Genomic DNA, 55,411 nt, shown 5'->3' with positions numbered 1-55,411 from the left:
TATACTGTTCTATTGTTATTCTACTGTTGCTCTACTGTTCTACTGTTAGTCTACTGTTCTATTGTTCTTCTACTGTTGTTCTACTGTTCTATTGTTATTATACTGTTGTTCTACTGTTCTATTGTTATTCTACTGTTCTATTGTTGTTCTACTGTTATATTGTTATTATATTGTTATTCTACTGTTCTATTGTTATTCTACTGTTCTACTGTTATTCTACTGTTCTATTGTTCTTCTACTGTTCTATTGTTATTATACTGTTGTTCTACTGTTCTATTGTTATTCTACTGTTATTCTACTGTTCTATTGTTATTATACTGTTGTTCTACTGTTCTATTGTTATTCTACTGTTCTATTGTTGTTCTACTATTATATTGTTATTATATTGTTATTCTACTGTTCTATTGTTATTCTACTGTTATTCTACTGTTCTATTGTTATTCTACTGTTCTATTGTTATTCTACTGTTCTATTGTTATTATATATTGTTATTCTACTGTTGCTCTACTGTTCTACTGTTCTTCTACTGTTCTATTGTTATTCTACTGTTGTTCTACTGTTCTATTGTTCTTCTACTGTTGTTCTACTGTTCTATTGTTATTATACTGTTGTTCTATTGTTATTCTACTGTTATATTGTTATTATACTGTTGTTCTACTGTTCTATTGTTATTCTACTGTTATTCTACTGTTCTATTGTTATTATACTGTTGTTCTACTGTTCTATTGTTATTCTACTGTTCTATTGTTGTTCTACTATTATATTGTTATTATATTGTTATTCTACTGTTCTATTGTTATTCTACTGTTATTCTACTGTTCTATTGTTATTCTACTGTTCTATTGTTATTCTACTGTTCTATTGTTATTATATATTGTTATTCTACTGTTGCTCTACTGTTCTACTGTTCTTCTACTGTTCTATTGTTATTCTACTGTTGTTCTACTGTTCTATTGTTCTTCTACTGTTGTTCTACTGTTCTATTGTTATTATACTGTTGTTCTATTGTTATTCTACTGTTATATTGTTATTCTACTGTTGTTCTACTGTTCTACTGTTATTCTACTGTTGTTCTACTGTTCTACTGTTATTATACTGTTATTATACTGTTCTATTGTTATTCTACTGTTATTATACTGTTCTATTGTTATTCTACTGTTGTTCTACTGTTCTATTGTTATTCTACTGTTATTATACTGTTCTATTGTTATTCTGTTATTATACTGTTCTATTGTTATTCTGTTATTATACTGTTCTATTGTTATTATACTGTTGTTCTACTGTTCTATTGTTATTCTACTGTTATTATACTGTTCTATTGTTATTCTACTGTTGTTCTACTGTTCTACTGTTATTCTACTGTTATTATACTGTTCTATTGTTATTCTACTGTTATTATACTGTTCTATTGTTATTCTACTGTTATTATACTGTTCTATTGTTATTATACTGTTCTATTGTTATTCTACTGTTGCTCTACTGTTCTATTGTTATTCTAATGTTCTTATACTGTTCTATTGTTATTCTACTGTTGCTCTACTGTTCTACTGTTATTCTACTGTTCTATTGTTCTTCTACTGTTGTTCTACTGTTCTATTGTTATTCTACTGTTGTTCTACTGTTCTATTGTTATTCTACTGTTGTTCTACTGTTCTATTGTTATTCTACTGTTGTTCTACTGTTCTATTGTCATTCTACTGTCATTATATTGTTAGTCTACTGTTATTCTATTGATATTATATTGTTATTCTATTGATATTATATTGTTATTATATTGTTATTCTATTGATATTATATTGTTATTATATTGATATTATATTGTTATTATATTGTTATTCTATTGATATTATATTGTTATTCTATTGATATTATATTGTTATTATATTGATATTATATTGTTATTATATTGATATTATATTGATATTATATTGTTATTCTATTGATATTATATTGTTATTCTATTGATATTATATTGTTATTATATTGTTATTCTATTGATATTATATTGTTATTATATTGTTATTCTATTGATATTATATTGTTATTCTATTGATATTATATTGTTATTCTACTGATATTATATTGTTATTATATTGTTATTCTATTGATATTATATTGTTATTCTATTGATATTATATTGTTATTCTACTGATATTATATTGTTATTCTACTGATATTATATTGTTATTCTACTGATATTATATTGTTATTCTATTGATATTATATTGTTATTCTATTGATATTCTATTGTTATTATATTGATATTCTATTGTTATTATATTGATATTCTATTGTTATTATATTGTTATTATATTGATATTCTATTGATATTATATTGTTATTATATTGATATTATATTGTTATTATATTGTTAGTCTATTGTTAGTCTACTGTTGTTCTACTGTTATTCTATTGATATTATACTGTTATATTGTTATTCTACTGTTAATTGACTGTTATTTTACTGTTATTATAGTGTTACTGTATTGAGCCTATATTTTGGTACTTCATTTTTTATTTTATATTATTGTTGTCAAGAGGTGAACCAAGAGGTACGCATGTCATTGTACTGTACAACAGGGCTGTTCAATGGGCAGGATTCAGTTCTGCTGAGCCACGGGGCACATGCCGTTACGTCATCAGGTCAAAAGCGGTGTGGAGATCCCTTCTCAAATGGAACAGTAATCTGTGCTGCTCAGTCATGTTGTGAACAAGGCAGAATGGTGCATTGTTCACAAACATCTCTTTTCCATCAAATAAATGTTAGAATAATCAACTTTATTTCATTGGCAGATAAGAAAATAAATTACTTTTGCAATATGAAAACACAGAATCCTACTCATTATTCCATGTGCTTCAACATCACTTTGCTTTGAGCTTCGCCCGTGGGCTTTGATCGGGGCACCCGGGCCAGATTAATAGAACCGCCTGTGTCCGTCCTGGAGGGCCTGAAATACTTCTGGTTTCTAATCAAAGACTAATTCAAACAGGCGACACCCATCTTCTGACAAAATATGTATTTGTCCTGATTTCTTTCTTTGTGGACGTAATTTACATTCTTTAACAGATGAGCCTTACAATTGAATATTTGACCACAGACTGAGCAACCATGTTGTTTATCTCCTATGTGAGTCAGTTTATGAACAGTAAGGTGTCCCCTCTGAATGAAGCTTTTCCCACAGTCACCACAGCTAAATGGTTTCTCTCCTGTGTGAATCCTCATGTGATTGGACGGATCTCCTTTGTATTTTGAAGGTCTTGCCATGAACAGGGCTGACAGATACGGACATAGACATTCAGTTTACAGGTGGAGTTGTAGCGTTTCTTGCAGAAGCTGCATCCACTGAGTCTCTTCTTGGGGAGAGTTACATGTCTCTGCAGGTCAACTTTCAGAGGAAATATATATATATATATATATATATTTTAAAAACATAGATGCTGTTGTGCCCTTGAGCAAGGCACTTAACCACCCCACAACAACTGCTCCAAGGGTGGTGTCCAACCTCACAAATTTGAATCTACATAAAGTTCTTCATACATGAGTTGCCATGCAGTCAATATGCTGTTCTTACCTTGTGTGCAAAGTCAAATGGCACGGACAAATCAATACGAAAATAGATAGGTTCTTTCAGCAATGGAACCAAAAGCGTAAATACGGACAGCATGGGAAATGAGCAGTGCATATATATATATATATATATTTATCTTTTCGGAGGAGTTGGCATAAAAGTGGAAGTCGAATTTCCTTTGGACTTTGTGTGGAATTACTTACTGTCAAATTTGATTTACATACAATGTTTTGCAAAAGTCAATCGATCGCACATATATATTTCTGTAACCCAAAGGATGAATGGTAGAGTTAAGATAAGCAGGCGAGACAAACTTTATTGTCCATTAAGTTGAAACTGAATGCAAATGTGCACTCTGAGTTATAATAAAAGTATGAAAACAGACATAAAACAGACACAAACACATTAAACATGTCAAAAAGAAACAAAAAATTAAACATCACTGAGAGGTACCAGAACTGTAATTGAGAAAGAATCTGACTCAATCTGGTAGTTGTGTACCACGATCCGTGTGAGTTTGCTTGCATTAAAACATCATATTATCTTAAGTAGGGAAAGAAACGGCCTTGCCTTTTTGTAGATGAGGTAAGTGTTTTACTGGAAGTTTGTGGTCTAAAATTGTCCCAAAGTATTTAAAATGTGTGACTTGCTCCACACCTTCCATAGTGACAAGCTCGAGAGAAGGTCTTCCATTTCCCAGCTTTCTTTCCTCCAAGGCACAGTTTTTTATTCTTGGTGACGTTGAGGTCAAGAAACCTACTGTCAAACCACGTCAAGAGGCAGTCAATGAACTGGGAGTAGCTGGAGATGGACTTGACCTCCAGGCAAGCAACCAGAGCCATGTCATCTGCATATTTGATGAGGGCCACATCGCTGTTGCTTCCTAACAGATTTGTCCACATCCTGCCTTTTTATTCACTAACCTGACAGACAATCTCTTTGTCCGAATGTTCTTTCCTCTTTCAGTCCTGTTTTCTTCCTTTGTGGATTTTATCCACATGCCTCAGCAGATGAGACTTATGAGTGAATCCTTTACCACAGACGGAGCAGCCATGTGGTTTCTCTCCTGTGTGAGTCAGGATATGCCTCCTTAGGTCCGCCTTCTGAATGAAGCTTTTCCCACAGTCACCACACCTGTATGGTTTCTCTCCTGTGTGAGTCCGTATATGTTCAGTTAGGTGCCCCTTCTCATCGAAGTTTTCCCCACAGTCACCACAGCGAAAGGAATTATCTCTGCTGTGAGTCCGTATATGCGTGGTTAGGTTCCCCCTTTGATTGAAGCTTTTCCCACAGTCACCACAGCTGAATGGTTTCTCTCCTGTGTGAGTCCGTAAATGCATGTTTAGGTTCCCCCTCTTATTGAAGCTTTTCCCACAGTCACCGCAGGTAAAGAGTTTCTCTCCAGTGTGAGAAAATATATGTATCTTAAGGGACCCTTTATGCCTGTAGCTTTTCCCACAGTCACCACAGATAAATGGTTTCTCTCCTGTGTGAGTCCGTATATGCATGGTTAAGACCTCCTTGCGATTAAAGCTTTTTCCACAGTCTCCACAGCTAAATGGTTTTTCTCCTGTGTGAGTCAGTTTATGCATGGTTAGGTGTCGCTTGAGCCCAAAGCTTTTCCCGCAGTCTCCACAGGTAAAAGGTTTCTCTCCTGTGTGTGTCAGTTTATGAATGCTTAGGTTCCCCTTCTGACTAAAACTTTTCCCACAGTCACCACAGCTAAAAGGTTTCTCACCTGTGTGAGTCAGTTTATGAACAGTAAGGTGTCCCCTCTGACTGAAGCTTTTCCCACAGTCACCACAGCTAAAAGGTTTCTCTCCTGTGTGAATCAGTACATGTTCAGTTAGGTTCCCCTTCTGACTGAATCTTTTCCCACAGTCACCACAGATAAAGGGTTTCTCTCCTTTGTGAATCCTCCTGTGCCTGGATAGATCTCCTTTGTATTTGAAGGTCTTTCCACAAACTGGACAGATACAGGGTTTCCCACTGTGACAGAGTTGGACATGGGCCTTCAGTTTACAGGTGGAGTTGTAGTGTTTATTGCCGAAGCTGCATTCACTGAGTCTCTTCTTGGTGAGAGTCATATGCCTCTGCAGGTCAGCTTTCAGAGCAAACGTTTCACCACAGTCACGGCAGTGGCTAGTTTTTCTAGATGTGGGGCTGGGTTTGGAACAGTGTTCCCCCATTGGTCGGTTGGGATCCAATGGTGGACTGGGATCCAATGGTGGGCTACTGTCAAGTCCTACTGGGTCACTGCTTACAGCTGAACTGTGGCTGCAGGCAATGTTTTGATTATCTGGAGGGTCACAGGGAATGTCAAGACACTTTAGGTGGGTCACAGTGAAAAAAGGTGTGAGTTTCACTGGTTTAGAGTCTCTCTCTCTGTTCTCCACAGTCTGGATTTGGGGAAGAGTCAAGGACTGAAGTGGGTCCTCCTGATCACATTCACTTTTCAAACAGGAAGTAGTGAAATTGGAGTCTTTGGTATCAAAGAGCCCTTGAAGCTGCTCTTCCTCCTGACTGGTCCTGACTTCCTCCTGTTCCTCTTTAATCTGTTTGGTCTCTGGGTCCTCCTGTCCCAGACTGGGACTCCACTCCTGCTCACAGTGCTGCTGCTCAGGGGGAACCTCCTCTTCAGAGACAGAGAGCTGCAGGGAGTCTGGAGGGAAGGAGAGGAGGAGCAGAGGTTATTTATAACATAATTTGGAATCACTCATGAATTATAGATCTCTATGACATTCAATTTCAATGTTCTTCCTTAGCATGGATCTCTATGATCTATACAGCCTGAGTGCAGACAGCTAGCTAGGTATTTGCTTTCCTTCACACAAGCCATATAGGTGGTGGGTTAACATGCCTACTATTGAACACACTGTTGCTAATGAGAACAAAAGTTCCACCGACACCGTCTAACCCTTAACAATCCTTACACATCTGAAAAATGTTTTAGAGGATCGAAAGACCATGATTGGCATAAGAACCTCAGGTTAAGCTTAGCATCCACTACAGCATGTCTGAACCCCCACTTCTCCTTATATAGCTCCTTTCTAAACCCCCACTTCTCCTTATATAGCTCCTTTCTAAACCCCCACTTCTCCTTATATAGCTCCTTTCTAAACCCCCACTTCTCCTTATATAGCTCCTTTCTAAACCCCCACGTATCCTTATATAGCTCCTTTCTAAACCCCCACTTCTCCTTATATAGCTCCTTTCTAAACCCCCACTTCTCCTTATATAGCTCCTTTCTAAACCCCCACTTCTCCTTATATAGCTCCTTTCTAAACCCCCACTTCTCCTTATATAGCTCCTTTCTAAACCCCCACTTCTCCTTATATAGCTCCTTTCTAAACCCCCACTTCTCCTTATATAGCTCCTTTCTAAACCCCCACTTCTCCTTATATAGCTCCTTTCTAAACCCCCACTTATCCTTATATAGCTCCTTTCTAAACCCCCACTTCTCCTTATATAGCTCCTTTCTAAACCCCCACTTCTCCTTATATAGCTCCTTTCTAAACCCCCACTTCTCCTTATATAGCTCCTTTCTAAACCCCCACTTCTCCTTATATAGCTCCTTTCTAAACCCCCACTTCTCCTATCCTTATATAGCTCCTTTCTAAACCCCCACTTCTCCTTATATAGCTCCTTTCTAAACCCCCACTTCTCCTTATATAGCTCCTTTCTAAACCCCCACTTCTCCTTATATAGCTCCTTTCTAAACCCCCACTTCTCCTTATATAGCTCCTTTCTAAACCCCCACTTCTCCTTATATAGCTCCTTTCTAAACCCCCACTTCTCCTTATATAGCTCCTTTCTAAACCCCCACTTCTCCTTATATAGCTCCTTTCTAAACCCCCACTTCTCCTTATATAGCTCCTTTCTAAACCCCCACTTCTCCTTATATAGCTCCTTTCTAAACCCCCACTTCTCCTTATATAGCTCCTTTCTAAACCCCCACTTCTCCTTATATAGCTCCTTTCTAAACCCCCACTTCTCCTTATATAGCTCCTTTCTAAACCCCCACTTCTCCTTATATAGCTCCTTTCTAAACCCCCACGTATCCTTATATAGCTCCTTTCTAAACCCCCACTTCTCCTTATATAGCTCCTTTCTAAACCCCCACGTATCCTTATATAGCTCCTTTCTAAACCCCCACTTCTCCTTATATAGCTCCTTTCTAAACCCCCACTTCTCCTTATATAGCTCCTTTCTAAACCCCCACTTCTCCTTATATAGCTCCTTTCTAAACCCCCACGTATCCTTATATAGCTCCTTTCTAAACCCCCACTTCTCCTTATATAGCTCCTTTCTAAACCCCCACGTATCCTTATATAGCTCCTTTCTAAACCCCCACTTCTCCTTATATAGCTCCTTTCTAAACCCCCACTTCTCCTTATATAGCTCCTTTCTAAACCCCCACTTCTCCTTATATAGCTATCCTTATATAGCTCCTTTCTAAACCCCCACGTATCCTTATATAGCTCCTTTCTAAACCCCCACGTATCCTTATATAGCTCCTTTCTAAACCCCCACGTATCCTTATATAGCTCCTTTCTAAACCCCCACGTATCCTTATATAGCTCCTTTCTAAACCCCCACTTATCCTTATATAGCTCCTTTCTAAACCCCCACACTTATCCTTATATAGCTCCTTTCTAAACCCCCACTTCTCCTTATATAGCTCCTTTCTAAACCCCCACTTCTCCTTATATAGCTCCTTTCTAAACCCCCACTTCTCCTTATATAGCTCCTTTCTAAACCCCCACTTCTCCTTATATAGCTCCTTTCTAAACCCCCACGTATCCTTATATAGCTCCTTTCTAAACCCCCACGTATCCTTATATAGCTCCTTTCTAAACCCCCACTTCTCCTTATATAGCTCCTTTCTAAACCCCCACTTATCCTTATATAGCTCCTTTCTAAACCCCCACTTCTCCTTATATAGCTCCTTTCTAAACCCCCACGTGTCCTTATATAGCTCCTTTCTAAACCCACACATATCCTTATATAGCTCCTTTCTAAACCCCCACTTCTCCTTATATAGCTCCTTTCTAAACCCCCACGTATCCTTATATAGCTCCTTTCTAAACCCCCACGTATCCTTATATAGCTCCTTTCTAAACCCCCACGTATCCTTATATAGCTCCTTTCTAAACCCCCACTTCTCCTTATATAGCTCCTTTCTAAACCCCCACGTATCCTTATATAGCTCCTTTCTAAACCCCCACTTCTCCTTATATAGCTCCTTTCTAAACCCCCACGTCTCCTTATATAGCTCCTTTCTAAACCCCCACTTCTCCTTATATAGCTCCTTTCTAAACCCCCACGTATCCTTATATAGCTCCTTTCTAAACCCCCACGTATCCTTATATAGCTCCTTTCTAAACCCCCACGTATCCTTATATAGCTCCTTTCTAAACCCCCACTTCTCCTTATATAGCTCCTTTCTAAACCCCCACGTATCCTTATATAGCTCCTTTCTAAACCCCCACTTCTCCTTATATAGCTCCTTTCTAAACCCCCACGTCTCCTTATATAGCTCCTTTCTAAACCCCCACTTCTCCTTATATAGCTCCTTTCTAAACCCCCACGTATCCTTATATAGCTCCTTTCTAAACCCCCACGTATCCTTATATAGCTCCTTTCTAAACCCCCTACGTATCCTTATATAGCTCCTTTCTAAACCCCCACGTATCCTTATATAGCTCCTTTCTAAACCCCCACGTATCCTTATATAGCTCCTTTCTAAACCCCCACGTATCCTTATATAGCTCCTTTCTAAACCCCCACTTCTCCTTATATAGCTCCTTTCTAAACCCCCACGTATCCTTATATAGCTCCTTTCTAAACCCCCACTTCTCCTTATATAGCTCCTTTCTAAACCCCCACTTCTCCTTATATAGCTCCTTTCTAAACCCCCACTTCTCCTTATATAGCTCCTTTCTAAACCCCCACGTATCCTTATATAGCTCCTTTCTAAACCCCCACGTATCCTTATATAGCTCCTTTCTAAACCCCCACTTCTCCTTATATAGCTCCTTTCTAAACCCCCACGTATCCTTATATAGCTCCTTTCTAAACCCCCACGTATCCTTATATAGCTCCTTTCTAAACCCCCACTTCTCCAGAGAGATATACTGGTAGCAGCATAGAGACCAGGAAGTATTCAGACCCCTTCACTTTTTCCACATGTTGTTTCGTTACAGGCGTATTCTAAAATTGATTACATTTTCCACAACAATCTACACATAATATCCCATAATGACAAAGCTGTTTGTTTTTGTAAAGTTATTTTTGGATGATAGTTAAGTTTAGTGTTCAAAGTTTCCAAATCTGGATAGCAATCAAGGACCAATTGTTTCTAAACTGACCAAAAATATAAACGCAACATGTAAAGTGTTGGTCCCATGTTTCATGAGCTGAAACAAAAGATCCCAGAAATTGTCCATTACACAAAAAGCTTATTTCTCTCAAAATGTTTTCACAAATTTGTTTTCATCCCTGTTAGTGAGCATTTCTCCTTTGCCAAGATAATCCATCCATCCGACAGGTGTGCTATATCAAGATGCTGATTAAATAGCACAATCATTACACAGGTGCACCTTGTGTTGGGGACAATAAAAGGCCACTATAAAAGGTGCAGTTTTGTCACACGAACCCAATGCCACAGATGTCTCAAGTTGAGGGAGCGTGCAAATGGCATGCTGACTGCAGGAATGTCCACCAGAGCTGTTGCCAGAGAATTAAATGCTAATTTCTCTGCCATAAGCCACATCCAACATCATTTTAGAGAATTTGACAGTACGTCCAACCGGCCTCACAACCGCAGACCACGTGTATGGTGTTGTTGGGAGAGCGGTTTGCGGATGTCAACGTTGTGAACAGAGTGCCCGGAAACAGTTTATTAACTAAGTAGAACCGTAGCTAGCTAGGTATTAGATCTACATACGTACCTATTCTACATAGTTGTATCTCTGGTGTCCTCCGCAGCAGTCTCCGTAGCCGATCATTCTCCTCCTGGTACTCTGCTACTGTTTCCTCAATCGCACCAAAAATCTCCACAGCAGCAGATGCCGTTAAACATTCATTTAACAACACACTCAACAACTGTAGTTTAGACGTTTTCAGTGGACTGAGAGTTGGGTGTTCAGCTAGTACGGCTTCTTGACATGGGTTCTCCAGATCACATTCACTTTTCACACAGGAAGTAGTGAATATGGAGTCTTTGGTATCAAAGAGCCCTTGAAGCTGCTCTTCCTCCTGACTGGTCCTGACTTCCTCCTGTTCCTCTTTAATCTGTTTGGTCTCTGGGTCCTCCTGCCCCAGACTGGGGCTCCACTCCTGCTCACAGTGCTGCTGCTCAGGGGGAACCTCCTCTTCAGAGACAGAGAACTGCAGGGATTCTGGAGGGAAGGAGAGGAGGAGCAGAGGTTACCTATACAGACATGCCTGAGTAGAACTATAGCTCGCTATCAGTAGATATAAATACAAACCTATTCTACCATAATTTGCAAATAAATTCATTAAAAAATCCTACAATGTGATTTTCTGGATTTTTTCCCTCGTTTTGTCTATCATAGTTGAAGTGTACCTATGATGACATTTACAGGCCTCTCTCATCTTTTTAAGTGGGAGAACTTGCACAATTGGTTGCTGACTAAATACTTTTTTGCCCCACTGTATATATATTCATACTGGTACCCTGTCCATATATATATAGACATACTGGTACCCTGTGTATATAGCTATACTGGTACCCCGTGTATATAGCTATACTGGTACCCTGTGTATATAGCTATACTGGTACCCTGTATATATAGCTATACTGGTACCCCTTGTATACAACAGTATTGTTACTCATTGTCAGGGTTCTCCCCAGGATTTATACTGGTACCCGGTGTATATATAGTCTACTGGTACCCCGTGTCCAGCTATACTGGTACCCCTTGTATACAACAGTATCGTTACTCATTGTCAGTGTTTCCCCAGGATGTTTTAACAAGGTGGTGCTACTGAGGAGGAGGGCAGAGCCCCATTCTGGGCTCAGAGATGTTTGTGTTTTCTTACACCTGCAACTGCCATGTCCTGCGATCTGAAGCAAAACATGTCCTAATATGTCCTAACGAATTGCAAAAATCTCTGAAGTTGGAGACTTTTATCTCCCTCACCAACATCTGCTATCTGAGCAGCTAACCGATCGCTGCAGCTGTACATAGTCTATCGGCAAATAGCCCACACATTTTTACCTACCTCATCCCCATATTGATTTTATTTATTTACTTTTCTGCTCTTTTGCACACCAATATCTCTACCTGTACATGACCATCTGATCATTTATCACTCCAGTGTTAATCTGCAAAATTGTAATTATTCGCCTACCTCATGCCTTTTGCACACATTGTATATAGACTCCCCTTTTTTTCTACTGTGTTATTGACTTGTTAATTGTTTACTCCATTTGTAACTCTGTGTTGTCTGCACACACTGCTATGCTTTATCTTGGCCAGGTCGCAGTTGCAAATGAGAACTTGTTCTCAACTAGCCTACCTGGTTAAATAAAGGTGAAATAAAATATATATATATATCATAACACGTTTTAAATAGTGGAGCATTCAGTCCACAAGATGGCGCAGCGCCCCTCACATTCTTTGGGGAGAACCCTGTGTTATCTTTATTATTTTTCTCTCTGCATTGTTGGAGGGCCATAAGTAAGCTTATTGGTTAGTTTATGCCTGTTTACGAAGCATGTGACAAATACAATGATATTTGAAGGCTTTAGATAAGTAATCAAATATGCAGACAACTATATAATCATAGGCCTACGTAATAATTGTTAATGGCTTTCATAGTTTATTTAATCTAGTAAATTACACATTCGCAGATAAAAGCTTGATTGCTTTAGGCCTGTAGACCAATACATACAGTAGTTAGGTAGAACATTTCATTCAAAACATTTGGTTGAAACTGTGATCTCTATTTACCTAAGCATTTGACTAATTGAGTAGAACTATATCTAACTATCAGTATATCTACATACTAACCTATTCCACATAGTTGTATCTCTGGTGTGATCCGCAGCAGTCTCCGTAGCCGATCATTCTCCTCCTGGTACTCCACTACCGTTTTCTCAACTGCACCGAAAATCTCCACAGCAGCCGTAGTTAAGCGCTCATTTAAAAACACACGAGAAAACTGTAGTTTAGACATATTTCAGACGACTGGGAGTTGGGTAGCCTATTTAGTTCAGTCAGTAGCTAACTAGGTCTTTCTTTACTCCACAACAATAACGATCAAAATCAAAACAAAGTAACCTCAGAGAGGATGAGGCGAAGCGAGAGGTTACACTCGCCAAAAATCTGTCCAAAATAATCCCGATACATTTCAATGGATTTATTTCGGACCTAATCTTGTCGCCTGCATTCCTACTTTTGGGACAATGATTTTTATTGTCAGGATTGAGTGACATGAGCATCTCATCATTACATACAGATCTTTGTTCACCTCCAATCCTACTTCCGAGTTCTAGTCGAGGAATTTTCGAAAACTCCTTGGTTCTTCTGGAACCCGGAAACATACAACAGCGTCGCCAGATGGATGGGGGTTTATTATTGTGCAAGTCAGCCAGCCTACTGACCAGAGGTATATACTACAAAGCATGTCCCTGAGTTATTCAGCAAACTAGCCTAAATATTCTTAACCTACAAAAATATATTCAAGCTTGAAATGGGCATGGTCAGTTTGACCCAACCAAAAACTCATATCAAAGTTTAACCTTCTCAATCAACCTGAAAATCTGTTGTTATTTTCAGGTTGTTATTCAATCTATTTGGTAGTCAGTGGAGGCTGGTGGGAGGAGCTATAGGAGGACCCGGTCATTGTAATGGCTGGTATGGAATGAATGGTTTCCACATGTGATATGTTTTACACCATTCCATCCTATAGCTCCTCCCATTCCAGTCATTACAATGAGGCCGTCCTCCTATAGCTCCTCCCACCAGCCTCCACTAGTAAAGTAGTAAAGGGAAACGATAACTACATGTAGACAAACAGTGGTTATCATCAATATAGGATGATGTGGGATAATCAATTCATCATCAGGAGTCGACTGTACATCATTTCTCCATTTACGAGACTAAATCAATATCATCAATGAGCAGCATTAGGTCAGAATTGATGAGAAATGCTCTTGGAGAGATGCATTTTCTGGAAAGTATCACTGGAAAGTATCACTACCATTTTTTTATGAATCAATAACATCAGTCAAAACATTCTCTCAATACCCTGAGAGACATTGCAATATAAACGATCAAATATTCAGATATTATTTACGTGATAATGCCCAATAAGTCGGTGTTTGCAGAATATATTGGCATGTGTGTTGTTAGGCCCGAGACGAAGTCAAAGGGCTACAAACCATGCCAATATATCCTCCAAACACAGACTGCAATGGCATTATCACGTAAATAACAACAGAATAACATTTAGCAGAAAGGGCGTCACTCAAACAAATTTATAGTAGAATATTGTGGCTGTGGTCCCGTGGGGTGTGTGGGGTCCCGTGGGGTGTGTGGGGTCCCGTGGGGTGTGTGGGGTCCCGTGGGGATTGTGGGGTCCCGTAGGGTTTGTGGGGTGTGTGGGGTCCTGTGGGGTCCCGTGGGGTGTGTGGGGTCCTGTGGGGTCCCGTGGGGTGTGTGGGTCCTGTGTGGTTCCGTGGGGTCCTGTGGGGTGTGTGGGTCCTGTGTCGTTCCGTGGGGTCCCGTGGGGTCCTGTGTGGTTCCGTGGGGTCCTGTGGGGTCCTGTGTGGTTCCGTGGGGTGTGTGGGTCCTGTGTGGTTCCGTGGGGTCCTGTGGGGTCCTGTGTGGTTCCGTGGGGTCCTGTGGGGTCCTGTGTGGTTCCGTGGGGTCCTGTGGGGTCCTGTGGGGTCCCATGGGGTCCTGTGTGGTTCCGTGGGGTCCTGTGGGGTCCTGTGTGGTTCCGTGGGGTCCTGTGTGGTTCCGTGGGGTCCTGTGGGGTCCTGTGGGGTCCTTGATGATGTTATGGCCCTTCCTGCATTTGTTTAAGCTGTTTTCTAGTGACATTTATTTGGATACATCCATAACAACGAGCTAATGAGGAGCGATTTCACCTGACATAGATAATATGCTCACTCGTCAGGACACTGTTGTTCAGAGACGAGCCAACAACACAATCACTTCAAACTGAAGCTGGAAAGGAGCTGCACTTCGTTTTGTTTTACCTTTTTAAAATGTACATTTCTTTGTATATCCATAAAAATGATGTCAGCGGATTCATGATTTCAACTGGCTGAGAAACTAAATGTTAGACTAAAAGTAATGTGAGGTAATGTCTAGATGCTTTTTATAGTGAATATCAAGTTTATAAATTGTTTAGTTGGGTTGCTCAGTGGATTGGATGGAACAGACTAAATAGGCATTTTAATATCATAGATTAAGGTGGTGGTAACTTGTGGAATAGACACCGGCTGGAATGCGGTTTTAACCAATCAACATTCAGGATTACACCCACCCATTGTATAATATGTAGTTATTCTATTGTCATTCTACTGTTCTATTGTTATTCAATTGTCATTATATTGTCATTCTACTGTTCTATTGTTATTCTAATTGTTATTTATATTTTCCATTTAAACGTCATATTATACTTTCACTGTTCTATTGTTATTCTACTGTTCTATTGTTATTCTACTGTTCTATTGTCATTCTACTGTTCTATTGTTATTCAATTGTCATTCTATTGTTATTCTACTGTTCTATTGTTATTCTACTGTTCTATTGTTATTATATTGTTATTCAATTGTCATTCTACTGTTCTATTGTCATTCTACTGTTCTATTGTTATTCTACTGTCATTCTATTGTTATTCTACCGTTCTATTGTTATTCTACTGTTCTATTGTTATTCTATTGTTGTTCTATTGTCATTCTACTGATTTATTGTTATTCTACTGTTCTATTGTTATTCTATTGTTATTTTACTGTTCTATTGTTATTCTACTGTCATTCTATTGTCATTCTACAGATTTATTGTTATTCTACTGTTCTATTGTTATTCTATTGTTATTCTACTGTTCTATTGTTATTATATTGTTATTCTACTGTTCTATTGTTATTCTACTGTTCTATTGTTATTCTACTGTTCTATTGTTATTCTACTGTTCTATTGTTATTATACTGTTCTATTGTTATTCTACTGTTCTATTGTTATTATATTGTTATTCTACTGTTCTATTGTTATTCTACTGTTCTATTGTTATTCTATTGTTATTCTACTGTTCTATTGTTATTCTATTGTTATTCTACTGTTCTATTGTTATTATATTGTTGTTCTATTGTTATTCTACTGTTCTATTGTTATTATATTGTTCTATTGTTATTCTATTGTTATTCTATTGTTATTCTATTGTTATTCTACTGTTCTATTGTTATTCTACTGTTATATTATTATTCTACTGTTCTATTGTTATTCTATTGTTATTCTACTGTTCTATTGTTATTCTACTGTTCTATTGTTATTCTACTGTTATATTATTATTCTACTGTTCTATTGTTATTCTATTGTTATTCTACTGTTCTATTGTTATTCTACTGTCATTCTATTGTTATTCTACTGTTCTATTGTTATTCTACTGTCATTCTATTGTCATTCTACTGATTTATTGTTATTCTACTGTTCTATTGTTATTATATTGTTATTCTACTGTTCTATTGTTATTCTACTGTTCTATTGTTATTCTACTGTTCTATTGTTATTATATTGTTATTCTACTGTTCTATTGTTATTCTACTGTTCTATTGTTATTCTATTGTTATTCTACTGTTCTATTGTTATTCTATTGTTATTCTACTGTTCTATTGTTATTCTACTGTTCTATTGTTATTATATTGTTATTCTACTGTTCTATTGTTATTCTATTGTTATTCTACTGTTCTATTGTTATTCTACTGTTCTATTGTTATTCTACTGTTCTATTGTTATTATATTGTTATTCTACTGTTCTATTGTTATTCTACTGTTCTATTGTTATTCTATTGTTATTCTACTGTTCTATTGTTATTCTACTGTTCTATTGTTATTCTACTGTTCTATTGTTATTCTACTGTTCTATTGTTATTCTATTGTTATTCTACTGTTCTATTGTTATTCTATTGTTATTCTACTGTTCTATTGTTATTATACTGTTCTATTGTTATTCTACTGTTCTATTGTTATTCTACTGTTACTGTATTGAGCATGTATTTTTGTACTTACTTTTTTTATTTTATATTGTTGTCAAGAGGTGAACCAAGAGCTATTTTTTAACAACCCCTGGGTCACACAGGGGAGGCAGCCGGTTACAAAACCAATACAGTCAACTTTCACTCGGTGTAAAACACCTACACGGGCGCCCGGGTCAGATTAATAGAACCGCCTGTGTCCGTCCTGGAGGGACAAAACACTTCTGGTTTCCATCCGCTCCTTCTAATCAAGGACTCATTCCAAATACCACAAGAGTGAAAACGGCAGTTTACTTCAAAACTAGCTGTCATTCAATCTCCTTGTGTAACAGTTAAGATAATGGGACAATCTCCTTGTGTAACAGTTAAGATAATGGGACAATCTCCTTGTGTAACAGTTAAGATAATGGGACAATCTCCTTGTGTAACAGTTAAGATAATGGGACAATCTCCTTGTGTAACAGTTAAGATAATGGGACAATCTCCTTGTGTAACAGTTAAGATAATGGGACAATCTCCTTGTGTAACAGTTAAGATAATGAGAAATTCCAGAGCACCAGGCAGTTTCCAACCCTGGAATGGAGGCTACGTTGAGGTAAACATCGGAGTATGATACATTTACATTTAAGTCATTTAGCAGACGCTCTTATCCAGAGCGACTTACAAATTGGTGCATTCACCTTATGACATCCAGTGGAACAGTCACTTTACAATAGTGCATCTAAATCTTAAAGGGGGGGTGAGAGGGAATACTTATCCTATCCTAGGTATTCCTTAAAGAGGTGGGGTTTCAGGTGTCTCCGGAAGGTGGTGATTGACTCCGCTGTCCTGGCGTCGTGAGGGAGTTTGTTCCACCATTGGGGGGCCAGAGCAGCGAACAGTTTTGACTGGGCTGAGCGGGAGCTGTACTTCCTCAGTGGTAGGGAGGCGAGCAGGCCAGAGGTGGATGAACGCAGTGCCCTTGTTTGGGTGTAGGGCCTGATCAGAGCCTGGAGGTACTGAGGTGCCGTTCCCCTCACAGCTCAGTAGGCAAGCACCATGGTCTTGTAGCGGATGCGAGCTTCAACTGGAAGCCAGTGGAGAGAATGGAGGAGCGGGGTTACAGAGACCTGTAAGTATGATGCTTGTATGGATATCAACCCCAATACATATTCACGTCATCAACACCAATCAATTGCATTACAGCAGAGAACTGTACGTAATGATGTCATGCTAATGTACCTCCGCCCCCTAACAACGGGAGTCGTTGTCGCAAAGGCAAGAGGGCAAGCGACAAGTTTTAGGTCTGAAAAAAGCCCATTGCTACGGAAGTCCAGGGAGGACATAGGAATAATATCACGACCTCTTTATCTCATGGTCTCAGTTCACCTGTTAGTTTTCTACATATCTGCCCATCAAATTCAGGAACGGTAAACACCTGCTCCTTTCCGCCCACAACCTGGGTCCTTGGATCCATCTGTGAAAAGCGGTAAAGGTGACTGTTGTCTGTGTGCAGAGGGTCCCTGGTTCGAGCCCGGGTCGGGTCCCTGGTTCGAGCCCGGGTCGGGTCCCTGGTTCGAGCCCGGGTCGGGTCCCTGGTTCGAGCCCGGGTCGGGTCCCTGGTTCGAGCCCGGGTCGGGTCCCTGGTTCGAGCCCGGGTCGGGTCCCTGGTTCGAGCCCGGGTCGGGTCCCTGGTTCGAGCCCGGGTCGGGTCCCTGGTTCGAGCCCGGGTCGGGTCCCAGGTCGGGTCCCTGGTTCGAGCCCGGGTCGGGTCCCTGGTTCGAGCCCGGGTCGGGTCCCTGGTTCGAGCCCGGGTCGGGTCCCTGGTTCGAGCCCGGTCGGGTCCCTGGTTCGAGCCCGGGTCGGGTCCCTGGTTCGAGCCCGGGTCGGGTCCCTGGTTCGAGCCCGGGTCGGGTCCCAGGGAGCCCGGTCGGGTCCCTGGTTCGAGCCCGGGTCGGGTCCCTGGTTCGTCCCTGGTTCGAGCCCGGGTCGGGTCCCTGGTTCGAGCCCGGGTCGGGTCCCTGGTCCCTGGGTCCCTGGTTCGAGCCCGGGTCGGGTCCCTGGTTCGAGCCCGGGTCGGGTCCCTGGTTCGAGCCCGGGTCGGGTCCCTGGTTCGAGCCCGGGTCGGGTCCCTGGTTCGAGCCCGGGTCGGGGGCGAGGAGAGGGAGGCGAGGGGACAGACGCCACCAATATAATCTAAACTTGTGTAAGATAAGTCAGATGTGGATGTTAAACAAGACAGAATTGAGACAGAAAGATAATGGTGGCGCAAGGCCAGGGGTGTTAATCATTTACATAGAAAGGAGTGGCTATGTACGTCATGCAAGAGTGGACATAAACGCTGAGTCCTGAGACTGGAGAGACCAATCTTCCATGGAATTGTTCGGCTTCTGTTACTTTTGTAATAAAGTCTCATTGAATTTACACGTTCTGAGAAATATTTGATTCAATATTTCCACGACACTGTCCAACCAAAAACAACTGCCTTGTCTACTAGTATATCCACAACAGTCATCTATAACAATAGCAGTGGGATGCTCAACCTCTCAGCCTTTCAAACTCAATAAGTTAATGACCATTTTTTACGCCATATATCCAAAGGCATCTCATCTGCCTCTACTAGTATGGCACATACACATTACAGTGCCTTGCGAAAGTATTCGGCCCCCTTGAACTTTGCAACCTTTTGCCACATTTCAGGCATCAAACAAAGATATAAAACTGTATTTTTTTGTGAAGAATCAACAACAAGTGGGACACAATCATGAAGTGGAACGACATTTATTGGATATTTCAAACTTTTTTAACAAATCAAAAACTGAAAAATTGGGCGTGCAAAATTATTCAGCCCCTTTACTTTCAGTGCAGCAAACTCTCTCCAGAAGTTCAGTGAGGATCTCTGAATGATCTAATGTTGACCTAAATGACTAATGATGATAAATACAATCCACCTGTGTGTAATCAAGTCTCCGTATAAATGCACCTGCACTGTGATAGTCTCAGAGGTCCGTTAAAAGCGCAGAGAGCATCATGAAGAACAAGGAACACACCAGGCAGGTCCGAGATACTGTTGTGAAGAAGTTTAAAGCCGGATTTGGATACAAAAATATTTCCCAAGCTTTAAACATCCCAAGGAGCAATGTGCAAGCGATAATATTGAAATGGAGGGAGTATCAGACCACTGCAAATCTACCAAGACCTGGCCGTCCCTCTAAACTTTCAGCTCATACAAGGAGAAGACTGATCAGAGGTGCAGCCAAGAGGCCCATGGTCACTCTGGATGAACTGCAGAGATCTACAGCTGAGGTGGGAGACTCTGTCCATAGGACAACAATCAGTCGTATATTGCACAAATCTGGCCTTTATGGAAGAGTGGCAAGAAGAAAGCCATTTCTTAAAGAAATCCATAAAAAGTGTCATTTAAAGTTTGCCACAAGCCACCTGGGAGACACACCAAACATGTGGAAGAAGGTGCTCTGGTCAGATGAAACCAAAATTGAACTTTTTGGCAACAATGCAAAACGTTATGTTTGGCGTAAAAGCAACACAGCTCATCACCCTGAACACACCATCCCCAATGTCAAACATGGTGGTGGCAGCATCATGGTTTGGGCCTGCTTTTCTTCAGCAGGGACAGGGAAGATGGTTAAAATTGATGGGAAGATGGATGGAGCCAAATACAGGACCATTCTGGAAGAAAACCTGATGGAGTCTGCAAAAGACCTGAGACTGGGACAGAGATTTGTCTTCCAACAAGACAATGATCCAAAACATAAAGCAAAATCTACAATGGAATGGTTCAAAAATAAACATATCCAGGTGTTAGAATGGCCAAGTCAAAGTCCAGACCTGAATCCAATCGAGAATCTGTGGAAAGAACTGAAAACTGCTGTTCACAAATGCTCTCCATCCAACTTCACTGAGCTCGAGCTGTTTTGCAAGGAGGAATGGGAAAAAATTTCAGTCTCTCGATGTGCAAAACTGATAGAGACATACCCCAAGCAACTTACAGCTGTAATCGCAGCAAAAGGTGGCGCTACAAAGTATTAACTTAAGGGGGCTGAATAATTTTGCACGACCAATTTTTCCGTTTTTGATTTGTTAAAAAAGTTTGAAATATCCAATAAATGTCGTTCCACTTCATGATTGTGTCCCACTTGTTGATTCTTCACAAAAAAATACAGTTTTATATCTTTATGTTTGAAGCCTGAAATGTGGCAAAAGGTCTCAAAGTTCAAGGGGGCCGAATACTTTCGCAAGGCACTGTATGTTGATTTAAATGCACCAATACATATCTTTACAGCTGTATACTGGATTCTGCCCAGCCTCTGAAGCCAAGTTTTCACCCCTGTTCCAAAAAACTATACATAATCGTAATCAATTGTTGTCCTGATCAGAGCTCTATAAATATCCATCAACGATGGTCTGTCAGTGTAACATCGTTCTTCGTTTGTCGAAAGAGAGTCGGACCGAAATGCAGCGTGGTGGTTACTCATGACTTTATTGGAAAAAGCGACACAATGAAATAACGATACAAAATACAAAAACAACAAACGGAACGTGGAACCTAATACAGCCTATCTGGTGAAACTACACAGAGACAGGAACAATCACCCACAAAATACAAAGCGAAACCAGGCTACCTAAATTACGGTTCCCAATCAGAGACAACGAGAATCACCTGACTCTGATTGAGAACCGCCTCAGGCAGCCAAGCCCATACAACACCCCTACTCAGCCGCAATCCCAATAATACAAAAACCCCAATAGGAAATACAACAACATAAACCCATGTCACACCCTGGCCTGACCAAATAATAAAGAAAACACTAAATACTAAGACCAAGGCCTGACAGTCAGCACCCAATTCATAACCAGAGACCGAACGCATAAGATTCACCACCTTACACCATGTTTCAACATTTTATGACATTATCTTTTCATTTATATCGCTCATTGAACCATAGAACCAAATATTTGTAGTTAGAAACCTTCCCAATAAGCGATCCATACAGAAACAACTGTATATTATCAGCAATTTATTTCTTCGAGAAGAAGAACATAAAAGACATCACCACTGACAATCCAGAGTCAATCAACCATCCCGTGTTCTTCTCAAGGAATTGAAGAAAACTCCTTGGTTCTAGAATAGATGTTGACGGAGTTTACCGTGCAAGGCAGCCTACAGACCAGTAGTAAAGTAGAACGATGACTACATGTAGACAACCAGTGGTTATCATAAGAATAGGAGGATCTGGGAGAATCAATTATTAAATCAGGAATCGACTCTATATGAGATTACATCAATATCATGAATGAGCAGCATAAGGTTAGAGTTGATGGGAATTAATCTCAGATAAACGCAAGGCGATTTCTTGAAAGCATATTTAAAAAATATCAATATATTTATATAATCAGGGGTTTTACTACAATGTCCAGACCAGTAATAAGGGAATAGATAACTACATGAGGGGAAACAATTACAGCAAGAAATAGGGGGATCTAGGATTTAATCATTTAGTTGTCGTTTCCCAAGATGTGTTAGACACCGATTCCTCTCTGTGGCTAAATATGGAAGGCAGGTTCACAATAAATTCCTCCCTGTGGCTAAATATGGAAGGCAGGTTCACACTAAATTCCTCCCTGTGGCTAAATATGGAAGGCAGGTTCACACTAAATTCCTCCCTGTGGCTAAATATGGAAGGCAGGTTCACAATAAATTCCTCTCTATGTCTAAATATGGAAGGCAGGTTCACAATAAATTCCTCTCTGTGGCTAAATATGGAAGGCAGGTTCACAATAAATTCCTCTCTGTGGCTAAATATGGAAGGCAGGTTCACAATAAATTCCTCTCTGTGGCTAAATATGGAAGGCAGGTTCACAATAAATTCCTCTCTGTGGCTAAATATGGAAGGCAGGTTCACAATAAATTCCTCCCTGTGGCTAAATATGGAAGGCAGGTTCACACTAAATTCCTCCCTGTGGCTAAATATGGAAGGCAGGTTCACAATAAATTCCTCTCTATGTCTAAATATGGAAGGCAGGTTCACAATAAATTCCTCTCTATGTCTAAATATGGAAGGCAGGTTCACAATAAATTCCTCTCTATGTCTAAATATGGAAGGCAGGTTCACAATAAATTCCTCTTTGTGGCTAAATATAGAAGGCAGGTTCACAATAATTCCTCTTCCAGCCATGCTTTTCTCCAAAGCAGAGCACAAACAAACTGACAGACAATAACTTTGTTTTGAGACATTCTTTATTTATCTGTTATTTTACCAGGTAAGTTGACTGAGAACACGTTCTCATTTACAGCAACGACCTGGGGAATAGTTACAGGGGAGAGGAGGGGGAGGAATGAGCCAATTGTAAACTGGGGATTATTAGGTGACAGTGATGGTTTGAGGGCCAGATTGGGATTTTAGCCAGGACACCAGGGGTTAACCCCCCTACTCTTACGATAAGTCCCATGGGATCTTTTAGTGACCACAGAGAGTCAGGACACCCGTTTAACTTCCCATCCGAAAGACAGCACCCTACACAGGGCAGTGTCCTGGGGGATTGGGATAATTTTTTAGACCAGAGGAAAGGGTGCATCCTACTGGCCCTCCATCATCACTTCCTGCAGCACCTGGTCTCCCATCCAGGACAAACCCTACTTAGCTTCAGAGGCAAGCCAGTAGTAGGATGCCAACAGTGGGATGCCAGTAGTAGGATGCCAGTAGTGGGATGCCAGTAGTGGGATGCCAACAGTAGGATGCCAGTAGTGGGATGCCAACAGTAGGATGCCAGTAGTGGGATGCCAGTAGTGGGATGCCAGTAGTGGGATGCAAACAGTGGGATGCCAACAGTGGGATGCCAACAGTAGGATGCCAGTAGTGGGATGCCAGTAGTAGGATGCCAGTAGTGAGATGCCAACAGTGGGATGCCAGTAGTGGGATGCCAGTAGTGGGATGCCAGTAGTAGGATGCCAACAGTGGGATGCCAGTAGTGGGATGCCAGTAGTAGGATGCCAACAGTGGGATGCCAGTAGTGGGATGCCAACAGTGGGATGTCTAAATAACATCAGTCAGACCATTCTCTCAACACCTGGGAGACATTCTTAAATCAAAGAACCACGAATTCCTGTTTCTAATAACGTGAAAACATCATCAGACTGAACAGCAGACCGGCGAGCATCCTACAATACTGTGCAATGTTCAATCATTACATCATCATTCGAATCAAATCAAACTTTATTTACATAGAATGTTGAAAAACATAACTTGATCACGCATCTATTTATCTGAAACCCTGAAATGATCCAGAGTATTGATTGGCTTTCCTAAGAGTGTTAACCACATCCTGCCTGTTATTCCCATCGTCTGACAATAGATCTTTGTCCTAATTAGTTTCCATCCAGTTTTCTTTCTTTGTGGACGTTATCCAGATGCTTCAGCAGATGAGCCTTACGAATGAACGTTCTACCACAGACGGAGCAGCCATGTGGTTTCTCTCCTGTGTGAGTCAGGATATGTCTCCTTAGGTCCCCCTTTTGACTGAAGCTTTTACAGCAAAAATTACAGCTGAATGGTTTCTCTCCTGTGTGAGTCAGGATATGTCTCCTTAGGTCCCCCTTCTGAATAAAGCTCTTCCCGCAGTCACCACAGCTAAATGGCTTCTCTCCTGTGTGAATCCTCATGTGCATGGACAGGTGTCCTTTTTGTTTGAAGGTCTTGCCACAAAAGGGGCAGGTGCAGAGTTCCCCCATTGGTGTGTTCAGATCCAATGGTGGGCTGCTGTCAAGTCCTACTGGGTTTCTGCTTACAGCTGAACTGTGGCTGAAGGCATTGTTTTGATTACCTGGAGGGTCACAGGGAATGTTGAGACCCTTAATGTGGGTCACAGTGAGAAAAGGTTTGATATCCACTGGTTTAGAGTCTCTCTCTCTGTTTTCCACAGTCTGGGTTTGGGGAAGAGTCAAGGACTGAAGTGGGTCCTCCTGATCACATTCACTTTTCACACAGGAAGGAGTGAATATGGAGTCTTTGGTATCAAAGAGCCCTTGAAGCTGCTCTTCCTCCTGACTGGTCCTGAGATCCTCGTCTTCCTCTTTAATCTGTGTGGTCTCTGGGTCCTCCTGCTCCAGACTGGGGCTCCACTCCTGCTCACAGTGCTGCTGCTCAGGGGGAACCTCCTCTTCAGAGACAGAGAGCTGCAGGGATTCTGGAGGGAAGGAGAGGAGGAGCAGAGGTTACCTATACAGCCTGGATACAGAGGTTACCTATACAGCCTGGATACAGAGATTACCTATACAGCCTGGATACAGAGGTTACCCTGCTATACAGCCTGGATACAGAGGTTACCCTGCTATACAGCCTGGATACAGAGGTTACCCTGCTATACAGCCTGGATACAGAGGTTACCCAGCTATACAGCCTGGATACAGAGGTTACCCAGCTATACAGCCTGGATACAGAGGTTACCCTGCTATACAGCCTGGATACAGAGGTTACCTATACAGCCTGGATACAGAGGTTACCTATACAGCCTGGATACAGAGGTTACCCTGCTATACAGCTTGGATACAGAGGTTACCCTGCTATACAGCCTGGATACAGAGATTACCCTGCTATACAGCCTGGATACAGAGATTACCTATACAGCCTGGATACAGAGGTTACCTATACAGCCTGGATACAGAGGTTACCCTGCTATACAGCCTGGATACAGAGGTTACCCTGCTATACAGCTTGGATACAGAGGTTACCCTGCTATACAGCCTGGATACAGAGATTACCTATACAGCCTGGATACAGAGGTTACCTATACAGCCTGGATACAGAGGTTACCTATACAGCCTGGATACAGAGGTTACCTATACAGCCTGGATACAGAGGTTACCTATACAGCCTGGATATAGAGGTTACCTATACAGCCTGGATACAGAGATTACCTATACAGCCTGGATACAGAGGTTACCTATACAGCCTGGATACAGAGATTACCTATACAGCCTGGATACAGAGGTTACCTATACAGCCTGGATACAGAGGTTACCTATACAGCCTGGATACAGAGGTTACCTATACAGCCTGGATACAGAGGTTACCTATACAGCCTGGATACAGAGGTTACCTATACAGCCTGGATACAGAGGTTACCTATACAGCCTGGATACAGAGGTTACCTATACAGCCTGGATACAGAGGTTACCTATACAGCCTGGATACAGAGGTTACCTATACAGCCTGGATACAGAGGTTACCTATACAGCCTGGATACAGAGGTTACCTATACAGCCTGGTTACAGAGGTTACCTATACAGCCTGGATACAGAGGTTACCTATACAGCCTGGATACAGAGGTTACCCTGCTATACAGCCTTGATACAGAGGTTACCTATACAGCCTTTAGACATCATTGTTGGGGGTCAATTCGAATTTAAAATCAACGATTGAAAGATTATAATTATTTTTCAATAACTTCCTGATAATATGAAGAGAAGAAGCCATTTTGTTCATCGTTGCGAGTCACACTTCCTATTGGCACTGCATTGGTTTAATAACGTGTGTTATATCGTGGGTTTATAACCTGCTGTGTCCAGGCTGTTTGTGACTTGAATAACCAGTTATATAATGGTAAAATGATTGTGGCATGGCTCTGCATTACGGTGGATAATATCCCATTGTTCCGGAGCTACAGCACCTGCCTGTATTTTATTTTATTTAACTAGGCAAGTCAGTACAAATTCGTATTTACAATGACGGGCCTACCAAAAGGAAAAAAGGCCTCCTGTGGGGACGGGAGCTGGGATTAAAAATACATTTAAATAATAATTAAATATAAATATAGGACAAAACACACATCACAACAAGAGAGAAAATACAACCCCACATAAAGACCTAAAGAAACAACGTAGCAAGGCAGCAACACAATAATATATCCATCGGGACAATTGGTTTTTCAGTAGGACCGATTGGAGTAATGGCTACCTCTGTATTTTACGAGAGAATCTCTCTGGGGGCATCAGGTGACCAGTTGCGCAATGTAGCCGCACAAAACAGGGTTTTGTGACTGCTATGATTTCACATTGTAGCCAATTGAATTGCACAAGTTCTGTGACCAATTTTTCTGAAATTCTGCGTTCAAGTAATAAATAATAAAGGAATTCCCCCAGCGAGCACAGCCGCTAATTGGGGAAAACAAACATTATTTCCAATTGACCCCCGGCGCAAACTTGATTTTTTGTAATACAGAAACAAAACATGGCGAAAGGCTGCTGTGTTGTTTAATGTCCAGTACATATAACCAGGTAAAAAATCTCAACCTAATGCTACCGCGCATGTAAATATAGCCTGTGAGAAAAGCACTGTGGCTTCAGGCTATTCTGCATGAGAGAGGTTACACAAGTAGGCTACACAAGTAGGCTACACAAGTAGGTTACACAAGTAGGCTACATAAGTAGGTTACACAAGTAGGCTACACAAGTAGATTACACAAGTAGGCTACACAAGTAGGCTACACAAGTAGGTTACACAAGTAGGCTACACAAGTAGGCTACACAAGTAGGCTACACAAGTAGGTTACACAAGTAGGCTACACAAGTAGGCTACACAAGTAGGCTACACAAGTAGGTTACACAAGTAGGCTACACATAAGCTCGCTATGCATGTGGAAAACATTTCATCACAGTTTTAACACATTTAACTTGTTTAGTTTAGACCATTTGTAACTCCATTCACTGTTTGTAGCTGTATACAGTCGTCTGTTTGTTTGTGTTGTTGGTCTTGGCCGTCTAAATGTTCCGGTCGGTTGCTAGCTAGCACCCACTCTGCTGCTAGCCCCATCATGAAAAAGGGGCATGAGGGAAGCCCTACAATATTTCGCTTTTCTAAGTAGTGAGAACGCTCTGGAGCAATACTGAAAATTATAATTTTTAGACATGATTAGACATATTTCTCTTAAAATGTAATTTTGTAATTGACTTAAACAAGCAGACAAGAAAATTGTGTTTGAAAACGTTTTTTAAAATGTATTGTGAGACAACGGGGTAACCACGGGTTGCTTTCCCCAAATAATATATAATATAATATATGCCATTTAGCAGACGCTTTTATCCAAAGCGACTTACAGTCATGTGTGCATACATTCTACGTATGGGTGATCCCGGGAATCGAACCCACTGCCCTGGCGTTACAAGCGCCATGCTCTACCAACTGAGCTACAGAGGCGGGTGGGGCGCAACGTTCTATCTAATAGTGATGGGTCGTTCGCCAACGAGTCGGTTCTAAGCTCTTGGGGCGGCAGGGTAGGTAGCCTAGTGGTTAGAGCGTTGGACTAGTAACCGGAAGGTTGCAAGTTCAAACCCCTGACATCTGTGGTTCTGCCCCTGAACAGGCAGTTAACCCACTGTTCCTAGGCCGTCATTGAAAATAAGAATTTGTTCTTAACTGACTTACCTAGTTAAATAAAGGTTAAAAAAAATATAATAATTAAATAACCTTGGGAGCCGGCTCTTGTCGGTTAACGTCGGGGGCCCGGCTCTTGTCGGTTAACGTCGGGGGCCCGGCTCTTGTCGGTTAACGTCGGGGGCCCGGCTCTTGTCGGTTAACGTCGGGGGCCCGGCTCTTGTCGGTTAACGTCGGGGGCCCGGCTCTTGTCGGTTAACGTCGGGGGCCCGGCTCTTGTCGGTTAACGTCGGGGGCCCGGCTCTTGTCGGTTAACGTCGGGGGCCCGGCTCTTGTCGGTTAACGTCGGGGGCCCGGCTCTTGTCGGTTAACGTCGGGGGCCCAGCTCTTGTCGGTTAACGTCGGGGGCCCGGCTCTTGTCGGTTAACGTCGGGGGCCCGGCTCTTGTCGGTTAACGTCGGGAGCCCGGCTCTTGTCGGTTAACGTCGGGAGCCGGCAAGCAATATCAGAAGAGCCTAATCTATTTATAAAAAATAAAATAAAGATATGAATAATCAAAAGATTTAAATTCATAGAATTAACAAATGATGTGTGCACGCACATTCGTTCTGACTGTCTGCTCAGACTAACAGCCTCACTTGTTGTTCCTGTCAATCAGACACGCAGTGTCAACCAATGAACCAAAGATGCGTGAGGGAGGGCGGAGCCAACTCACCCACAGTCACACACTTAGCAGTCGAGGAGAGAGAGGAAGGACAGCTGGGAAAACAACAGATGGAAAATGAGTAGGAAGCACAACAGCATTTGGATGCATTTGAATAAATGTAGACAATGTTAGAGCACAGCGTAGAATTAGCTAAAACAAAATCTCATAAAGCCAGTTCTACACACAACCTCAATGTCTAGCTGTCTTCTAGAATGCTTTGAGTTCAGTGACAGATACACCTCAGAGAACTTGGCAGAGGAACTGTTGAGAGTGGCCAGAGAATGGCAAGTAGATGGAAAAGTGGTCTGTTGTGTTAGCGACAATGCAGCTAACATAACCAAAGCCATGAAAATGTTAAAAATGGACCCATCATCCATGTCTTGCCCACACAATCAACCTCGTTGTAAGAGATGTTCTGAAAGAGATGAAGCCCACTGTGGACAAAGTGAAAGCAGCTGTGGAATACACCCACAGGAGCACAGTCGATCCTGAAAAACTAAAGTCCACACAACGCCAGATGGGGACGCCTGAGCTGAGGCCTAAACAGGACTGCAATACAAGGTGGAATTCAACATTTATATGTTGAAGAGGTTTCTTGAGTCAAAGGATGCCATCATCTCTACCCTGGCTGTTGTCAATGCACCTGTCAATGCACCTGTTGATGCTCTGACCCAAGAAGAATGGGAGGTGGTGGAGGAGGTGTGCAGAGTCCTGGAACCCTTTGAGCAGGTCACCATGGAGATCAGTGGAGAGAGGTACAGTACGCAGTTATTATTACATCACTATTTAATCCAGTATTAGGAAACAGCAGAGGGAGCACCGCCCTATCTACATCGACGGGACCACAGTAGCTTCAAGTTCCTTGGCGAACACATCACTGACAAACTGAATTGGTCCACCCACACAGACAGGGTGGTGAAGAAGGCGCAATAGCACCTCTTCAATCTCAGGTGCACAATTGAAGCATTCTGTCGGGCTGTATCACCGCCTGGTATGGCAGCTGCACCGCCTGCAACCGCAAGACTCTCCAGAGGGTGGTGCTTTCTGCCCAACACATTACCGGGTGCAAACTATCTGCCCTCCATGACACCTACAGCACCCGATGTCACAGGAAGGCCAAAAAGATCATCAAGGACAACAACCACCCGAGCCACTGCCTGTTCACCCCGCTATCATCCAGAAGGCGAGGTCAGTACAGGTGCATCAAAGCTGGGACCGAGAGACTGAAAAACAGCTTCTATCTCAAGGCCATCAGACTGTTTAAACGGCCATCACTAGCACATTAGAGGCTGTTTTCTATACTATTCTACGGTATCTCATTTACTTAATAATGTTTACATATCTTGCTTTCTCATCTCATATGTTTTCTATACTATTCTACGGTATCTCATTTACTTAATAATGTTTACATATCTTGCATTACTCATCTCATATGTATTCTATACTATTCTACTGTATCTTCGTCCATTCCGCTCTGAAATCGTTTGTCCATCTGTATATAGTCTTAATTCATTCCTACTTAGATGTGTGTGTATTAGGTATATGATGTGTAATTTGTTAGATATTACTGCACTGTCAGCGCTAGAAGCATAAGCATTTCGTTACACCCGCAATAACATCTGCTAACCACGATTGTGTGACCAATAACATCTGCTAACACCGAGAGAAATAGTCCTATAATTCCTATAACTACACCCTAAAACTTCTTACCTGGGAATATTGAAGACTCATGTTAAAAGGAACCACCAGCTTCCATATGTTCTCATGTTCTGAGCAAGGAACTCAAACATGAGTTTTTTTTGTCACTATGACAATAAACAAATAGTATCTGTGTTTTATAGCCCTCATGACTGGTCTGAACCTGTATCTGTGTGTTTTATAGACCTCATGACTGGTCTGGACCTGTATCTGTGTGTTTTATAGACCTCATGACTGGTCTGGAACAGTATCAGTGTGTTTTATTGACCTCATGACTGGTCTGAACCTGTATCTGTTTGTTAGAGACCTCATGAATGGTCTGGACCTGTATCTGTGTGTTTTATAGCCCTCATGACTGGTCTGGACCAGTATCTGTGTGTTTTATAGCCCTCATGACTGGTCTGAACCTGTATCTGTTTGTTAGAGACCTCATGAATGGTCTGGACCAGTATCAGTGTGTTTTATAGACCTCATGACTGGTCTGGAACAGTATCTGTGTGTTTTATAGACCTCATGACTGGTCTGAACCTGTATCTGTGTGTTTTATAGCCCTCATGACTGGTCTGGAACAGTATCTGTGTGTTTTATAGACCTCATGACTGGTCTGGACTAGTATCTGTGTGTTTTATAGCCCTCATGACTGGTCTGGAACAGTATCTGTGTGTTTTATAGACCTCATGACTGGTCTGGACCTGTATCTGTGTGTTTTATAGACCTCATGACTGGTCTGGAACAGTATCAGTGTGTTTTATTGACCTCATGACTGGTCTGAACCTGTATCTGTTTGTTAGAGACCTCATGAATGGTCTGGACCTGTATCTGTGTGTTTTATAGCCCTCATGACTGGTCTGGACCAGTATCTGTGTGTTTTATAGCCCTCATGACTGGTCTGAACCTGTATCTGTTTGTTAGAGACCTCATGAATGGTCTGGACCAGTATCAGTGTGTTTTATAGACCTCATGACTGGTCTGGAACAGTATCTGTGTGTTTTATAGACCTCATGACTGGTCTGAACCTGTATCTGTGTGTTTTATAGCCCTCATGACTGGTCTGGAACAGTATCTGTGTGTTTTATAGACCTCATGACTGGTCTGGACTAGTATCTGTGTGTTTTATAGCCCTCATGACTGGTCTGGAACAGTATCTGTGTGTTTTATAGACCTCATGACTGGTCTGAACCTGTATCTGTGTGTTTTATAGACCTCATGACTGGTCTGGAACAGTATCTGTGTGTTTTATAGCCCTCATGACTGGTCTGAACCTGTATATGTGTGTTTTATTGACCTCATGACTGGTCTGAACCTGTATCTGTTTGTTAGAGACCTCATGAATGGTCTGGACCTGTATCTGTGTGTTTTATAGCCCTCATGACTGGTCTGGACCAGTATCTGTGTGTTTTATAGCCCTCATGACTGGTCTGAACCTGTATCTGTGTGTTTTATAGACCTCATGACTGGTCTGGACCAGTATCTGTGTGTTTTAAAGACCTCATGACTGGTCTGAACCACTATCTGTTTGTTAGAGACCTCATGACTGGTCTGACCACTATCTGTTTGTTAGAGACCTCATGAATGGTCGTGTGTGTGAACTTAATTTGGATTCGCGTTAATTTGCAATAACCTTCGCCACCGTTTCCTTACAACATAATAAATATAGTTAGTTTCTTTCCAGCTAATTTCTTAGTTACACGATTGTATAACTAGTAAAATTCGTTTTTTAAATTGAGGGTGCATTATTTATTAAGTTCGATAATGAGGACGAAAAATAGCATAGTTACTTAAAACGACGTTTGCGTGAACCTGAATCAATAAAACTAATGGTGAAGTCTCTCCCAGACACGGTACACTATTCCTCCTCACCACTATATACTCACCTCTTCTACATAGTGGTATCTCTGGTGTGATCCCCAGCAGTCTCCGTAGCCGATCATTCTCCTCCTGGTACTCCACTACCGTTTTCTCAACTGCACCGAAAATCTCCACAGCAGCCGCCGATAAACGCTCATTTAAAAACACACGAAACGACTGTAGTTTAGACATTTTCAGTTTAGTAACTTATTCAGCTCAGTCAGTATGTCTTGACCCCACACAAGAAGCGTCGTCTTCAAATCTACTTCCGTGTTCTAGTCAAGGAATTAGAGAAAACTCCTTGGTTCTACTAGCGGGTATCAAACTCGGAAACGCAAAACAGCGCCGCTAGTTGGATGGGGGTTTAAATGAGAACAATTTAATAGGATTTCTATTGTTTGCATTCATACAAAGTGCGCTTATTAGGCAGGGCTGGTAAAAGTCCCCATTTTCATACTTGAGTAAAAGTAAAAGATACCTTAATAGAAAGTTACTCAACTAAAAGTGAAAGTCAGCCAATCTTATTTGAGGACGGGCTTGTGGTAATGGCTGGACCGGAATAAGTTAGTAGAACGGTATCAAACAGATCGTTCAATTCGCTCTGGTACAGTCACAGCAGCCTCCTGTGTTGGAGATGTTTAACGCCCCCGAATTGTAGAGCAGAGGGTGTTAAACTGTAGCCTACCTGTGTTTTGTTTCAATCAAAGCACATATTTAGCCTTGTGGCGCATGCTACACTATGCTATTATATTCGGTTCTGTTATGTCGAATACTGTGATCGTTATGCAATCTGGCAGACATTGATTCAGCTATGATCTAACTTAAACGAGCACCATTCACCAGAGTAGCATGTTTTCTGCAAGTTGTAGAGAAGATCATACATGTGCAGAAGCTTCAGGGCCTTTAGCTGTTGGGAAGAGGGGTCCAGTAAAATTAGGATCCACATCTATTCCATATCAAACTATAGGACAATCTGTAGGAATAAATTATTTCTCAGAAGTAAACTGAATATAATTACTCGATACAATATTAAATCAATATCATGAATGAGCAGTATTTAGTGAAAATGGTTGAGAAAAACATTTTCTGTAAAGTAAACATGTTTTAATATATTGAAAACATCAAGTCAGACCATTCTCTCAGTACATTTAGAGACATTCTAAAATGCAAAACTTCATAAAAGATATCTGTCTGGAGTAAATTTATCCACAAAAACAAAGATAATTGTATACACATCTTAAATGACCACATGTTCACAAAATGTGCTGATATAACAATCAGGCAGAACCAAGAACAGATACAGCCCTTGGTTCACTCCAGACCTGACTGCCCTCGACCAGCACAAAAACATCCTGTGGCGGACTGCAATAGCATCGAATAGCCCCCGTGATATGCAACTGTTCAGGGAAGTCAGGAACCAATACACGCAGTCAGTCAGGAAAGCTAAGGCCAGCTTCTTCAGGCAGAAGTTTGCATCCTGTAGCTCCAACTCCAAAAAGTTCTGGGACACTGTGAAGTCCATGGAGAACAAGAGCACCTCCTCCCAGCTGCCCACTGCACTGAGGCTAGGAAACACAGTCTCCACCGATAAATCCATGATTATCGAAAACTTCAATAAGCACTTCTCAACGGCTGGCCATGCCTTCCGCCTGGCTACTCCAACCTCGACCAACAGCTCCGCCCCCCCCCGTAGCTCCTCACCCAAGCCTCTCCAGGTTCTCCTTTACCCAAATCCAGATAGCAGATGTTCTGAAAGAGCTGCAAAACCTGGACCCGTACAAATCAGCTGGGCTTGACAATCTGGACCCGCTATTTCTGAAACTATCTGCCGCCATTGTCGCAACCCCTATTACCAGCCTGTTCAACCTCTCTTTCATATCGTCTGAGATCCCCAAGGATTGGAAAGCTGCCGCAGTCATCCCCCTCTTCAAAGGGGGAGACACCCTGGACCCAAACTGTTACAGACCTATATCCACCCTGCCCTGCCTATCTAAGGTCTTCGAAAGCCAAGTCAACAAACAGGTCACTGACCATCTCGAATCCCACCGTACCTTCTCCGCTGTGCAATCTGGTTTTTCGAGCCGGTCACGGGTGCACCTCAGCCACACTCAAGGTACTAAACGATATCATAACCGCCATCGATAAAAGACAGTACTGTGCAGCCGTCTTCATCGACCTCGCCAAGGCTTTCGACTCTGTCAATCACCATATTCTTATCGGCAGACTCAACAGCCTCGGTTTTTCGGATGACTGCCTTGCCTGGTTCACCAATTACTTTGCAGACAGAGTTCAGTGTGTCAAATCGGAGGGCATGCTGTCCGGTCCTCTGGCAGTCTCTATGGGGGTGCCACAGGGTTCAATTCTCGGGCCGACTCTTTTCTCTGTGTATATCAATGATGTTGCTCTTGCTGCGGGCGATTCCCTGATCCACCTCTACGCAGACGACACCATTCTATATACTTTCGGCCTGTCATTGGACACTGTGCTATCTAACCTCCAAACGAGCTTCAATGCCATACAGCACTCCTTCCGTGGCCTCCAACTGCTCTTAAACGCGAGTAAAACCAAATGCATGCTTTTTAACCGATCGCTGCCTGCACCCGCATGCCCGACTAGCATCACCACCCTGGATGGTTCCGACCTTGAATATGTGGACATCTATAAGTACCTAGGTGTCTGGCTAGACTGCAAACTCTCCTTCCAGACCCACATCAAACATCTCCAATCGAAAATCAAATCAAGAGTCGGCTTTCTATTCCGCAACAAAGCCTCCTTCACTCACGCTGCCAAGCTTACCCTAGTAAAACTGACTATCCTACCGATCCTCGACTTCGGCGATGTCATCTACAAAATGGCTTCCAACACTCTACTCAGCAAACTGGATGCAGTCTATCACAGTGCCATCCGTTTTGTCACTAAAGCACCTTATACCACCCACCACTGCGACTTGTATGCTCTAGTCGGCTGGCCCTCACTACATATTCGTCGCCAGACCCACTGGCTCCAGGTCATCTACAAGTCCATGCTAGGTAAAGCTCCGCCTTATCTCAGTTCACTGGTCACGATGGCAACACCCATCCGTAGCACGCGCTCCAGCAGGTGTATCTCACTGATCATCCCTAAAGCCAACACATCATTTGGCCGCCTTTCGTTCCAGTACTCTGCTGCCTGTGACTGGAACGAATTGCAAAAATCGCGCTGAAGTTGGAGACTTTTATCTCCCTCACCAACTTCAAACATCAGCTATCCGAGCAGCTAACCGATCGCTGCAGCTGTACATAGTCTATAGGAAAATAGCCCACCCATTTTCACCTACCTCATTCCCATACTGTTTTTATACTGTTTTTATTTATTTATTTTTCTGCTCTTTTGCACACCAATATCTCTACCTGTACATGACCATCTGATCATTTATCACTCCAGTGTTAATCTGCAAAACTGTATTATTCGCCTACCTCCTCATGCCTTTTGCACACATTGTATATAGACTGCCCATTTTTTCTACTGTGTTATTGACTTGTTAATTGTTTATTCCATGTGTAACTCTGTGTTGTCTGTTCACACTGCTATGCTTTATCTTGGCCAGGTCGCAGTTGCAAATGAGAACTTGTTCTCAACTAGCCTACCTGGTTAAATAAAGGTGAAATAAAAATAAAAATAAATAGGCCGAAGCAAAAGATTAGGGGAGGACCACCTCACTTGAAAATAGTCAACTCTGAACTGTTGGATTGTTACATCATCATTGAAATCAAATCAAACTTTATTTACATAGAAAGCTTTACAAAAGTACATTCACCACACAGGTATTTATCTGAATCCCACATCATGAATGATCCAGAGTTGCTGTGCTTTTGTTGTCCACATCCGGCCTTTTAATTCCCATCTTCTGACAGAAGATCTTTGTCCTAATTTTCATCCTGTTTTCCTCCTTTGTGGATGTTTTTCACATGCGTCAGCAGGTTAGACTTTTGAGTGAAGCTTTTCTCACAGTCTCCACAGCTAAATGGTTTCTCTCCTGTGTGAGTCAGTTTATGCTTCCTTAGGTTCCCCTTCAAATTGAAGCTTTTCCCACAGTCACCACAGCTAAATGGTTTCTCTCCTGTGTGAGTCCTTATATGATCTGTAAGGTTCCCCTTATGATAGAAGCTTTTCCCACAGATACCACAGCTAAATGTTTTCTGTTGTGTGTGAGTCAGTATATGTTTCCCTAGGTCTCCCTTCTGATTGAAGCTTTTCCCACAGTCACCACAGCTAAATGGTTTCTCTCCTGTGTGAGTCAGTTTGTGCAAGTTCAGGTTTCCCTTCTGACTGAAGCTTTTCCCACAGTCACCACAGCTAAATGGTTTCTCTCCTGTGTGAATACTCATGTGCCTGGACAGATCTCCTTTGTGTTTGATTATCTTTCCACAAACTGGACAGATACAGGGTTGGACATGGGCCTTCAGTTTACAGGTGGAGTTGTAGAGTTTATTGCCGAAGCTGCAGTCACTGGGTCTCTTCTTGGTGAGAGTCACATGTTTTTGCAGGTCAGATTTCAGAGCAAACATTTCACCACAGTCATGGCAGTGGTGTTCCCCCAATGGTGGACTGGGATCCAATGGTGGACTGGGATCCAATGGTGGACTACTGTCAAGTCCTACTGGGTCGCTGCTTACAGCTGAGCTGTGGCTGGAGGCATTGTTTTGATTATCTGGAGGGTCACAGGGAATGTTGAGACCCTTAATGTGGGTCACAGTGACAAAAGGTGTGAGATCCACTGGTTTAGAGTCTCTCTCTTTGTTCTCCACAGTCTGGGTTTGGGGAAGAGTCAAGGACTGAAGTGGGTCCTCCAGATCACATTCACTTTTCACACAGGAAGGAGTGAATATGAACTTCATGATATCAGGCTCTAGACCTTGAAGCTGCTCTTCCTCCTGACTGGTCCTGACTTCCTCCTGTTCCTCTTTAATCTGTTTGGTCTCTGGGTCCTCCTGCCCCAGACTGGGGCTCCACTCCTGCTCACAGTGCTGCTGCTCAGGGGGAACCTCCTCTTCAGAGACAGAGAGCTGCAGGGAGTCTGGAGGGAAGGAGAGGAGGAGCAGAGGTTATTTATAACAGAATTTAGATCTCTATGACATTCAATTTCAATGTTCTTCCTTAGCATGGATCTCTATGACCTATACAGCCTGAGTGCAGACAGCTAGCTAGGTATTTGCTTTCCTTCACACAAGCCATATAGGTGGTTGGTTAACATGCCTACTATTGAACACACTGTTGCTAATGAGTACAAAAGTTCCACCGACACCGTCTAACCCTTAACAATCTTTGCACAACTGAAAAATAGTGTATGTTGTAGAGGATCGAAGGACCATGATTGGCATAAGAACCTTAGGTTAAGGTTAAGCTTAGCATCCACTACAGCATGTCTGATCAGAACAGGGATGAGGCGGATGTCCGGGTTAAGGGGAGTACAATGGGAAGAGATGTCCAGGTTAAGGGGGGTTTAATGGGAAGAGATGTCCAGGTTAAGGGGGGTACAATGGGAAGAGATGTCCGGGTTAAGGAGGGTTCAATGGGAAGAGATGTCCGGGTTAAGGAGGGTTCAATGGTAAGAGATGTCCGGGTTAAGGGGGGTTTAATGGATGGGAACAGGGATGAGGCTGTCCCCGTCCACAGTCCACCTGGTCGTGCTGCTGATCCAATTTCTGTTGTTTTGTCTGTGTCTATAAACCCTGATGTGTTACCTTGCCCCGCTACCTTTTGCGACCCTCTCTCTTCCTCTCTACCGCGCCTGCTGTCTCGACCTCTGAATGCTCGGCTATGAAAAGCCAACTGACATTTACTCCTGTGGTGACCTGTTTCACCCTCTACAACCACTGTGCTTATCATTTGACCCTGCTGGTCATCTATGAATGTTTTAACATATTGAAGAACAGCCATATGGACTGGCCTCCCCTCATAGCCTGGTTCCTCTCTAGGTTTCTTCCTAGGTTCCTGCCTTTCTAGGGAGTTTTTCCTAGCCACCGTGATTCTACATCTGCATTGCTTGCTGTTTGGGGGTTTTAGGCTGGGTTTCTGTACAAGCACTTTGTGATATCTTCTGATGTAGAAAGGGCTTTATAAATACATTTGATTGATTGATTTAATGGAAAGAGATGTCCACATTCAAAACACACATCTGACCACTCTTGGTTCAGATAACTGAGAATCCTATCCAGTGAAAAGTCATAATAAAAAGTAGATTATAGTATTGGTACATTTTATGCCCCCGTTAAAAACACTGTACATGCACAGGTGAGGTACCTGCTATACAATACTACAGGCATTGGTCCAGTCACAATCCAATGAACCAAACAGGCTAATTGGTTCGTAGACATGCTAAACGTGGGTAAATGTACTAAATGAGTGTAGGTATATCTACATTACATAAACAGAATATACAAGAGCGATTTACACCAATTGAAATAGCCAACCAGCACCACAAAATGACTAATGCTAACAAGGCTAACATCGTTAGCTAGCATGCTAAATACCCATTAATTCTTAATGCAAATGCTAACGTTAACACTAGCGGACGCGTATGAGCTAGCGAACAAGCTCAACACAATTATTTACAACAGACGCTACTTGACAAATTCACAAGACAAAGATCTCTTAGAACTATAATTTAGCTGCATCCCAATAAACCATCAGAACAGCAGCTGAGTACACTACATGACCAAACGTATGTGGACACCTGCTGAGTACACTACATGACCAAACGTATGTGGACACCTGCTGAGTACACTACATGACCAAACGTATGTGGACACCAGCTGAGTACACTACATGACCAAACGTATGTGGACACCTGCTGAGTACACTACATGACCAAACGTATGTGGACACCTGCTGAGTACACTACATGACCAATAGTATGTGGACACCTGCTGAGTACACTACATGACCAAATGTATGTGGACACCTGCTGAGTACACTACATGACCAAACGTATGTGGACACCAGCTGAGTACACTACATGACCAAACGTATGTGGACACCTGCTGAGTACACTACATGACCAATAGTATGTGGACACCTGCTGAGTACACTACATGACCAAATGTATGTGGACACCAGCTGAGTACACTACATGACCAAATGTATGTGGACACCTGCTGAGTACACTACATGACCAAACGTATGTGGACACCAGCTGAGTACACTACATGAACAAATGTATGTGGACACCTGCTGAGTACACTACATGACCAAACGTATGTGGACACCAGCTGAGTACACTACATGACCAAATGTATGTGGACACCTGCTGAGTACACTACATGAACAAATGTATGTGGACACCTGCTGAGTACACTACATGACCAAATGTATGTGGACACCTGCTTGTCATTAATATGTAGTTGGTCTCCCCTTTGCTGCTGTAACAGCCTCCACTTTTCTGGGAAGGCTTTCCACTAGATGTTGTAACATCAATGGTGGGATTTGCCTCCACTCAGCCACAGGTGCATTAGTGAGGTTGGGCAATTAGGTCTGGCTCGCAGTTGGCGTCCCAATTCATCCCAAAGTTGTTCGATGGGGTTGAGGTCAGGGCTCTGTGCAGGCCAGTCAAGTTCTTCTAAACTGATCTTGACAAACCATTTCTGTACGGACCTCACTTGTGCTCTAGGGAATTGTCCTGCAGAAGCACGAAACGGCCGTCCACAAACTGTTGCCACAAACTGGAAGCACAGAATCATCTAGAACAGTGGTCACCAACCTTTTCTGAGTCAAGACCACTTTCGCAGTCAAAAAGAAAGCCGAGATCTACTGCACAGATTTGTTTTTTTAAACACGAACCTCACACAAACAGTTGTAGGAGTGAGGTCTGGACACTAGGCCTAATAAATTATCACAGCATATTGGCTATATGATTGACCTGCCAATATTATTAATCTGACCATATTATATTTCAAAACTCGAGCTTTCAAAATAGATCAGTCGGTTTAGCACTTGTGATGCACTGTGGAGCATGAATTGAAATAATTAGCTTTTTAAAATTTTAACTGGACTGATGGTACCTGCATCTGATGGTCAACGAGGTCAAATCACGACCTCAGATCTTCAGGTCGAAAAGTCGGAGCTCTGGAAAGATGCCCGAGTTTCCGACTTGGATGCCCGTTCAAAATAATTTTTGTTTTGTAAAAAAGTGTTGAATAAAAACAGTGACAGTGCTGAATATAAACTTAAACTCACTCATTAAAAACAGCAACTCTTTGCTGTATTCGTTGACAGTCTCTCTGTGGTCATATTTTAAAAGATATTAAATCTGACGTAAACTAGTAGCTTAAACTTGGCTGTGGCCAGGGTCATGGAAGCTCTGTCGCCACGGTGATTTAAGCTATCCGATTGGGCAGCGCAGTAGGTGCACTTGATTTAGTCACAGATTTGCCGGTCCGCCAGGTAGGCGTAGTTTGTCTCATGGGAACACTTTGCTTACCCGGTGCGCAGGACTTTTGAATCAAGTGCACCTACCGGCAACAGTGATACAGTAGGGCTGCTGAATCAAGTGCACCTACCGGCACTGGTGGTACAGTAGGGCTGCTGAATCAAGTGCACCTACCGGCAACAGTGGTACAGTAGGGCTGCTGAATCAAGTGCACCTACCGGCAACAGTGGTACAGTAGGGCTGCTGAATCAAGTGCACCTACCGGCAACAGTGGTTCAGTAGGGCTGCTGAATCAAGTGCACCTACCGGCAACAGTGGTACAGTAGGGCTGCAGAATCAAGTGCACCTACCGGCAACAGTGGTTCAGTAGAGCTGCTGAATCAAGTGCACCTACCGGCAACAGTGGTTCAGTAGAGCTGCTGAATCAAGTGCACCTACCGGCAACAGTGGTACAGTAGGGCTGCTGAATCAAGTGCACCTACCGGCAACAGTGGTTCAGTAGGGCTGCTGAATCAAGTGCACCTACCGGCAACAGCTCAACACAATAAAAACATTTTTTTAAAGTAGCACAAGCCTTTATCGTTTGTTGGCTTTTCTACAGAAATATTTGATGATCGACTAGGATCTTGAATGTCATTGTATGCTGTAGCGTTAAGAATTCCCTTTACTGGAACTAAGGGGCCCGAACCATGAAAAACAGCCCCAGACCATTATTCTGCCTCCACCAAAACTTTACCGTTGGCATTATGCATTGGGGCAGAGAACGTGTTTCCACTTCTCCAGAGTCCAATGGCGGCGAGCTTTACTCCACTCCAGCCGACACTTTGCATCGCACACGGTGAGCTTAGGCTTGTGTGCGGCTGCTCGGCCATGGTAGTGAGTGTTGCAACAGAGGACATAACATTTTTAAGCAAAACGCTCTTCAGCACTCGGTGGTCCCGCTCTGTGAGCTTGAGTGGCCTACCACTTCGCGGCTGAGACGTTGTTGCTCCTAGACCTTTTCACTTCACAATAACAGCACTTACAGTTGACCGGGGGTCAGCTTCAGCAGCGCAGAAATTTTGACAAACTGACTTGGAAAGTTCGCATCCTATGACGGTGCCACGTTGAAAGTCAATGAGCTCTTCAGTAAAAAGCCATTCTCCTGCCAGTGTTTGTCTATGGAGATTGCATGGGGGTGTGCTCGATTTTATACACCTGTCAGCAACAGGTGTGGCTGACATAGCCAAATCCACTACTTTGAAGGGGTGTCCACATACTGCTGAATACATACTGTATGTGACATCAGGAGGACAAAAGTAGCAAGAGGGAAAATGTAGTGCTCGTCAGGATAGGGAAACCACCTAGAGAATGACAGAGGCCTCTACTGACCAAAAGGCAGTATTACCCTGGGCAGCGCCATTAAGGGCTTCCACCATTTTCATGTCGTCAAGTGGGAGGGGCGTCCAACTTCATTGGCTGATCCCTCCTGGTGACCCTGTTGGGAGTCTTAACCTGGACCAGAGACATTATGCCCATAAGGGGCACGCAGTGTCCAGCTGTGACGTCCTCCCCCAGAGCAGTCCTCCCCCAGAGCAGTCCTCCCCCAGAGCAGTCCTCCCTCAGAGCAGTCCTCCCTCATTGGCTGATCCCTCCTGGTGACCCTGTTGGGAGTCTTAAACTGGACTAGAGACATTATGCCCATAAGGGGCACGCAGTGTCCAGCTGTGACGTCCTCCCTCAGAGCAGTCCTCCCCCAGAGCAGTCCTCCCTCAGAGCAGTCCTCCCTCAGAGCAGTCCTCCCTCAGGGTCTCAATGCTGCCACCTACTGTATGTAATCTTCAGGAGAAGTGGGCGTTTTGAAAGTTACCATATAAGGAGAAGTGGGCGTTTTGAAAGGAACCATATAAGGAGAAGTGGGGGTTTCGAAAGGAACCATATAAGGAGAAGTGGGCGTTTCGAAAAGGAACCATATAAGGAGAAGTGGGCGTTTCGAAAAGGAACCATATAAAGAGAAGTGGGCGTTTAGAAATGAATCACATCACCAATGTGGCACTGGAGTCAGAATGGAAACATAAATGTGTAGAGCTGCTGTCCAAGCAAAGGGAAAGTACTGCCATGTTGGGGCTAAAACCACTTCTACAAAATGTTGAAATGGTGACCACTGAAAGCCTAAACAGTTTATTCATTTACTAGAACTATTGCTAACTATCAGTAGATCTATGTACAAACCTATTCTACATAGTTGTATCTCTGGTGTCCTCCGCAGCAGTCTCCGTAGCCGATCATTCTCCTCCTGGTACTCTGCTACTGTTTCCTCAATCGCACCAAAAATCTCCACAGCAGCAGATGCCGTTAAACATTCATTTAACAACACACTCAACAACTGTAGTTTAGACGTTTTCAGTGGACTGAGAGTTGGGTGTTCAGCTAGTACGGCTTCTTGACATGGGTTCTCCAGATCACATTCACTTTTCACACAGGAAGTAGTGGATATGGAGGCTTTAGTATCAAAGAGCCCTTGAAGCTGCTCTTCCTCCTGACTGGTCCTGACTTCCTCCTGTTCCTCTTTAATCTGTTTGGTCTCTGGGTCCTTCTGCCCCAGACTGGGGCTCCACTCCTGCTCACAGTGCTGCTGCTCAGGGTGAACCTCCTCTTCAGAGACAGAGAGCTGCAGGGAGTCTGGAGGGAAGGAGAGGAGGGTCAGAGGTTACCCTGTGTATATATATAGTCATACTGGTACCCTGTATATACACTGCTCAAAAAAATAAAGGGAACACTTAAACAACACAATGTAACTCCAAGTCAATCACACTTCTGTGAAATCAAACTGTCCACTTAGGAAGCAACACTGATTGACAATAAATTTCACATGCTGTTGTGCAAATGGAATAGACAACAGGTGGAAAATATAGGCAATTAGCAAGACACCCCCAATAAAGGAGTGGTTCTTCAGGTGGTGACCACAGACCACTTCTCAGTTCCTATGCTTCCTGGCTGATATTTTGGTCACTTTTGAATGCTGGCGGTGCTTTCACACTCGTGGTGGCATGAGATGGAGTCTACAACCCACACTTAAGTGGCTCAGGTAGTGCAGCTCATCCAGGATGGCACATCAATGCGAGCTGTGGCAAGAAGGTTTTTGCGTCTGTCAGCGTAGAGTCCAGAGCATGGAGGCGCTACCAGGAGACAGGCCAGTACATCAGGAGACGTGGCAGAGGCCGTAGGAGGGCAACAACCCAGCAGCAGGACCGCTACCTCTGCCTTTGTGCAAGGAGGAGCACTGCCAGAGCCCTGCAAAATGACCTCCAGCAGGCCACAAATGTGCATGTGTCTGCTCAAACGGTCAGAAACAGACTCCATGAGGGGGGTATGAGGGCCCGACGTCCACAAGTGGGGGTTGTGCTTACAGCCCAACACCGTGCAGGACGTTTGGCATTTGCCAGAGAACACCAAGATTGGCAAATTTGCCACTGGCGCCCTGTGCTCTTCACAGATGAAAGCAGGTTCACACTGAGCACGTGACAGACGTGACAGTCTGGAGATGCCGTGGAGAACGTTCTGCTGTCTGCAACATCCTCCAGCATGACCGGTTTGGCGGTGGGTCAGTCATGGTGTGGGGTGGCATTTCTTTGGGGGGCAACACAGCCCTCCATGTGCTCGCCAGAGGTAGCCTGACTGCCATTAGGTACCGAGATGAGAACCTCAGACCCCTTGTGAGACTATATGCTGGTGCGGTTGGCCCTGGGTTCCTCCTAATGCAAGACAATGCTAGACCCCATGTGGCTGGAGTGTGTCAGCAGTTCCTGCAAGAGCATTGATGCTATGGACTGGCCGCCCGTTCCCCAGACCTGAATCTAATTGAGCACATCTGGGACATCATGTCTCGCTCCATCCACCAACGCCACGTTGCACCACAGACTGTCCAGGACTTGGCGGAAGCTTTAGTCCAGGTCTGGGAGGAGATCCCTCAGGAGACCATCCGCCACCTCATCAGGAGCATGCCCAGGCGTTGTAGGGAGGTCGTACAGGCACGTGGAGGCCACACACACTACTGAGCCTCATTTTGACTTGTTTTAAGGACATTACATCAAAGTTGGATCAGCCTGTAGTGTGGTTTTCCACTTTAATTTTGAGTGTGACTCCAAATCCAGACCTCCATGGGTTGATAAATTTGATTTCCATTGATCATTTGTGTGATTTTGTTGTCAGCACATTCAACTATGTAAAGAAAAAAGTATTTAATAAGAATATTTCATTCATTCAAATCTAGGATGTGTATACATGGCCACTTTAATAAATGGATCACTTTAATAAATGGATCACTAGTCACTTTAAACAATGTCACCTTAAATGATGCCACTTTAATAATATTTACATATCTTACATTACTCATACCACATGTATATACTGTATTTTATACCATCTATTGTCACTCGGCCATCGCTCATCCATATATTTTTATGTACATATTCTCATTCACCCATTTAGATTGGTTTATTAGGTTGTTCTTGTGGAATAGTTAGATTACTTGTTAGATATTACTGCACTGTCGGAACTAGAAGCACAAGCATTTTGCTACACTCACATTAACATCTGCTAACCATGTGTATGTGACCAATAAAATTAGATTTGACATGCACAATCGCACACGCACGCACGCACGCACGCACGCACGCACGCACGCACGCACGCACACACACACACACACACACACACACACACACACACACACACACACACACACACACACACACACACACACACACACACACACACACACACACACACACACACACACACACACACACACACACACACACACACACAGTGGGGCAAAAAAGTATTTAGTCAGCCACCAATTGTGAGAGTTATCCCACTTAAAAAGATGAGAGAGGCCTGTAATTTTCATCATAGGTACACTTCAACTATGACAGACAAAATTAGAAAAAAAATAATTGTAGGATTTTTAATGAATTTATTTGCAAATTATGGTGGAAAATAAGTATTTGGTCACCTACAAGCAAGATTTCTGGCTCTCACAGACCTGTAACTTCTTCTTTAAGAGGCTCCTCTGTCCTCCACTCGTTACCTGTATTAATGGCACCTGTTTGAACTTGTTATCAGTATAAAAGACACCTGTCCACAACCTCAAACAGTCACACTCCAAACTCCACTATGGCCAAGACCAAAGAGCTGTCAAAGGACACCAGAACCTAAATTGTAGACCTTGGTTTGAAGAAATCAACTGTGGGAGCAATTATTAGAAAATGGAAGACATACAAGACCACTGATAATCTCCCTCGATCTGGGGCTCCATGCAAGATCCCACCCCGTGGGGTCAAAATGATCACAAGAACGGTGAGCAAAAATCACAGAACCACACGGGGGGACCTAGTGAAGGACCTGCAGAGAGCTGGGACCAAAGTAACAAAGCCCACCATCAGTAACACACTACGCCACCAGGTACTCAAATCCCGCAGTGCCAGACGTGTCCCCCTGCTTAAGCCAGTACATGTCCAGGCCCGTCTGAAGTTTGCTAGAGAGCATTTGGATGATCCAGAAGAAGATTGGGAGAATGTCATATGGTCAGATGAAACCAAAATATAACTTTTTGGTAAAAACTCAATTCGTCGTGTTTGGAGTACAAAGAATGCTGAGTTGCATCCAAAGAACACCATACCTCCTGTGAAGCATGGGGTGGAAACATCATGCTTTGGGGCTGTTTTTCTGCAAAGGGACCAGGACGACTGGTCCGTGTAAAGGAAAGAATGAATGGGGCCATGTATCGTGAGATTTTGAGTGAAAATCTCCTTCCATTAGCAAGGGCATTGAAGATGAAATGTGGCTGGGTCTTTCATCATGACAATGATCCCAAACACACTGCCCGGGCAACAAAGGAGTGGCTTCGTAAGAAGCATTTCAAGGTCCTGGAGTAGCCTAGCCAGTCTCCAGACCTCAACCCCATAGAAAATCTTTGGAGGGAGTTGAAAGTCCGTGTTGCCCAGCAACAGCCCCAAAACATCACTGCTCTAGAGGACATCTGCATGGAGGAATGGGCCAAAATACCAGCAACAGTGTGTGAAAACCTTGTGAAGACTTACAGAAAACGTTTGACCCCTGTCATTGCCAACAAAGGGTATATAACAAAGTATTGAGAAACTTTTGTTCTTGACCAAATACTAATTTTCCATCATAATTTGCAAATAAATTCATTAAAAATCCTACAATGTGGTTTTCTGGATTTTTTTTCTCATTTTGTCTGTCCTAGTTGAAGTGTACCTATGATGAAAATTGTGCACAACTGGCTATAGGCTACACAAGCCTCCCCACAATAGACCATTCCTCTTCTCGTGAAATCCCAGGAAAAGCTGTAGGACATTTATTTCGTTAAGAACAAAAAAAATAGTAAGCCTAATAGCCTATTAGGGGAAAGCAGCAGGTTTGCTCTCTCTAATTGCTGAATGTAAAACAGGCCTACGGCATAGAAAATGCATGTTGGGGAAGGTTGAGGAGATTAAAGTGCATTGTTGTGATCACTTTTGTTCGGTTCTGATAACATTGTTCCACTGATGCAATGCAAATAGTTGCACAGGACAGACAGAGATCACAGTGAAAAGGAAAGGAATTCACAACCATTAGAAACATTGAAAGAAGTAACAACTTGCAAACCACTTGAGCAAGGAGACAATAACATACTGTAAAATATGCTCAGCCTAAACAGGGATTGTTGTTGCATTTAAAAGTATGAGTTACTATGTTATTTTTCATGAGGCCTACATGTACATTGAAGTATTATTTGCAGTTGTCACTATGACAATAAACACAAACAGTATCAGTGTGTTTTATAGACCTCATGACTGGTCTGAACCTGTATATGTGTGTTTTATTGACCTCATGACTGGTCTGAACCTGTATCTGTGTGTTTTATAGCCCTCATGACTGGTCTGGACCTGTATATGTGTGTTTTATAGCCCTCATGACTGGCCTGGACCTGTATATGAAACCCAGTTTATTGACAGCAAACAATGCATGACTGGTCTGAACCTGTATCTGTGTGTTTTATAGCCCTCATGACTGGTCTGGACTAGTATCTGTGTGTTTTATAGACCTCATGACTGATCTGAACCTGTATCTGTGTGTTTTATAGACCTCATGACTGGTCTGAACCTGTATCTGTGTGTTTTATAGACCTCATGACTGGTCTGAACCTGTATCTGTGTGTTTTATAGACCTCATGACTGGTCTGAACCTGTATCTGTGTGTTTTATAGACCTCATGACTGGTCTGAACCTGTATCTGTGTGTTTTATAGCCCTCATGACTGGCCTGGACCTGTATATGTGTGTTTTATTGACCTCATGACTGGTCTGAACCTGTATCTGTGTGTTTTATTGACCTCATGACTGGTCTGGACCTGTATCTGTGTGTTTTATAGCCCTCATGACTGGCCTGGACCTGTATATGTGTGTTTTATTGACCTCATGACTGGTCTGAACCTGTATCTGAGGGTCCATTTTTTATTAAGTTCGACAATGAGGACGAAAAATAGCATAGTTACTTAAAACGACGTTTGCGTGAACCTGAATCAATAAAACTAATGGTGAAGTCTCTCCCAGACACGGTACACTATTCCTCCTCACCACTATATACTCACCTCTTCTACATAGTTGTATCTCCGGTGTGATCCGCAGCAGTCTCCGTAGCCGATCATTCTCCTCCTGGTACTCCACTACCGTTTTCTCAACTGCACCGAAAATCTCTACAGCAGCCGCCGATAAACGCTCATTTAAAAACACACACAACGACTGTAGTTTAGACATTTTCAGTTTAGTAACTTATTCAGCTCAGTCAGTATGTCTTGACCCCACACAAGAAGCGTCGTCTTCAAATCTACTTCCGTGTTCTAGTCAAGGAATTAGAGAAAACTCCTTGGTTCTACTAGCGGGTATCAAACTCGGAAACGCAAAACAGCGCCGCTAGTTGGATGGGGGTTTAAATGAGAACAATTTAATAGGATTTCTATTGTTTGCATTCATACAAAGTGCGCTTATTAGGCAGGGCTGGTAAAAGTCCCCCATTTTCATAATTGAGTAAAAGTAAAGATACCTTAATAGAAAGTTACTCAAGTAAAAGTGAAAGTGAGCCAGTAAAATACTTTGAGTAAAAGTATACAATTATTTGGTTTTAAATATACTTAAGTATCAAAAGTAAATGTAATTGATAAAATATACTTCAGTGGCAAAAGTAAAAGTATAAATCGTTTCAAATGTATTATATTAAGCAAACCATGCAGTATCATTTAAAACAAAACAGATAGCCAGGAGCACACTCTCTCTTGATAAGTGTGTGAATTAGACCATTTTCCTGTCCTGCTAAACATTCAAAATGTAACGAGTACTTCCGGGGTCAGGGAAAATATATTACATTTTTTTAAAGGTACATTCTTTTCTTTAGGAATGTAGTGAAGTAAAAGTAAAAGTTGTCAAAAATTGAAATAGTAAAGTACAGATACCCCCCCAAAACGACTTAAGTACTTTAAAGTATTTTCAATTAAGTACTTTACAACACTGTTATTCGGAGTCCACTGTAAAATCATTATTTCGCAAAAGATTGAAATTATATCATGAATCGTGAAAATGGATGAGAAATAGCCTTGGACAGATGGAAGGAGCTATTCTTTTTGTTATGTATTTCGTTCTTCTAACCACTTTCCATCTCTGTACAACAGGGTTGGCACCCAAACCCTTAGAGGAAGCGTCTGCTAAATGGCATATATATATATATATATGTCATCTGATGCGACATTCCATCGCTCTCCTTTGTCACATAGCCCTTTTGGACACAATAATCTTGGTCCCTCCCCGTTTCGTTCCGCTTGCGCTGTTTGCCCAATTTGACTTTATTGCTGTGGTAACTACTGACAACCATAGTAAAGGGAAACGATGACTACAGGTAGACATGATTAGACGAACTGCGGTTACGTGTCTAAGGCTGCGGATCCGTAGGTAACCGTCACTTTCCGCCCCCTCCCCGTTCCGCAACCCGCCCCATTCCGCCCCCTCCCCGTTCCGCAACCCGCCCCATTCCGCCCCCTCCCCGTTCCGCAACCCGCCCCATTCCGCCCCCTCCCGTTCCGCAACCCGCCCCATTCCGCCCCCTCCCGTTCCGCAACCCGCCCCATTCCGCCCCCTCCCGTTCCGCAACCCGCCCCATTCCGCCCCCTCCCGTTCCGCAACCCGCCCCATTCCGCCCCCTCCCCGTTCCGCAACCCGCCCCGTTCCGCCCCCTCCCGTTCCGCCCCCTCCCCATTCCGCCCCCGCCCCATTCCGCCCCCTCCCCGTTCCGCAACCCGCCCCGTTCCGCCCCCTCCCGTTCCGCCCCTCCCGTTCCGCCCCCTCCCCGTCCCCCCCTCCCGTTCCGCAACCCGCCCCGTTCCGCCCCCTCCCCGTTCCGCCCCCTCCCGTTCCGCCCCCTCCCGTTCCGCCCCGCCCCGTTCCGCCCCTCCCCGTTCCGCCCCCTCCCCGTTCCGCCCCCTCCCCGTTCCGCCCCCTCCCCGTTCCGCCCCCTCCCCATTCCGCCCCCATGGAAAGATTTGGATCATGTTCTGTTTCTTTATCTCTACTTTGAACACACGTTTGTTTTTTTGTGGTCACCGTCCCTTCACATTTCTCATAACCAGGATTTCTTCCATCCTTTTTATGCGAGTAAAGTACATGTCGGATAAACAAATGTAATGGCAGGCACAGGCCTGATGGAAATAACACATTTGTTGGTAAACTTTCCAAATGTCGACAAAACTAAATGCGATAGACAAGGTGGGATCTTTTTTTGTTGTCGGTAAATGAATTATGCCAGAAATAGCGGTGGAAACACTCGTATGCGCACATTTGTATTTAATAACCATCATATCAAGCGATGAGAGCCTATGTTTGGTCCTCCCATGCCCCAGTATCTGTGCGTTAGAGATGTTCACGATGAGCATGACGTGTCTCCTCTCTAAAGTCCAGGAAGCTCCGATTCAAACTCCCATTAGACAGTTCTTTTCAAGTTTTTATATATATTTTTTTATTAACAAGAAATCAATACATAGAGTACATGAGGGAACATAAGAGCGTCTGCTAAATGACTTAAATGTAAATGTAATATACAATGGACAATTGAGCTAGGGGGGGGGGCATTAGACAGTTCTGCAAGCGTTAGTATGATGTCAAAATACGTTCGTTTACTCACCAAATATGGACTTCCGTTGAGCAACTATCTTTGTTTATGTATCTGCGAGCTGTCGGCTAGAGCGCATGCGCAAAGACCACTGTGGGCACACTCATGTTTCGTGACAAAACCAACCAGTGGAGTAGAAAATGCGATGGAATCCCATTTGTATTTTTTTCGTTACATGGGAATTGAACCACACATTTATTTTTATGAGTACTACGTCATCACGCAGTTTTATTCATTTTTTAAATCCGTAAGTCATTTTGATGAAAACGCACCACTGCTGGGAAAACGCGCATATTGTTTTTATGTAGATATTTTTGAATAATTGCATGACAATTCCTCGCCAATTGGATGGAAACCTAGGTCGTGTCAATTTTGAATGATAATTCTTCCCAGTTTTACCGGTGAAACGTCCATGAAGCATCTGCATGCCAACCATTTGATCTCAATAAGTTTCATGGGAATATGCATTTCGATTTTCTTAGTTATCTAGAGTTGTTTCTAACGATGTACAGTGTGCTAATTGTAGAGCAGAGGGTGTTAACAAACTGTAGCCTACCTGTGTTTTGTTTCAATCAAAGCACACATTTAGCCTTGTGGCGCATGCTACACTATGCTATTATATTCGGTTCTGTTATGTGGAATACTGTGATCGTTATGCAATCTGGCAGACATTGATTCAGCTATGATCTAACTTAAACGAGCACCATTCACCAGAGTAGCATGTTTTCTGCAAGTTGTAGAGAAGATCATACATGTGCAGAAGCTTCAGGGCCTTTAGCTGTTGGGAAGAGGGGTCCAGTAAAATTAGGATCCACATCTATTCCGTATCAAACTTTAGGACAATCTGTAGGAATAAATTATTTCTCAGAAGTAAACTGAATATAATTACTCGATACAATATTAAATCAATATCATGAATGAGCAGTATTTAGTGAAAATGGTTGAGAAAAACATTTTCTGTAAAGTAAACATGTTTTAATATATTGAAAACATCAAGTCAGACCATTCTCTCAGTACATTTAGAGACATTCTAAAATGCAAAACTTCATAAAAGATATCTTGTCTGGAGTAAATTTATCCACAAAAACAAAGATAATTGTATACACATCTTAGATGACCACATGTTCACAAAATGTGCTGATATAACCATCAGGCCGAAGCAAAAGATTAGGGGAGGACCACCTCACTTGAAAATAGTCAACTCTGAACTGTTGGATTGTTACATCATCATTGAAATCAAATCAAACTTTATTTACATAGAAAGCTTTACAAAAGTACATTCACCACACAGGTATTTATCTGAATCCCACATCATGAATGATCCAGAGTTGCTGTGCTTTTGTTGTCCACATCCGGCCTTTTAATTTCCATCTTCTGACAGAAGATCTTTGTCCTAATTTTCATCCTGTTTTCCTCCTTTGTGGATGTTTTTCACATGCGTCAGCAGGTTAGACTTTTGAGTGAAGCTTTTCTCACAGTCTCCACAGCTAAATGGTTTCTCTCCTGTGTGAGTCAGTTTATGCTTCCTTAGGTTCCCCTTCAAATTGAAGCTTTTCCCACAGTCACCACAGCTAAATGGTTTCTCTCCTGTGTGAGTCCTTATATGATCTGTAAGGTTCCCCTTCTGATAGAAGCTTTTCCCACAGACACCACAGCTAAATGTTTTCTGTTGTGTGTGAGTCAGTATATGTTTTCTTAGGTCTCCCTTCTGATAGAAGCTTTTCCCACAGTCACCACAGACAAATGGTTTCTCTCCTGTGTGAGTCAGTATGTGCAAGTTCAGGTTTCCCTTCTGACTGAAGCTTTTCCCACAGTCACCACAGACAAATGGTTTCTCTCCTGTGTGAATACTCATGTGCCTGGATAGATCTCCTTTGTGTTTGATTATCTTTCCACAAACTGGACAGATACAGGGTTGGACATGGGCCTTCAGTTTACAGGTGGAGTTGTTGAGTTTATTGCCGTAGCTGCATTCACTGAGTCTCTTCTTGGTGAGAGTCATATGCCTCTGCACGTCAGCTTTCAGAGCAAATGTTTCTCCACAGTCACGAAAGTGGCTAGTTTTTCTAGGCGTGGTGTTGGGTTTGGAACAGTGTTCCCCCATTGGTGGACTGGGATCCAATGGTGGGCTACTGTCAAGTCCTACTGGGTCGCTGCTTACAGCTGAACTGTGTCTGGAGGCATTGTTTTGATTACCTGGAGGGTCACAGGGAATGTAGAGACCCTTTAGGTGGGTCACAGTGCCAAAAGGTTTGAGATCCACTGGGTCTCTCTCTCTGTTCTCCACAGTCTGGGTTTGGTCCTCCTGATCACATTCTCTTTTCAAACAGGAAGGAGAGAATATGAACTCTATGATATCAGGCTCCACCCCTTGAAGCTGCTCTTCCTCCTGACTGGTCCTGACTTCCTCCTGTTCCTCTTTAATCTGTTTGGTCTCTGGGTCCTTCTGCCCCAGACTGGGGCTCCACTCCTGCTCACAGTGCTGCTGCTCAGGGGGAACCTCCTCTTCAGAGACAGAGAGCTGCAGGGAGTCTGGAGGGAAGGAGAGGAGGGTGGAGGTTATCTGCTAGAGAATTACATTTACATTTGGAATCACTCATGAATTATAGATCTCTATGATTTTAAAATATCAAATGGCTTTATTGGCATGTATGTCTACACAGCCTTTAAACACAGCCTTTAAACACAGTCTTTAAACATGTCTGAGTGAAGTTATCTGGGTATTTTCTCTCATTCACTTGGGTATTCAATCCTATGATAGAACACACCGCGGCCAACATGTACAAAAGTCACTCAGGCACCATCTAATCTTTAATAATCCTTGTGTGCACAATGGTTTTGTGAACCTTAGAAACTATACTTTCATATCACCCCAAAATAATTGTATAAACACAAAATACAAAATACTATGCAGTATTTTAAAACACAGATTAACACAGAGGTGTTTTACATTTCACATTTGCCTGAACTATGACACTTCCTGAGGAAATGGAAACAGCCAGACGTCACAGAGGACGTAATGGTGACGTGTGACGCTCCTGTCCAAGCAACGGAAAGCATTGGCACGTCGGGACTATTTTTTATATCACCGAAGGTCTAACCACTTTAATAATTTAGTATAACTATATCTAACTATCAGTAGATCTAAATACGAACCTATTCTACATAGTTGTATCTCTGGTGTCCTCCGCAGCAGTCTCCGTAGCCGATCATTCTCCTCCTGGTACTCCACTACCGTTTTCTCAACTGCACCGAAAATCTCCACAGCAGCCGCCGTTAAACGATCATTTAAAAACACACGCAACGACTGAAGTTTCGACATTTTCAGTGGATTCAGTATTTGGTTATTTAGATAGTATGGTTTCTTGACATGGGTCCTCCTGATCACATTCACTTTTCACACAGCAAGGAGTGAATATGGAGTCTTTGGTATCAAAGAGCCCCCGACACGTCCTAAATTCAGTGGTCTTTCTTTTACTCCACAAAAAAAGAATCAAAACAAACTCATTCCCAATCCTACTTCCGTGTTCAAGTCAATGAATCTTACAAAACTCATTGGTTCGAGTGGCGACGAACCCAGAAACACAGAACAGCGTCACCAGCTGGATGGGGGTGTGTGTTTACTGCTGTGTAAGTTAGTTCCCTGACCACTAAGGAAGGAAATAATGACGACATGTGGACAAAACAGTGGTTATCAGAAGTATGACATGATCTGGGATAATCAATTCGTCTGTATCAATAACATCAGGGACACTATTCTCCCGTCACCGTGCCAGACATTCCAAAATAAACGAATTTATAATCCAGTTTATAACGCGTTTTTTTAAACTAATTTTTGTAAAATATTTTTTTCAATATATATTCCTACAAAGCAGAACCAATGATTTAGCTATTTAGATAAGCAACCAGAATGAACTATTGGTTTTAAGGTTCATAAAAACAAGAAGCTAAACATAGATGTGTTTTCGTTTGTTGAATCCTTTAAAATATGCCCATTTCAAACATTTTTTGTTGTTGAAAAATCTAAAAGCTATTTCAGACTATTTAGACAAATTAGCTGGCTTAGTAGTATATCCCTCAGATCTGTGAGATTCCTGTAATGTGATCATTACGTCATCATTCAAATAAAATCAAACTTTATTTACAGTGGGGTTGGAAAATATTGACACCCTTGATAAAAATGGCCGTGTAAAATAAATAATTAAAATATTGAGCTATATTGTATGTTAAATAAACCCGACAGGTTTTTTTGGGTTTCAAGTCCAGAGATTCGGTGGCTAATTAACCATTCCCTTTGTGGATTTTGACATTTGTTTGGGGGTTTTGTGTTGTTGGAAAATCCACTTGCGGCCAAATTTTAGCTTTCTGGCAGAAACAACCA

The 55,411-nt window shown here is 42.5% G+C and overlaps 3 protein-coding genes across 7 annotated transcripts; all 3 read right to left on the bottom strand.

Moving 5' to 3' along the window:
• Window positions 1-3,865: 3,865 nt before the first annotated feature.
• On the bottom strand, window positions 3,866-32,744 carry LOC124008261 (gastrula zinc finger protein XlCGF57.1-like). Of its 3 annotated transcripts, XM_046319408.1 has the most exons (3): window positions 12,611-12,872; window positions 10,523-10,972; window positions 3,866-6,231 (listed from the first exon to the last, which is right to left on the bottom strand). In XM_046319408.1, the coding sequence occupies exons 1-3, from the start codon at window positions 12,774-12,776 to the stop codon at window positions 4,532-4,534; spliced, it is 2,316 nt and encodes a 771-aa protein (XP_046175364.1). In that variant the 5' UTR covers window positions 12,777-12,872; the 3' UTR covers window positions 3,866-4,531. The 3 variants fall into 3 exon arrangements, with proteins under 3 accessions (XP_046175364.1, XP_046175366.1, XP_046175365.1); XM_046319410.1 differs by lacking the exons at window positions 10,523-10,972; window positions 12,611-12,872 and adding an exon at window positions 32,451-32,744; XM_046319409.1 differs by lacking the exon at window positions 10,523-10,972 and having other exon boundaries at window positions 12,611-12,874.
• Window positions 23,253-48,779, bottom strand: LOC124008262 (gastrula zinc finger protein 5-1-like). Of its 3 annotated transcripts, none has more exons than XM_046319412.1 (3): window positions 48,467-48,774; window positions 43,043-43,492; window positions 23,253-24,987 (listed from the first exon to the last, which is right to left on the bottom strand). In XM_046319412.1, the coding sequence occupies exons 1-3, from the start codon at window positions 48,630-48,632 to the stop codon at window positions 24,170-24,172; spliced, it is 1,434 nt and encodes a 477-aa protein (XP_046175368.1). In that variant the 5' UTR covers window positions 48,633-48,774; the 3' UTR covers window positions 23,253-24,169. The 3 variants fall into 3 exon arrangements, with proteins under 3 accessions (XP_046175368.1, XP_046175367.1, XP_046175369.1); XM_046319411.1 differs by lacking the exon at window positions 23,253-24,987 and adding an exon at window positions 36,151-37,480 and having other exon boundaries at window positions 48,467-48,773; XM_046319413.1 differs by lacking the exons at window positions 23,253-24,987; window positions 43,043-43,492 and adding an exon at window positions 36,151-37,480 and having other exon boundaries at window positions 48,467-48,779.
• Window positions 48,780-52,244: 3,465 nt separating this feature from the next.
• On the bottom strand, window positions 52,245-54,551 carry LOC124008263 (gastrula zinc finger protein XlCGF26.1-like). Its single transcript, XM_046319414.1, has 2 exons — window positions 54,187-54,551; window positions 52,245-53,562 (listed from the first exon to the last, which is right to left on the bottom strand). The coding sequence occupies exons 1-2, from the start codon at window positions 54,350-54,352 to the stop codon at window positions 52,424-52,426; spliced, it is 1,305 nt and encodes a 434-aa protein (XP_046175370.1). The 5' UTR covers window positions 54,353-54,551; the 3' UTR covers window positions 52,245-52,423.
• Between the last annotated feature and the right edge of the window lie 860 nt (window positions 54,552-55,411).

Source organism: Oncorhynchus gorbuscha, linkage group LG21, assembly GCF_021184085.1.
Source record: "Oncorhynchus gorbuscha isolate QuinsamMale2020 ecotype Even-year linkage group LG21, OgorEven_v1.0, whole genome shotgun sequence".
Classification (NCBI taxonomy): Eukaryota; Metazoa; Chordata; class Actinopteri; order Salmoniformes; family Salmonidae; genus Oncorhynchus; species Oncorhynchus gorbuscha.
This window is presented reverse-complemented; position numbering and strand designations above follow the sequence as displayed.

What these genes read in the sequence shown, in the direction of transcription:
- LOC124008261 (XM_046319408.1), bottom strand. Translation starts at nt 12,776, where the DNA reads ATGTCTAAACTACAGTTTTCTCGTGTGTTTTTAAATGAGCGCTTAACT. An exon ending in GATACAACTATGTGGAATAG is followed by an intron (nt 10,973 to 12,610) that starts GTTAGTATGTAG and finishes CCTTCCCTCCAG; the next exon opens with AATCCCTGCAGTTCTCTGTC. An exon ending in GATACAACTATGTAGAATAG is followed by an intron (nt 6,232 to 10,522) that starts GTACGTATGTAG and finishes CCTTCCCTCCAG; the next exon opens with ACTCCCTGCAGCTCTCTGTC.
- LOC124008262 (XM_046319411.1), bottom strand. Translation starts at nt 48,632, where the DNA reads ATGTCTAAACTACAGTCGTTGTGTGTGTTTTTAAATGAGCGTTTATCG. An exon ending in GATACAACTATGTAGAAGAG is followed by an intron (nt 43,493 to 48,466) that starts GTGAGTATATAG and finishes CCTTCCCTCCAG; the next exon opens with ACTCCCTGCAGCTCTCTGTC. An exon ending in GATACAACTATGTAGAATAG is followed by an intron (nt 37,481 to 43,042) that starts GTTTGTACATAG and finishes CCTTCCCTCCAG; the next exon opens with ACTCCCTGCAGCTCTCTGTC.
- LOC124008263 (XM_046319414.1), bottom strand. Translation starts at nt 54,352, where the DNA reads ATGTCGAAACTTCAGTCGTTGCGTGTGTTTTTAAATGATCGTTTAACG. An exon ending in GATACAACTATGTAGAATAG is followed by an intron (nt 53,563 to 54,186) that starts GTTCGTATTTAG and finishes CCTTCCCTCCAG; the next exon opens with ACTCCCTGCAGCTCTCTGTC.